Source organism: Eucyclogobius newberryi, unplaced genomic scaffold (assembly GCF_026437365.1).
Source record: "Eucyclogobius newberryi isolate DKJ021-1_F unplaced genomic scaffold, fEucNew1.0.hap1 SCAF_4, whole genome shotgun sequence".
Lineage (NCBI taxonomy): Eukaryota > Metazoa > Chordata > Actinopteri > Gobiiformes > Gobiidae > Eucyclogobius > Eucyclogobius newberryi.
In genome coordinates, this window is record NW_027316056.1 from 9,121,256 (window position 1) to 9,193,344 (window position 72,089).

General features: G+C 44.0%; 3 protein-coding genes across 3 annotated transcripts in view; 1 reads left to right on the top strand and 2 right to left on the bottom strand.

The window, feature by feature from the left end:
* Positions 1 to 4,518: 4,518 nt before the first annotated feature.
* LOC140377213 (aspartate aminotransferase, cytoplasmic-like) lies at positions 4,519 to 20,943 on the top strand. Its single transcript, XM_072462556.1, has 9 exons — positions 4,519 to 4,837; positions 8,199 to 8,380; positions 8,856 to 8,979; positions 9,061 to 9,173; positions 9,534 to 9,638; positions 10,531 to 10,681; positions 16,828 to 16,993; positions 17,720 to 17,862; positions 18,630 to 20,943. The coding sequence occupies exons 1-9, from the start codon at positions 4,729 to 4,731 to the stop codon at positions 18,767 to 18,769; spliced, it is 1,233 nt and encodes a 410-aa protein (XP_072318657.1). The 5' UTR covers positions 4,519 to 4,728; the 3' UTR covers positions 18,770 to 20,943.
* Positions 20,944 to 25,005: 4,062 nt separating this feature from the next.
* Positions 25,006 to 39,564, bottom strand: arhgap19 (Rho GTPase activating protein 19). Its single transcript, XM_072462921.1, has 12 exons — positions 39,514 to 39,564; positions 36,543 to 36,802; positions 35,905 to 35,985; positions 33,905 to 34,114; positions 30,671 to 30,897; positions 29,356 to 29,442; positions 29,207 to 29,272; positions 27,982 to 28,182; positions 26,766 to 26,864; positions 26,090 to 26,206; positions 25,914 to 26,003; positions 25,006 to 25,059 (listed from the first exon to the last, which is right to left on the bottom strand). The coding sequence occupies exons 1-12, from the start codon at positions 39,555 to 39,557 to the stop codon at positions 25,006 to 25,008; spliced, it is 1,536 nt and encodes a 511-aa protein (XP_072319022.1). The 5' UTR covers positions 39,558 to 39,564.
* A 6,270-nt stretch (positions 39,565 to 45,834) lies between these two features.
* Positions 45,835 to 72,089, bottom strand: part of LOC140377802 (metal transporter CNNM1-like) — a 42,712-nt gene continuing 16,457 nt past the window's right edge. The window contains exons 8-10 of the mRNA XM_072463372.1: positions 70,970 to 71,074; positions 59,982 to 60,089; positions 45,835 to 45,928 (exon numbers count right to left, since the gene is read on the bottom strand). Of these exons, the coding sequence (XP_072319473.1) occupies positions 45,849 to 45,928; positions 59,982 to 60,089; positions 70,970 to 71,074 (293 nt within the window). The 3' untranslated portion in view covers positions 45,835 to 45,848. The remainder of the gene's footprint in view (positions 45,929 to 59,981; positions 60,090 to 70,969; positions 71,075 to 72,089) is intronic.

Here is a 72,089-nt window from a genome sequence, read left to right on the forward strand (position 1 = left end):
GTGTCTCCTCTCTCCTCTCTGTGTCTCCCCTCTGTGTCTCTTCTCTCCCCTCTGTGTCTCCTCTCTCCTCTCTGTGTCTCCCCTCTGTGTCTCCTCTCTCCCCTCTGTGTCTCCTCTCTCCGCTCTGTGTCTCCTCTCTCCCCTCTGTGTCTCCTCTCTCCGCTCTGTGTCTCCTCTCTCCTCTCTGTGTCTCCTCTCTCCCCTCTGTGTCTCCTCTCTCCGCTCTGTGTCTCCTCTCTCCTCTCTGTGTCTCCCCTCTGTGTCTCTTCTCTCCCCTCTGTGTCTTCTCTCTCCTCTCTGTGTCTCCTCTCTCCTCTCCTCTCTCCTCTCTGTGTCTCCTCTCTCCTCTCTGTGTCTCCTCTCTCCTCTCTGTGTCTCCTCTCTCCTCTCTGTGTCTCCTCTCTCCTCTCTGTGTCTCCTCTCTCCCCTCTGTGTCTCCTCTCTCCGCTCTGTGTCTCCTCTCTCCTCTCTGTGTCTCCCCTCTGTGTCTCTTCTCTCCCCTCTGTGTCTTCTCTCTCCTCTCTGTGTCTCCTCTCTCCTCTCCTCTCTCCTCTCTGTGTCTCCTCTCTCCTCTCTGTGTCTCCTCTCTCCTCTCTGTGTCTTCTCTCTCCTCTCTGTGTCTCCTCTCTGTGTCTCCTCTGTGGTTAGTTCTTCCTTGCTGATTTCCTGTCAGGCTGTAGTGCACCTCTAAATACATGAATGTAATATGAAATGCAGGTAAGCTGGATCTGTGTTGCGTGTTGCATGTTTGGTGTTGTGGCCCCCGGTATGGCCCCCGGTATAGCCCCCGGTGTGGCCCCCGGTCAGGCCCGTATCTTCCGTTGGCCCTGAAGACTTCAAACAGCAGCTCGGAGGCCTCGGCTCTTCCTGCCGCTCTCAGGCCGAACCATCAACAGTGTAGGGTTTCAAAGGCTAATGCTAACGACACAAATGGGCCTGCTGGGAGCCGAGTGAGGCAATTTGTCGACATGATGGACGTTTAGTGGCCCCTGTGCAGACGCCACGAGCTTTCACTGAGTTCAGAGACAAGAATGAGAGGTGAGGGGAGACGACCCTCGACAAGAAACAAGCCCAAACTGAACCAACGTTTAGGCTACTCGCCGTCTAAGATTACTATTCAAACATCACGCTAAATAGCCAGATAAAGCGTTCATTTGATAAAGGGCTTATTTGGACACTCAAAGTCAACACTCAGAAATCTGACCACAGCTGCCCTGGGCCTGACTGATAGAGACATGGCAGCTAATGTGTGCCAATGGCCTCTCCAACAGCCATCACCACAACTCACTCACACACCACATTCACACATACAAGGTGTGTGGTGTCTAGGGTCGGCGATGCTGGCAAAAATGTATATCTCAATATATTTTTGGAGTACAACAATATTATGTCAATTAAACAGAAATGTGTTAAAATATTATCTTTAAATGTATTAGTTCAAGTTTAATTACCAGAGAAATGTGAATTGTCTGTCAAATGGATCACAAAACCTTCAGTTACAAAAGTGCAATTCATTTTTTATTTTTTTATCAGCTCTTTTTGTAGCATTTTTACCATTAAAGATTGAGTCAATATTCCAGTTTTGCAAAAACACATCCTACAGTATCTAAATGTGTGGAAATTCAGCTTTTTCCTGTCACAAAATGAGCTCAAGATAACACTGTATTTAATCTATTTTTTTGTTTGATTACAAAAGACTAATAGTTTGTGTTTTTTGTGGAAAAACAGAGCTGATCACATGTACATAAACGTTTAGGCTCCTCTCAAACCAAACACATGTGGAGGATGTTTCAGCTTTGACTGAGGGAAGTTCTGGAACAGAGCGAATGCTTTGATGGATGTGAAAGATGATTTTGACCAGAAGTTTCTGAGAGAATTGAATGAGAAATGTCACTGTTATGATGGTCTGGTCATTGTGATGTCATTCTCCTGTCCCTCCTCTGTCTCTCTCCTCTGTCCCTCCTCTGTCTCTCTCCTCTATCCCTCCTCTGTCTCTCTCCTCTGTCCCTCCTCTGTCTCTCTCCTCTGTCCCTCCTCTGTCCCTCCTCTGTTTCTCTCCTCTGTCCCTCCTCTGTCCCTCCTGTCTCTCTCCTCTGTCCCTCCTCTGTCTCTCTCCTCTGTCCCTCCTCTGTCTCTCTCCTCTGTCCCGCCTCTGTCCCTCCTCTGTTTCTCTCCTCTGTCCCTCCTCTGTCCCTCCTGTCTCTCTCCTCTGTCCCTCCTCTGTCTCTCTCCTCTGTACTTTACTGTCTCTCCTCTGTCCCTCCTCTGTCTCTCCACTGTCCCTCCTCTGTCTCTCATCTGTCCCTCCTCTATATCTCCTTGGTCCCTCCTCTGTCCTCCACTGTCCCTCCTCTATCCCTCCTCTGTCCCTTCTGTCTCTCCTCAGCCCCTCCTCTGTCCCTCCTCTATCCCTCCTCTGTTCCTTCTCTGTCTCTCCTCAGCCCCTCCTTTGTCCCTCCTCTGTCCCTCTTCTTCTGTCCTGATTCCCTCCCTGTAAAGTTAAATAAGGTTTGGTAACATCCTTTGTCAGCGGAAGTTACAGTGAAACAAAAATCTACTTTCGTCAAAGAAAAGACGGAGAGTAAAGTAAGCTTCCGTTAATGGTGAAAACATAAAAAAACATGGTGAAAGTTATAAAAACCCAAAGATTAAGCTACAGTCGACAGGGAACATAGTTTGTAATGTGAATGAATCTATTATTGAACTATTTGAAACGTTTATTTGATAAATGTATAGATAACAGTTGTGCTAATGCAATGAGCTCGTAACAATGCTTATACGGACAAAATGCTTATTTCTTATTCTTTTTCTGATGCTGGTTGAATGACACAGAATGGAAACAATACAAACCCATTTGACCATCAGTTCTGGCCTTCTCAATTTTACTGGACACTACACTCCCCTTTTAGAATCTAACTTTTGAACTTGCAGTGCAACTGTTGTTGTTGTTGTTGTTGTTGTTGTTTTATGGCGGTTGGCATCCAAGTGTTGCATTACCGCCAGACTTTATTCCTCAGACTCTGTCGTACTGACCGCTCTTTCGATGATATAAAGCATATGCCAAAAAGAATGTGTCTGCAGTCGATTCCTTTCCGCTTTGATCCAATGGGCTTTGGAAACGATGAACCCTAAACACAGCGGTACGAGTCAGCTCCGCGCAGGAAGCAGTCTAAAACAACAACAACAACAACAACAACAACAACAACAACAACAACAACAACAACAACAACAACAACAACAACAACAACAACAACAACAACAACAACAACAACAACAACAACAACAACAACAACAACAACAGTGACAGTCGTGGACCCGCAGTGGTACAAGTGATTCACAGTATTATAGCAGCCAATTCTGGAGGTGTGATACTGACCAGAGAAGGTTTGACAAGCGCTGCTCCATTTTGGTGTTATATGTTATGATGAATGTGTTTATTGTGACTATGTTTAGATGTGTCTGCGTTTGTGCTGGCGCTCAGTCTGCAGTTAATGTCCTAATGGATAAATAAAGTGATTTTGATTGATTGAGCTGGAGGAATAACTGAGATAACCCTCAAACCCACAAGGAGAACATTTAAAGCCTGCACAGTAAAAACTATGACTCATTAAAGTGCTTTTTCAAAATATACATACAAAGCAGAGATCGTAACAAAATGGATTGCAATTGTAGACACACTGACCTCTAGTGACTAAAATAAGAAACTTCAGCATGTGTTTTTTTGGTAGTGACAAAGCACTTTCAGTCACACTTTAAACTACATATGCCTCCCATCGTAAAGAGAAAAAAAGTAAAGCACTGATTTAATTGCATAATATAAAGTTTTTTTTTTATGTTGGTTCACCTATTTGTATGTCAAAATAAAACATCTGCACAGTTCTATTGGTTAAAATCTGGTACCATGGATCCATTAAAATACTGTTAACTATGTAGTAATGCAGATGACTTTACGGCTTATCATTCTTCCAAACAAACTAAACAATAAAGATGGATTTGCATGTGGAGCAGATGAATGTTGAGCCTGGTTTAGAGCATTGAATCAAGCATTTACTGCAGTGGTTACAGTCTTCAGTTTTAACAGTAAAACATAAAGCCTACACACCAACCTGTCCCTGACATAGCCTACTGCATTTGAAAGAAATATAATGTGATTTGTACAAATATAAGTGGAATATCTCTGAACAAATATATGTTTTGTTAAATTTGGCCATATATCAGAATCAGAATTCGGGAAAAAAAAAATATTGCCGTTGTCAGTGAACAGAAAATACAATACAAATAAACCTGGAACTTGCTAAGTAGTAACTAAGTAAGTAACTAAATAAGATAAAATGCAGACTTATACTAAATACTTTGATTGATTATATAAATACTGCGATATAGGTTACAGAGTTATGTTTTTATTAGTAGGCCTTATCTATTGTCTATTTCCGATTATGTCTAAACCAACAATAAATTGATGATTTATGACCAAACTTTCTCTTTTTATTGTAGTGCATTCTGATTGGCTGGCTGTCAACGCCCCCCTCCGTACGTGCTCTCCCATTGGCTGCCTGCGCTCACACCCGCTCGTGTCCGTCCTGCAGCGGCTGAAGGTTGATCTGCTCCCCGCGTCTCCCGCTCCCTCCTCCGGCCACCGCGCTCAGCTAACACTCGGTGTGTCTTCCGCCTCATCTTGCACACGTCCGCTGTTTTCACCGCGAGCGTCCACACACGTCTCCCGCCGCCATGTCGTTGTTCGCAGACGTGCCTCAAGCCCCGCCGGTGGCTGTCTTCAAACTCACGGCCGATTTCAGGGAAGACTCGCATCCGCAGAAGGTGAACCTGGGAGTCGGAGGTAAGGGAAGCTAATGCTAAGCTAATGCTAAGCTAACGAGCGCTCACTGAAGCCTAGGCATCTCGTCCAAATGAAGGTAGTTTATGCACATTTAATGAACAAATATGAGTTTAATTGTCAAAGTAATGTTATGGCTCGCTTTAGAATTGACGAAAGGTTTAAATGCAAGTAACGATTACATATTTTGTGAGGATTTAAAATGGAAACAGTGACAATAACATTAGAACTGTCATATTTTCAATGACTAAGGCAAAAACAAAGAGACTTTCCATTTAACTTTAACTTAATCAGTTATTGGTAACACTATAACACTCTTTGCTCTTTTCTAACATCATTTAAATAAATAAGCAAGTGATGGGTGAAAACATAGCAACTTCCCAGAGCAAAATGCCAAGGCTAATGCTAAGTCTTTCTTGCCTGTCAGAATGAATGGGAGAACTACGGCTCGTGGGTTAGCACTTGAATCTCATTTATCACTGCAACTTTTTACATCCCCCAATCAAATGTTAATGATTTTATGGCTGTTTATGGTCTTTGTTTAGGGTTTGACCTTCGCAACATGCTAACATGGAAGCTAGCACCAGTGAATTAGCCCAGAGTTTGTGACAGCTGCAGCTCTGATGTTTGTGTGCAGTGAAGGGGATTTGGGGAAAGCCTGACCTCGTCTCGTGACTGCTTAGTTCTTTAAAATGCTATAATCCTCACCATACTGTCACAAACACGTTTCTCATCTATTCTTGATTATTTGAACTTGTAAACAAATGATATGGATTCACAAAGGAGAAAACTTGGACACAGTAACTCATGTGTTACAATATAATCACAAAATAAATAAAATAAATCAGATAAGATAAGATAATCCTTTAATATCCACACAAGGGGAATTTTTTTGTTACATCGCAGTAGAAACAGGAGGAAAGTACAGATTATAGGAAGTTTCAAAAAACACACTCACACTTAATAGAACTCTTATGAACAAAACAAAAAACTCTTAACAAAAACTCCTCACATATCTTAATAGAGAATGGAGGGGGGGAATAAAATAAAATGGTTAAATAAAAAATAAATACATACAGTAGTAATAAATACATACAGTAGTAATAACATTAAAATATAGTATACATTTTTGACATCTTGTTGCCAAAATCCCCCTCATAGCCACAGAGGCTTTGAAACACTCACATTTATTCAATTCAGAACATTTTTCTTAAACTGTACATCTGTTTTTGGAAGTGGAGAGAATGTAGGGATAACTTGCGTAATAGTATGTTTTTTTACCCCTTCTCTTGAGGCCAGTATTTGTGTTATAGCGTTATTGGTCGCACGCTGCGGGTCAGTTTGTTTACAGCAGCAATAGCAGGTCACATTGAGCTCATGTGACCTGACCTTTATAAAGAGAAACGCTTTATCGGACCAGCAATATCTTCTCTGTGCAACATGTAGGGAATTTGTGATGTACAGTCCCATTTTAGCTCTAATTTTGTCTTTGTTTAGACCTAGTTTTAAAGTATATCCGGACATGTAGTCTGTGTAAGAGGGTGCAGGCCCGGCAGCTGCATTGACCTTGTTGTGCCCCTTGTCTCTGCCGCAGCAGGACTTTGAATGTGTGACACTCGATACAGGATTCATGGAGTTCTTCAGGAGTTGAATATAAGTGTCACTCGCACACACTTAAAAGCTTCCTAATTATACAAATCAGAAGATCAATCAATGAATGAAATAAGCATATTGTCAATCTCTAGTTGGGATTAAAACAAATACTTTCATAGTGAAGATGGTGTCCATCAATCAACTTTATTCATACATATTCTCCATCTAGAAGCCTTCAGTCAACATATTTAAGCCTTTTATTTGATTAAAAATGTGTTTAAAACTCTCAATGTACAGTAGAAATAATTGTTTGACTAGTTTACTATCCCCCCCAGAAAAAGCATTGGCTGCAACAAACAAAAGTTCCTGGGAATGACACATGAGCACACGCATACTGAGGCAGCCCCGGAAACCACTTTAGCCCCAAATCGATAATGACAAAAGTATTGTCCATCCCTACTCAGTTTTGCCCGTTATAGAAAAGACGAGGCTAATTTGGGCCGCTTTAAATTATAATTTGAACGTGAGAATACCATGACCACAGCAATACAGTGTACAGAGTTTGTGTTTCTTTGCGGCAGTGGCTCTTGCTGCAACACGACTCCCGGCTCAATAATTGAAATATACTGGATCAGTGGAATGTAAAGAAGCTTAGTGTCTCATTCAGTTTAACCCCAGATTCCTCAGTCAAAGCTTAATACTCGCTTTACTGCGCTACCACAGACTTATGTACACACTAGATGATACAGACTAAACAATTATTTTAGTATTCCACTAGTCAAATGATTATTTCTATTGTACCATGAGACAATTTGAATACATTTTGACCAAATGAAGGTTGAAATATGGTGACTAAAGGCTTCGAGATAGAGAATATTACATGTATACATTTTTATTTGATAATGCTGCGGTCTTTGTTGTAAAAGGTCTTTTTGTATGTGTTTTAGAGTCTGTTAGACACTTAGAAGCGTCAATTCTACCAAAGCAAAACACGCTATATCTACTGTTACACTCATATGCACGCCCCCCCCCCTCTCCTCCCGTGGTCCGTTTTGTGAAAACCCGGAAGAAAAAATCTTTTGAAATTGAAATTATATTTATATTTCGCCCGCCTTAACCATGTAGTTTAGATCTGTACAAACATGCTCTGAAGTCAGAAGAGTGCATGACATGTATAGACGGGTCATCAATTTAGTGGATAACATTTGCACGTAAAAATATGAGTTGAACTCTCCTGAACGTGTAAATGATCCTGGATGGACTAAATAGGTTCACTTCACCGACCAATTCATTGCACGTTCTATGTGATTATTAGCGCTCTGTTATTAAAATGCAGCTTGTATTTCTAACTAAAGTCTAATCATTATAAACGTGAATAGAGCCTTATCTAAAAGACTTGTCTCTAAAAGATCATTTTTAAGTCTGTTGAACATGGCGCTGCTGTTTCTTCTCTTCTCCTCTGCACATGCTCAGTTGGGGAAGAACCTGCAAACATCCAAAAAATTGCAATTCAATATTTTGATTCAGGGGTGAAAAATTTGGAAAAGATAAGATTATTTTTTATTGTCTATTGGTCTCAAAAGTCACACGCATGAAAAGTAAAGAGAGAAAAAACAATTGTTCTAAAGGAATGCTATAAAAACATGCCAGGATTAAAATGTGTATTATTTCTGCTTCTGTTTTAAAAATATTCCTGATCATTAAAAATAAATATTTATTTGAGTGATTCCATTGCTCTAAAATCCTGTTGCGTGTTGTTTGTCCCTGGCAGCGTACCGTACAGACGACTGCCTGCCGTGGGTGCTGCCGGTGGTGAAGAAGGTGGAGCGTCTGATCGTGGAGGACGAGAGCTTGAACCACGAGTACCTGCCCATCCTGGGACTGCCCGAGTTCAGGTCCGCCGCCTCCAAAGTGGCTCTAGGAGACGACAGCCCGGCCATCAGCGAGAACCGGGTGAGTAACGGCCACCAGGGGGCAAATGCACCACACAAACTATAGCTTTAGAGGCTATGCAGATGACATCACAACATGTGTTCTCCTGTAAAAGCACAAAACACTAGTCACTAGGTCTTATTCCTCCAGCTCCAGTGCGACATGTTAACAAACGATACGGTTCAAAAAGCCTAGCGTGAGTTCAAAGAGAAACACTGTATGGAATAAACAAACCTGGGCAGAGACGAGGAAAGGTAAATAATGGTGGATCTGCACCTCAGGCTGGACAGTCGGGCCGTTTAAACGTGTATTACAAGATTTTCAATGTGTCATGTTTTCAAATAACGCAGCATTTCATGTGTGAAAACATGGATCGAGCTAGGTTTACATGTCTTGCTTCATTTTGTTGACACATTAGATTAAAAAAATACATCTTATTTAGTATTTGAGTAAACTAGATCTTACTAAAAACATGTTTGTCACTGGTTTGTGGCAGGTGGGCGCGGTGCAGTGTCTGGGAGGCACCGGAGCTCTGAGGATCGGGGCAGATTTCCTCCGGCGCTGGTACAACGGCACCAACAACACGTCCACTCCGGTTTACGTCTCTGCGCCCACGTGGGGTCAGTGTTTAGAGTGTTTAGAGGGACACGGGAACGTTTGATTTAACTGCCGTCTTTAACACGTAAACCGTCCACTTCCAGAGAACCACAACGGCGTCTTCGCTGATGCCGGGTTCAAAGACATCCGTCCGTATCATTATTGGGACGGCAAGAAGCGCGGCCTGGACCTGGACGGACTCGTGGACGATCTGGAGGTCAGTGGTTTGTTCATGCGGTTAAAAGAATATGATGCATTATTTGTTCTAGAACTTAAAAAAAATCTGTTTAAAATGAAGTAATGCCGGCTTTTAGTAGTCAGGTGTTTCCCTCATCAGGATTTGTGTTGGCGCGCCATCTACTGGCCACAGAGGGAATTACAAAGGCATGCAGTTGTAATGAATGTGTTTTTGAGGGAGAAATACAAGTTTGGTGATGGTTTAAAACATGAGATGCCAAAGTAAAGGGAATCAAGAGTATGTTTTAAGGTGAAAAACAACACACATGGTGCAGATCGTGTCCTTTAAGCTGTGTATTTGATCAGGACATTGAATAAACACTTTATTTTCATTTGACAGAAAGCACCAGAACATTCGATCTTTGTGCTTCATGCCTGCGCTCACAACCCGACCGGCACCGACCCCACACCGGACGAGTGGAAGAAGATCGCAGAGATCATGAAGGTCATTATCATCCATTTATAACAATCTGTTCTTTTTAGCCCTGAAGGAGAACTGTTCTTAAAGTAACTGAGTTTGAGCCTCTCATCACTACGTTAGTTCTGCCTCATTTACAGCCTTTATAGATGTGTATATACTGTAAACAAGAAGAAAGCCGTTTCACTTTCTGAAACCTTTTTATGTTAGTGTCACTGTGTAACATCTGTTCAGGGACCGCAGATTAAAAAGAGCTCTTTAGACTCATTTTAGTACATCTACAGAAATGTTTATGAATACATTGAACATGTTAAATAAATAGACAAACAAATTAATTAAATATTTAAGAAAAAACGCACATTTCTTTCCTTAATTCTGTAAAGGTTAAATAAGGAGAGAGGTACATAAAGAGATATGGAACCAATACAAGAACAGTTAAATGACTAAACATCCTGCTCCATGTACTTCACTGTGGACGTGTCTGTGCAGCAGTTGATCCAGAGCTCTGTATTAATCCTGTGTCTCTTATACAGCCAAAAACTTAAATCACTTTTAAATCCACTCAAAAGTATCATAGACAGAGTTTCAGTTCTGGTCATCTCGACACTGTTTTTGAAAAACAAGACGTTTGGCAGCCCAGAGCAGGAGAAATACCAGAGTTCTCAGACTAGGTCCACAGATTGAAAATGACTTTTGGATGAGAGTGGAAACATAGTTTTTCTTAAACAGTGTCCAGATGTCTACAACTGAATCTTTTTCTACAATAAAACACTCTGGACAAATGAGGGATCACATAGACTTACTCAAGTATAATCAGCCAAATAAACGTTCAACTGCCAATTCTAGTGCATCAACATATCAATGATAAATGTGAGTTATGGTTTAAACTAATCCTTTGTGGTGTTACTTGTGTCTCCAGAGGAGGAACCTGTTTGTGTTCTTCGACTCGGCTTATCAGGGTTTTGCCTCCGGGAGTTTGGAGAAAGACGCTTGGGCCATTCGTTACTTTGTCTCTCTGGGATTCGAGCTGTTAGTGGCTCAGTCCTTCTCCAAGAACTTCGGCCTCTACAGTGAGTCTCCTGTGCCGCTTTAGACCAAACACCCGGGCCACTGAATATAATGTTTAGACAAAATCATTGCTGGAAACGAGAGTTACGACTGTAACTACGGTTCTATGAATCCCGGATGACCGCCAGAGGCGGTGCATAAAGCACTGGATGATCATCCTTGCGCATACACAGGTCGAGAATTAATAACAAAAAAGTCACCTTTGACCCCCCGGTGGCTCACGTGAGTCTATATAGTCACGTGACACCGGGAGCTCAGTCCCTGGAAACCTTCTCGCAAAGCACGAGAATTCCGAGGGACCGGATGCTCTGGCGGTCATCCGGGATTCATAGAACCGTAGTTACAGTCGTAACTCTCGTTCTATTTCATCCCTACTGACCGCCAGAGGCGGTGCATAAAGCACTGGATGACGAATACCAGCAGGGTCCCGAGGAATAGACAAAACCATACCTCAATGGGACGCAAAAGAGTGTTGCCGGAGAACCTCTTCCAGCGGTTGTGGAGAAACCACATTCACTCTGTAGAATCTTGCAAATGTATTCGGGGATGTCCAAGAGGCCGCCGCACAGACCACGTCCAAGGACACCCCGTTCATAGCGGCCCACGAAGTTGAGAGCCCCCTTGTAGAGTGGCACCTCACCCCGGACGGCAACGGTCGCCCTTGTCGAGTATAGGCTTCCGTGATTACATCAACAATCCAGCGCGCGAGACGCTGTTTGGACAGAGCCTGGCCCTTGCGCGGGCCGGCAAAACAAACAAACAGGCTCTCAGATTTGCGTATCATTGCTGTAGCACGCACATATGCCTCAAGCGCACGGACAGGATCTGCAGATCCCGCACCAAAACGTGCAAGTTGTAGCGGCCGGTTGTGCCCCTCCGACAAAATCACCTTTGGAACAAAATCTATATTCGGCCAAAGGGAAACCCCAGAGTTGCCGGGGTGCCAACGAAAACAGGAGTCTGCCACGGACAAAGCCTGGAGCTCACTCACCCGCTTCGCAGAGGCCATCGCCAGAAGGAATGCCGTCTTCATTGACAGCCATTTAAGGTCAACCTGCGACAGAGGCTCAAATGGAGAGGATGGCAACGCCTCCAGCACCAGGGACAGGTCCCACGCCGGGGCCACAGACCGGGCCGGCGGATGCAAACGCCGAGCACCCTTTAGAAAAAGGGAAATATCTTGGTTACGGCCAACCGAGAAACCATTCCACCCCACATGCCCACAAGAAATTGCGGCAATGTATACCTTCAGGGTAGATGGAGAGCGCCCCTGGCCAAGTAGCCCCTGCAGGAATGCGAGCACCGTTGACACAGCACAATGCACTGGATCCTCCCCGCTTTTGCGACACCAGGCGTCAAACAGTTTCCACTTGCAGGAATACAGAACGGGTAGACCGGGCACGAGCATTGCTTATTGTGTTCCGAATTTTCCTGGCGTACCTCGAGAAGGTCAGGCCGGGCCCTGCAGCGGCCATACCCAGAGCTTCAGGCGCTCGGGATTGGGGTGCAGAATCTGACCCCCTAGTTGAGAGAGGAGATCCCGCCTGGGGGGGAGACGTCTCGCTGTGCCGCAGGAGAGCCTGCGCAGCAAAGGAAACCATGCCCTCCCTGGCCAAAACGGGGCCACAAGCAGAAGACTGTGGCCCTCCTGAAAGACCCTGAGAAGGGGGAAATGCATAAAGCATCGTCCTCGGCCAGTCGTGAGCCAGTGCGTCCTGACCCAGTGGGCTGGCCCTGTCCGCCAGCGAGACCCACTGAGGGCAGTGTGTCGCGTCGCGGGAGGCAAAAAGATCCACCTGTGCCCTGCCGAAGGTCTCCCAAATGTCCCTCACCACCTCCGGGTGAAGCTGCCAGTCCCCCGGCAGCGGCCGATGGCGAGACAGGAAGTCCGCGGACACATTCCAAACCCCCGGAATGTGAACAGCGCTCAGACTGGCAAGGCGCGGGGTAGCCCAAGTCAGGACTTGTTGTGCAATCCTGAACAGGGTCACCGACCCAGTGCCGCCCTGGTGATTTATGTGAAAAACCACACTGGTGTTGTCGGACCGTACCATGACATGACGGCCGCGCAGGTGTGGCAAGAAATGGTGCAGCGCTAGCTCGACAGCCAAGAACTCCAGCACATTGATGTGCAGCCTGCTCTGCCTCTGGGACCATGACCCTTGCACCATCCGTGCCTGCCATGTCGCACCCCAGCCTAGGAGGGATGCGTCGGTGTACACAACCTCCCGTCTGGAAGGAAGAAGCCCCAGCGGAACTCCCTGTGTCATAAAGGCCTCGTTCCGCCACCTGCATAGACACCCGGCATTGGGGAGATACGGGTAGCCGCTGCCGCCTGTGATCCTAACGTGTGGGGTCCAGGTGTAGGCTGTTGAGCCACATCTGAAGGGGGCGCAAAGACAGCAGCCCCAGAGGAACCACCGTTGCGGCCGCAGTCAGCTTGCCCAAGAGGCTTAGGAACAAGACGTAGGGAAGAGAACTCCCCTGTCGAAAGTCCCGCAACATTCCCAAAATATCGTCCACCCGCTTGGGCGAAGGGCGTGCAGTCGCTGTATGGGAGTCGAGGACCATGCCGAGGAAAGTTGCTACCTGTGACAGCACAAGGCAGCTCTTTGCCAAGTTCACCCGCAGCCTCAAGTTGGCCACGTGCCTGAGCACAGTCTCTGTATCTTGAAGCACCTGCTCGTGGCTGGGCGCACAAATGAGCCAGTCGTCCAGATAGGGCAGAATCCGCAACTCCTGGGCCTGCAAGGGGGACAAGGCTGCAGCGACGCACCTTGTAAACACTCGAGGGGACAGAGATAACCCGAATGGCAGGACCCTGAACTGGAAGTGTTCTCCCCGGAAAGCAAAGCGGAGAAACTTCCAATGTGGCGGTGCAATGGGGACATGAAAATACTGTTGTGAACCAGTCGCCTGGGGAGATCGCCTGGAGCACTTGTCTGACCGCCAACATTCTGAAAGGGAGTACCTTTTAAAAACATATTTAGACCCCTGAGGTCCAGAACTGGGCGTAAATCGCCCGTCTTCTTGGGTACTAAAAAATAACGGGAATAAAAGCCCCCTGGATCCAGCAGGGGGTCCACAGGAACTATCGCCCCCTTGTCCAGCAAGGTGCGAATCTCCTGAGAGAGCGCCTGCGCCTTGGCCGAATCCTGAATAACAGTGATTCGGATCCGACCAGGAACAGGAGGCCGGCGGCGGAACTGCAGACGATACCCTTCGGACAGCGTGGCCAGCACCCAAATATCTGGGGAGTGAGCCGTCCAGTACTCCAGCTGTCCTGGGGAAAAATGTCCTACCGCCGGCCCTGTGGCCTCATCTGGAGGCCCCTCGACCCCGCCCGGGTTTGTGGGGGCCACGGCCGGGCTGTGAGGAACGGGACGGACGAAATCCAAATCTTGAGGCCTGTTGCAAGTCTGAGCCATGATGGGGCGGTGGTGTGTATCTCCGTAAATAAACGGGAGGGGCGGCCTGAGCCGGTCGATGAGACCCCCGCCTATGAAGCCCCGCCAACTGTTGCCGTGTATGGCAAGCCTGGGCCGTGCGCTCTAGAGCCTCCAGGGCGGCCGGGCCAAATAGTTCTCCGGGAAGAACTGGAACACCCCTCAAGGTCTTCCTACTGGCCTCAGAGAGCGGAGACTGTGCCAGCCATACTTGGCGGCGAGCTTGCACTAATGTAGAGAGCAGTCGCCCTAGTTCCCTTGACATGCGGGCAAAAGCCTGCAAGGAGGCATCAACCAGCCCATGTGTTGGTTGGTCCACTGGCACCGTCTCAAGGGAAACCGACAGGCCAAGCATTAAATGAGACAATGAGTTCCCAATGCGACCCATACGAGCTCCCATGTCGTACGCCTTACACAGAAGGTCGCCTGTAACCCGGCACTGTGGTCGTGGACACCGGGCATTAGTCCGTAAAGTCTCCTCTGGGCGGACGATGAGGGAGGCAATAGCCGGCTCCACTGCCGGCATATGTCCCAGGCCAAGCTTCTGAGGATCCTGCATCAGTGCCAAAACCCTGCCATCTGAAGTAGGCCTCAAAAATGCCTTTGGGTCTGTCCAACAGGCATGCAGTTCCTTAATGTACTCCTCCGAGGGAGGAACTGCAAAGTGGGACGCTGCAGCCTGGCGCCGAAAGAAGGCGCTCGAGGGTGCCCTTCTTTTTCTTAAATGGGGGGCCGCCTTGAGTAGCCGTGGACGGCCGCTTGAGACCCCCAGTCTGGCCAGCTGGTAACTGACTCGGAGGCGCCACAGACAACCAGTCTGAAGCGTCCTCGAAAGCCGCCAAGCGCGCCACGCGCACAGACCGGGGCATAACCGAACAGTTGGAGCAAGCATCATCGGAGAGTGCCTCCCGAAGATGATCCACTCCAAGACAAGCAGGGCAGAGATCATGCCCATCGTCAGGCTGCAGCGGCGCCAGGCAGGACCGGCAGCACAGGGACTCCAGCATGATAAGACCGGAGCCAATAGAGTCGGGTCGAGCGGAACGCCACTAGCGACCCGCTATATGAGGGGACACCGCGGGGTCAGGTCGAGCAGGGAACGCCACTAATGACCCGCTATGTGAATGAGACGTGCGGGATCAGACTGAGCTAATGACCCAATGTAAACACAAAACCAGCTACATGTAACCACCAGGTCGAGCCGAAAACGCCACCGCTGGTGTGTAACTGGCTGAAAACAAAGCAGTTCAGAACTAATGACCCGAACACGGCTATAGTTAGAACTTAGAGCCGCACGGCTGTATCAGTAAACCAAACAACCGGCTTTAGCTCACGGATAAACACAGAACCGGTACAATTGTACGGTTCAAATTCAACAAAAAACCGAGCGCACGGCTACGGCGAAATGCATTAAAGGGGTACTTACCAGTCGTAGAAAACAACGTAAATATACCTCCTATTGCAACAGGTCCGACACGCTTGTGCAGCCCCAGGAGGGCGAGCGAACTCGCTGCACCGACTGTACCACAGTCACAGGGCTAACAGGCTACAAGCGGCAAAACGAACCAACTTTGTGGGAAAACAGCAATATTAGCCGAACAACCACGTATACAACCTGCATGCGAGAAGGTGAAAAGGGACTGAGCTCCCGGTGTCACGTGACTATATAGACTCACGTGAGCCACCGGGGGGTCAAAGGTGACTTTTTTGTTATTAATTCTCGACCTGTGTATGCGCAAGGATGATCATCCAGTGCTTTATGCACCGCCTCTGGCGTCAGTAGGGATGAAATAGAACTCTTGTTTTCAACAAAAGTTTGGCAAAATTTTGCAGTTCAGGACAAACTAAAGAAGGACCCTTTTCAAAAGTTTATTTTATTACTGATTTGAACTTAAAGGCGGTATGGACGATTTTTCGGCGATTTGAGAACGCAGGTGGAAGTGCACATGCCACTCCCCCGTGTGGACCGATACAACACACACGTGCGTTTGTTTATTAGCGCAACGGAGCGCATCACATCTCTCGTCTCCCGTAGATTTCTGTCCACTTCTGCGTCAGCTTGAACTGTCTTTTTCCGTCTTCATTTTGCCCCGTACACTGAGGGAACTATATTATGATAGATCCATGCGCTTAGGCACGCGGAAACATGGGGATGAACCTGACGCGGCTGCAGGTGAGCGGTAGGTGCGTTTTATGATTGATACGTGACAGGACTAATGATTTATCCACGCAACGAGGAAATATGATACAAAATTTGCTGAAAAAAATCGTCCATTCCACCTTTAAGTTTTGCATGATAAACTTATTTCCTCTTCCTAGATTACAAATGGATCACATGTACATTTTGCTCTCACCGATATTTTTCAAACTTGGACTGTTTTAAATTCCACATAGGTCACATGACATGAACTGGTCCTTCAGTTTGTCCCACAGTGAGCCTCAGTTCACATGATGTACAGAGTCCCCTGCTGTCATTCAATACGCCCGTTTTATCACACAAATGTTGAGTACTAAATGTAACACTTTTCTTCTAAATAAATGTTTTAATGAGTTAAGTTTTGAAAAGTAATTAAAACAAAGTATTGCGTAGTCACTGAAATGGGACTGACTACTGACTCGCTACTAAAGACGACACACTTGTTGAGTTGAGTTTTTTGAGTTGAGTTTTCAGCTTTGTCTGACCGCACCATGTTTCTCTGCAGACGAGAGAGTGGGGAACCTGACCGTCGTGGCCCGGGACAGTGAGAACCTGACCCGGATCCTGTCTCAGATGGAGAAGATCGTCAGGACGACCTGGTCCAACCCTCCGTCTCAGGGCGCGCGCATCGTCAGCAAAACTCTCAACTCTCCAGAGCTCTTCGCCGAATGGTAAAGTCACGCTGCGTTTTCCCCACCGCAGACGCCTGAAATGAGTCCGCTATTATTTCAATAATCGATTACAGCGCAAACTCGTACCTGACGGTGCATTTGAACTCTGGTTTATTGAAGTTTAAGAGGCGTCCCGAGAGACAGAGGGAGACAGAGAGAGACAGACAGAGAGAGACAGACAGAGAGAGACAGACAGAGAGAGACAGACAGAGAGAGACAGACAGAGAGAGACAGACAGAGAGAGACAGACAGAGAGAGACAGACAGAGAGAGACAGACAGAGAGAGACAGACAGAGAGAGACAGACAGAGAGAGACAGACAGAGAGAGACAGACAGAGAGAGACAGACAGAGAGAGACAGACAGAGAGAGACAGACAGAGAGAGACAGACAGAGAGAGACAGACAGAGAGAGACAGACAGAGAGAGACAGACAGAGAGAGACAGACAGAGAGAGACAGACAGACAGAGAGAGAGAGACAGACAGAGAGAGAGAGACAGACAGAGAGAGACAGACAGAGAGAGACAGAGAGAGACAGAGAGAGACTGCAACTTAAAACACTTAAAATAATAAACACCGCTTTAGTTCTCTCTGGTCCAGACACTGCCCACCAGAGCATGTGGCGCCCCCCTGTGGCTGTGGCCCTGAACATTCACTTTAGACTGCTCAGGCCCTGAGCACGTGTACTTCAGAAAGCCCCTCCACTTCTTGTGTTGGCTCTGGTGCAGGCAGGGAAACGTGAAGACCATGGCGGACCGAGTGCTGCTGATGCGAGACCAGCTCCGGGCCAAGCTCCTGGCCCTGGGGACCCCAGGGACCTGGGACCACATCACGGCTCAGATCGGCATGTTCAGCTTCACCGGACTCAACCGTGAGTTACACGCTTTGTACCGATTGTCACCGAGTATCGGGGGCAAATGTGGAGGTGTTACCATAGCAACAATCAGAGCCGAGGAGGGAATAAGTCCTAAATCCTTTCACTCTTTATAGCTCATATTTTTGTGAATGGCTCTTCTTTAAAAATCCTGGCTACATATCAAAGTGAGTTTCTTTGCTCCTTCTTGGAACACTTGGTCAGATTTAGTTTCTTTTAACGCATTTGGTTCAGTATGACTAAAGACTAAATGTAACTGAAACTGTGCCTCTCTCTTTACAAACATGGTGCCACTGACCGCGTGGCCAGATCCCCTTGAAAAAGAGAGCTCAATCTCAATGGGTGTTTTCCTGGTTAAATAAATACATTTAAAGTCACGTGACCAAGGTTTCGGTTTGTGTGGAATCAGAAAAAAATCAAGAAATACTGCGTTCATGTGAGCAAAAAACCTTTCAAATCAACTTTATAGTCTTTGTAATACCTATAAATCCCCAGTAGATGGCAGTATTTTGGTGGGGCTTCGTTCTGCGACTGACTGAGGCCTGTTAGTGGAGCGGTTAAGCTGATGAATTGGACCCATGTTTAGACATCAAAATTGTGCTTCTATCTTATCTATATGCTGAAATGTGAAGTTTTGTCACTTTGGTGTCGGCCATTTTGAAAATCCAAGATGGCTGACATACTTGGGCCCTTGTAACACAGAAATAAGAAATATCTAGAGGTATAAATGTATTAAAACCCATGTGTTTCTTCTTCTGCTGCAGCCAAACAGGTGGAGTACATGGTGAAGGAGCGGCACGTGTACCTGATGGCCAGCGGTCGCATCAACATGTGCGGCCTCACCTCCAAGAACATCGACTACGTGGCCCAGTCCATCCACGACACCGTCACCAACGTCCAATAAGAAAGCTCCTCCACTTCCTAAAGCCTCGGCCAATCGGGGCGCTACAATCTGTGAAGGAACAACTGCGAAATAGAGAAACAAAGCACCTTTTTTTGTTTTTGGTCCTTGCTGTTCACTAAGACAGTTTAAATAAAAATGGATGGAATACTGTAATTTTAAGTGTGACATTGAACAAACGTTTAAACATGTAAATAAGATAAATAATCACATATTGCTTCTAGATTTTGTTCAAGCGCAACTGAAAACCTCCAGAAGTCTATTGGGAAATGTTAAAGTCCACATATTACTAACTTTGGAGCTTTTAATAACGTCATTATAACGTTTAACTTCTTCCTGGTGATGAGGTTTTCTCCCTCTGAGCCTCAAAAGACACTCCGTTTCAAATGTCAAAGATTTGTGACGTTAAAAAAGCTATATTTAGTTTGTTTCCCCCGTGGTAGTTCCCTCTATTGCCAGTAGATGGAGCGTACTAACCTGTACTTCTCATTATTACTCCAGAGCAGGATGTCAAGGCCCAAGAAGAACGCGAGTCATGCATAATAATAGTCCTTGAACGAATCGTGAACTAACAATGTAAAAGGAAAAAGTAGCAAAATTAAAATGTTTGCCATTAAATTCCTCTAAATTATGATTGCGATATGCTCCGTCCGTCCCGGTCCTCTGTAATGTTCTTTTATCTTCAATCATCTTCACATGAACAGTTTTTCATTTCAGTTATAAAGTCGCAGAGTCATCATTATTTTTGGTCTAATATTGACTTTAGAACAAATGTGTCACTTATGGACCAACAAACCATGAGCTGTTGTAATAAATGTGGAACTCTTCCATCTGAAGACAAATACATCGAGTTTTCTGCATAAAACTCAATGTATTTGTCTTCAGATGGAAGAGATGAATATCTGGGAACATATTCCCAGATATTCATCTTTATGTCTCATTTAGAACAATTACCGGTTTGTACTTGTTACAAGAAGATCATTTTAATAATGTCCTGGCAGACTTGTGGAATAAAACATGCTCATACTTTGTGTTCAGGGGACGTGTACTTGTACTTCAGAGGACGTGTACTTGTACTTCAGGGGACGTGTACTTGTACTTCAGGGGACGTGTACTTGTACTTCAGGGGACGTGTACTTCATGGGGGCGCGTACCTGTGTTCAGGGGACGTGTACTTGTACTTCAGGGGACGTGTACTTGTACTTCAGGGGACGTGTACTTGTACTTCAGGGGACGTGTACTTCATGGGGGCGCGTACCTGTGTTCAGGGGACGTGTACTTGTACTTCAGGGGACGTGTACTTGTACTTCAGGGGACGTGTACTTCATGGGGGCGCGTACCTGTGTTCAGGGGACGTGTACTTGTACTTCAGGGGACGTGTACTTGTACTTCAGGGGACGTGTACTTGTACTTCAGGGGACGTGTACTTCATGGGGGCGCGTACTTGTACTTCAGGGGACGTGTACTTGTACTTCAGGGGACGTGTACTTGTACTTCAGGGGACGTGTACTTGTACTTCAGGGGACGTGTACTTCATGGGGGCGCGTACCTGTGTTCAGGGGACGTGTACTTGTACTTCAGGGGACGTGTGCTTCAGAGGACGTGTACTTGTACTTCAGGGGCCGTGTGCTTCAGAGGACGTGTACTTGTACTTCAGAGGATGTGTACTTGTGTTCAGGGGACGTGTACTTGTGTTCAGGGGACGTGTACTTGTGCTTCAGAGGACGTGTACTTGTACTTCAGGGGACGTGTACTTGTGCTTCAGGGGACGTGTGCTTCAGAGGACGTGTACTTGTGCTTCAGGGGACGTGTACTTGTGCTTCAGATGACGTGTACTTGTGCTTCAGAGGACGTGTACTTGTGCTTCAGAGGACGTGTACTTGTGCTTCAGAGGACGTGTACTTGTGCTTCAGAGGACGTGTACTTGTGCTTCAGAGGACGTGTACTTGTGTTCAGGGGACTGCTGTTACACGCTCTTATGCAACGGTTTTCACTTCACCTGAATAAAAGCTGTATCTGATCACATGTTTGTGTTTAATGTATGCCAGTGGTTCCCAAAGTGTGGTCCAGGGCCCCCTGATGTGCCTCTGAATCACTTTAGGGGGCCTAGGACCTCACTTTGGGATCCAAACGTTCCAATGTAAAAGTTGTCCACACAATAAAGACATGAAAGAAAATTGATCTTGAAATCAACTTTATAAAAATGTTTAAATGAGCAAAATGCCTTAAAACACATTATTTAAGTATGAATCATGATGAGGGGCCCCGTGTGATCTTTGGACCGATAAGGGGGCCCCGTGTGATCTTTGGACCGATAAGGGGGCCCCGTGTGATCTTTGGACCGATAAGTGGGGCCGTGGTGTGGGACGTTGAGTTGATGTATGCAATATTAGCAAAATCTTAGTGTAAATTATGATAAATACTCTATAATAATTAACCAGAAAGAAACTACGTGCAAACAAAGTCTTATTTTGTCTCTGGAGTTTTCTCCAAGTCTAAAATGATTAAATACTGTAACTGTAAGGAAAATACCGTTGTCTTTATAAAGGGACGTGTTTGTCTCAATGCTAACGCTAATTCTACTGTGAGAAACTGTGTTAGCATTAGCCGTGAGAAACTGTGTTAGCATTAGCCGTGAGAAACTGTGTTAGCATTAGCCGTGAGAAACTGCCTTAGCATTAGCCGTGAGAAACTGCCTTAGCATTAGCCGTGAGAAACTGCCTTAGCATTAGCCGTGAGAAACTGCCTTAGCATTAGCCGTGAGAAACTGCCTTAGCATTAGCCGTGAGAAACTGCCTTAGCATTAGCCGTGAGAAACTGCCTTAGCATTAGCCGTGAGAAACTGCCTTAGCATTAGCCGTGAGAAACTGCCTTAGCATTAGCCGTGAGAAACTGCCTTAGCATTAGCCACCTGCTGCTAACTACTATTACTATAAAAGACTTTCTAATCCTACAATGGAAAATGTTCATAGCACATTTTTCCTACATTAGTTTGTGCTTCCTCTAAGGATCACGCTCAAATATAAAAAAGTCATAATATTAAGTAAATGTAATTGAAACCAAAGAGCGGCTACTTTGATTAATCAACATGTTTTTTACTACATAATTCCTTATACAGTTAATGTAAATACAGTTTACTAAATGAATTAAAAGGTATGTCCAAACTTTAGACTGTGTACTCGTTAAGACAACAGGGAAAGTGCAGTACATTTACTTATTTACTTATTTCTTTAAAAAGCACGAGAGGCGGATGCAGATGAGAAACGACACATTTTAATCCAAATGGACTGTTCTCATTTAAGTGATCGTCATCATCACCAACAAAGACAAAAATAGCATCAGACGTTGTAACAGTCGCTTCAGTTTGAGGCGATAATTAGTATAAACTGTTTAAAACACATAAGATATTTAAAAAAGAAGTCATTTACAGTTGTAACATAACAGTAAAAATGTGTAAAATGTAAGACCACAAAAAACGACTTTAAGAAGCATTTAAATATTGTAAATTTCAAAATAAAAAAAAGACAAAAACCTTGGGACGCCAAGACGATTTTGTTTAATCGATTATTGTGATTAGGTTGTATTAGAATAAGTGCCGTCAATCACAAACTCACATATTAGACGTGGAAAATTATTTGAAGAACAATAATCATGAATAATTGTAAAATGAAGACGTCGCTTCTCACAAAAAATGTAAAACTACAACCTCGTGACCTCCCCAAGACGGAGAAACATTTACAGAGAAATTAGTTCATAAAATCGTTTTTAAAAAAATTAAAAAAATAAACTTTGTGGCACATTGAAGCGTCCTTTCCAAAATAAGACTCATTCCAAAATAAAAGACTCATTCCAAAACACAAACGACTTTCAAAACCCTCGTATCAACGTCTCCGTCTGAAAACACCTTCAACCTTTCGATCGTTTTCGTTGCCCTCGTCTTATTCGCCAACTTTGAAATGGATTTTATTGCAATAAATCTCAGCTGCGGCTCAAAGTATTTGTACTTAAAGACGCCACGTTTCTACTGCGCAGCCACGTTTTAAGACTCAGAAGTGCGACTCCCAAACGCGAGGATAAAGTGTAGTAAAGTTAAGTATTTCGGCTCTTTTGGGCGTCCTTTAAGACAATTACAGCGTCCCAAAACACAGAAGCGCCTTTATTATTAAGACGGTTCTTATATTAAATATGTAACGCTTAATTACACAAGAAAAACACTATATTTTTAGAGTTATTGATCACCAAAACACGTGTAAACCCAAACATTACGACTTATATAGCGTTGAATACACGTCGTTCTCATAGTTTGAATGTAAAGTGCGTCTGGTTTTGCACTTCCAACACTGAAAAGAAGTATTTATGTGACACAAACGTCACGTGAAGCAGGCGAGAGAAAGAAAAGAGTGCAAAATGTTTCAGTTTCCCCCATGAAACACAATTAGGGAAAAATATCTTTGATTTTTCTGACTAGTTTTGCAATTTATGTTTTAATATTAGGATTATGTTCAAAGTTTGAACGTTAAAAAAGGGAGAAAAGGCTGAAAATGGCCAATTAAAGAGCAGCTTTTACGCAGAATAAATCATTTTGCCCATCGATTATTCTTTTGATTTGTCATTTTGAACGTGAAATGCAGTAAAGATCAGATTTTTACTCAATTTGACCCAGATTAAGTTGAGATGAGCCCGCTCAAGGACGTCCTGATACAATAAATTTACAGAAAGACTAGTTTTTTTGATCAAAATCGCTAAAACTACACGTGTCCTGTGTCATTTTGATGTCATTCCTGCTTCGTACGAGTCACAAAACGTCTTCTCCACACGTGGCATGTTCAGGAGTCTGTTTATAATCCAGAAAACGACAATTATCTCAAAATCGATGCATTACGATTAACTTGTTGCAGCCCTGAGAACACAATATATTTAGTTTGAGGGGGAAAATAATACAAAAATTCAAGTGCGATTTTGATTTTGATGAATCTTCTGACAGCCTTAAATGACCCAACTGTTATTTTTTACTGTGATGATCTGAAAAACGGCTCAGTTACAGTTTTTCCCAGGACCTAATTCGAGCACATTTCTGACGCAATGTGAAAAAAATTACAAAACAAAATAAAATCGCTATTAAGATCATTCAAAAACACAAAATAAAATTGAGATATTACTTTATATTTCCACACAAATTCATTTTAAGACCATTTTGCTGTTCTTATTTCAAGCATCTGCCTGAATTCTCCCTCAAACTTCAAAAGTAAAAGTCAATTCTATTTAAGTTCAAGTCAAGATTCAAACGGCTTTTTACCCAACGCAGACTCTTTTTTGCAGTGTAACGACCACTCAAACGCCGAGTCGAACCTTTTACGACCCCAATTTCCAACGTGCGACGACTTTCTCCCAACTTCCTGTAACCAACGATTCACAGCGTCTTAAAAAACGTTAAATAAAATAAACCAAAAACTGTAACGTTTCACATTTCATGCATTTCAATCCCAGCGACGTGAAAAACACACACGCTAATGTCACATCGTACCAAAACCACACCAGATATGTCAAAATGTATATTAAAAAAGGTTCTGTACATGAATAAATGTATAAATACTAAAGAGACTCCAGACAATAGTGGTTTTCTATTTACAGCAGCTAAAGTTTAAACACATTGAAGAAACAGAGAAACCAAATAAAAGGAGGAATATTGTGACCGAAAGATTCTAGAGAGAAAATATTTACAAATGAAGTGTATTATAAATGAAAATCTGAAGTGGTGTATTATTTGAAGACATTTTGATGTAATAATGCTGCTGTCTTTGAAAAAAAAAAACAGGTCTTTTGAAAAAAAAAACAGGTCTTTTGAAAAAAAAAAAACAGGTCTTTTGAAAAAAAAAAACAGGTCTTTTGAAAAAAAAAAAAGGTCTTTTCGTGAGCGTTTTATTGTCAACTTTGTCACGATAAGTCGATTATTCTACGTTAAAACTACGTCTTTTTGCATCTTTTCACCAGAATGTCTTTATTGTGAAGTGGATAATGTGGATAATAAAGTGTTTTGCTCAAGGACCGAACAACACAAATGTTAAAAATGTGAAATGCTTAAAAAACAGATGCAGAAGATCAAATGAATCCTACACAGTTTTCCCCGTTTGGTTTCTCAGTTTCGCACAGTTTTAGTCACAGTTAAAACTCAGTTACAAGTAAAAACAAAAGAGAAGATAAAAAGATAAAAGTCCCACTGTGTCTGAGAAAGACGAGGTTCAGAGCGAGACGTCCCGAGGAGAGAAACACGAGTGCGACATCAGCGGAGACGCCTGAAAACAAACACATCACACTTTGTAATGAACAGGACAAACCAGGGCCACATTTCCTGACTCACAGCTTTTTGAAAACATCACTGAAATGGGAAAATAATGTGATTTGACAGGAGGAACTGGGATTAACCTCAGAATGTCTCAAAATATGGAAAATCCAGTTGGTTTTGTCAAAGTAAAAGCCTCAGAATGTGAGTGACGTCAGAGCCCGGTTTAGACACATTTAATGTTGTATTTCACGGCATTTAATTAATAATAAGCACTTTTTTTTTTGCATTTTTGATGAAGGAAACACTCTGACTTTCAGGTTTTACTGGACGGACTCACAGAAATGTTGAGCTCACAATTGTTTATCATTTTATTACACACTTTAAATTATAGCGTTTTAGTTGAAGCTCGAAAATTACTGACATTTTAACCCTGGAAATTCAAAATTGAGCAAAGAGTCCACACACGGTATTTTACTGTCTTTTTTAATGTATAGTAATGTACAAAGATTAAGGCAGAAGCATTATTTAACATCGCAGACTTCATTACATTTAGGGCGGGGCTAAAATCCTGAAATATTGATATATCGTGATACTAAATGTGGTGATACAGCATCAATGAGGTTTTTTTTTGTTGTATATTTAAATGTTTAAATCATTTTGTGACAGCGCTAGCGTTTGGTTATGCTTTGTATTCAGGCAAAACATTTGACACATTCACAGTTTTGATGATTCAAATGTATTTCATATTGAGGTCATGATTAAATAATGAAATACTGATAATAAATAAAGATAAATGATTGTCCCGTGATCCCAAAGACCCCGATCAAAGCGCCGCGTGGACATTTCTGACCGGATCCCACTCACCCTCGAGGTCTTAAGCACGTTCTCCTTAAAGTCCGGGTTCTTCACGACGAGGCCGGCTCTGCCCAGAAGCTGAGCGCTGGGCGTGTTCACCTGCCAAACACACGAGACGCTGCGATTCAGACGGGAAACACAAAGACGGAGCGGGCGTGTCAGCGGGCGTGTCAGCAGTCACTCACGGCCTGCAGCAGCAGCACGTTTTCTTTGCAGGTTTTCCTCCGCGCTCTGGTCGAGGCCTCAGGGGAAATGTGCCGGAGCGTTCTCTCGGCCGTCAGCTGCTCGCCCCGATTCTTACGCTAGAAACAGGCAGATATTTCAAAGCTTTTGGTTTGTTACTTTTTATGGAGACAGTAACTTCACTGTTTCCAAATTATTTGCATTGTTTCTTGTCTTAGTTTTCAATAAAAAATAAAACATTTCAAGATTTTTTTTATCTTTTTTTTGTTACTATTCTCTCTCTAGGAGTTTCAGTCGCCATATTTAATCTTTATTTGGTTGATAATATGTTTAAAAAGTCTCAGTGTTCACTAGAAATAACAGTTTGATGGTCAACTACTAAAATAGCTCTAATACACAGATATTAATTATACTTTGGGCCCAGTTTGAGCATTAATGTAGATTTAGTTTGGTCTCATTCTAGTCCTGCTTTAGTTCTCATCTAGTCTCAGTTTTAGTCCCATAGTTTATAAATTAAACATATAAAGCCCATGTATGAACTAAAAAACAATTAACTGTAGTCATAAATGTGTTTTTATTCTTTGCCAGTCACAACATCAAAATTGGGATCAAACCCGGAACTGAATTTGGACTAAACCCGGATCAAACCAGGGGCCATATAAAAGTACTTTACTTTACCTTGATGAGTCCCCCGAAGGAGCGCGATCGCGGATGTTTCTTTGGCCCTGAAGGATCCTGAGGACAGTCGGAGGTCGGGGTTCCAGTCTGTTTCCCCAGCTGCAAAACACACACACATGAAACCTGCGGAAATTCAGCCTGGAAGACCCAACTAACTCCACCCAATCTACGTCCACTGCTACGCCAGGGCCTCCTGCTGCCCAGAGTTACTCCTCCCCGTGGCACGTCGCACCTCAGCACACAGCCGGCCCCATTTTAACCCTCATGCAGATGGCTCGGCCGCTTCAGACCGTACTGCGAGCCACCACCTCCGCTCCTCCTCCACCTCTCCACCCTCACACCACATCTACCACCACCAGTCTCCAGGCCCCAGGGGGAGACATCTAATCATGATCAGATTATGGAGCGCCCGTAATCACAATGTCTCTTCTGCCGGGGTCTGAGCGCCAAATAACCCACGTAATAAAGCTTGGAAAATGGTCTTTCTGTGTTTGAGTCTCTCCAGGGTGAAATGCACACAAACAAACAAACAAACAAACAAACAGAGACAGAAATGCTCAGAGTCCAGAGCTCTCTTCAACATCACGACAGGGGGATTTGAAGAGTGGAGAGGGGCTCGTGAACAGTGTGAATGAAGCAAGTCAAGTCCAGCTCTGTTTTTGATGATGGAACAAGGTTAAAAAAATATTTTTTGGAGTCAGGGATTGACTTTACTAATTAGTCATACTAATCCTGAGGCAAAGGGTTTGTTTCAGCCGACAGCTCCAACTCTGCCACTTTTATCTTGAATAGAAAAAACTAAAACTAAAAAAAGTTCATATGTGTCGTGAAACAGGCCCAGTAATTAAAATCATATTAACCATTAAATGCTGCCATGATTAATGTATTTAAAATTTGATAATGGTGTAAAATAATTGTGTTTTGATCATAATCTGGACTCAACACTGTGTAGCACAAACTTTGTTCTAACAAAGCCTGTTACATTATTAAATCCAAATACACTTTATTCTCTTCAATCTCCATTTTTTAACCTTTTTTTTGGTTGACGAGGATTTAAAGTCTCAATGTACAATAGAAATAAGTGTTTGACTCATCGACTACTACAATAATCGTTAGCTGGAAGCTACAACCATAAACCAGCTCGATAAGTGCAATACAAGTCTGAGCTCTGCATGTCACCGTCTTTAGAATGTGGTGCATCGTGCTGAACCCAAACCTGGCGCACGAGCTTCTTCTTCTTGGCGGAGTCGGGCATGTTGTTGTTGACGTGTCTGAAGAGCTCTTTGAGGGCGTCCTCGGTGTACTGCGAAGAGGGCGAGGCGCAGTGCTCCGGGGCTAAAGCCGCTGCCATGGCCGTCCTCTTCTGCACTTTCCTCTGCCCCGGGGACGACTTCAGACACAGAAGCTCCAGGTCGTCCTGAACAACAGGTTAATAATACAATTACAATAATATGTAAGTGAATATAAAGAGTCAGATATAAATGATTTGGTTAAATTCAGGTTTACAATACACACTTTGTATTTATTTATTTTCTCTGGTTCCGCTCACTCAGCACTTTCTTTCTTTTTTACCCCCCTCTCTCTTTTCCTTTTTATTTATTTAGTTTCTCTTCTTTCTCTTTTTTGACAATGTTACTGACGGTATCTGTATTTACACACTAGTTTCGATTGGTCTGTGTTTATTCTTTCAATACAAAAAAAAAAAAAGTTAAATGGTTTATCAATAGTTATAAGGTCATGATTATTCAGGTCACAATATCATAAGAACAATCAATGTATAATTGTGACCAAAGCAAAATTATAGCGCCATCTATAGTTTAAAAACAAACAAACAAACAAACATCTAAATATAAGTACTTCAGTTTAAAATCAGTTTTTTGTCACATTTACTTCATTTTGTCATTGTTTCCTAAAACTGGTCGACTGAAAAGGTGCATTTACCGCCACCTACTGTAATAGTACGTCTTTAAAGTATGTGTTTTACCCTAAACCGCTACGAAAGAGGAGAGAAAGAGAGAAACAGAATGTGTTAAACGAATATTCAAAAATTGTTAAAATCATGTTTTTCCCCCTCAAATTGTAACACCTCGTGACATCTCTAGTCACCATTTTAAACCTTTAGTTTTCCAAATATTTAGTGACCCAAAAAATCGTGACATCTCGAGTTTTGACAAGAAAGAAAATGCAAAAAAAGTGGAAAAAACGTACATAAACAAAGTGAAAAATGAAATAAATAATGTTAAAGATTGAAAGCCATTTTGTCTTGTAAATACAGCACTTATCCTCCACTGATTCTCTATTTTATGCCGTAAACAAACAGCAAAAATGAGATCTTGTTTCTACTGTAGTTATGCAATTTGTACTTTTCTGTAAATGTTCTCACGGATCCACAATAGGAAACAACCAGACGACTATTACATAACAATGAAATGAGAGTTCACCTTGCTCTGTAGAACACTGGTCCCGGTGAAGTGCTGCTTGGCGTAATCTCGGAGGTAACCAGGCGCCTGCAGCACCAGAGCGTCACAAACAGCATTTTAGAGATTAGAATCTACTTCAAAACACACATTTCAAAGACAAAAAGACTGACCCTGAAGAGCTTCTGCGAGTGTTTGATGAGGAAGGCCATGCAGCTGTTCAGTTTCTTCAGATTGTCCTTCAGATCGTTGGCGTTCATCTACAACAAGATCACGCAAAAAATATGGATTATATGTGGAAAAAACAAACAAACTGTTGAGTAAAAACTAAAAGGGACTGTAGAGTACAAAGGTGCAGGATTAAATTAGCTAAATTTGGGCGTATACGAGTCACAAAATGATGAAAATGAATGAAAACGTACTCAAACAAAATGTGTCCTTAGATGAGCTTTTAACATTGTTGTTTTTACTGTGAATTGTCCGTTTTCTTTTAACGCCGCAGATTTGTTGTCATTTTATGTGTTTTTTTTGTTTCAAGACACAACCTACCCTCAGTCTACAATAGCCTCACAAACCTTTCAAATTGTTTCTACTCCTAGTCTACTTTTACATGCAAATACATTTGAAAGGACTTAAGCAATGGTCTGTGTATGTAATGTGTTTATGTTAAAGGGGCTGTAATAAAGTCAAATCAGTTTCACTCCAGCACAGCGATATTGTAGTTTGGGTCAAAATGAGATGGCTGTGCTTTGTCTGCATGTAATTATAGAGTATTTTAGTCTCTACGAAGCAGGAATTGTGCCGTTAGCATGCTAATGTTTGTTAGCTTTACGGTGATGGTGAACTCCGCTGTGGCGTCTTAGAGTTGTGAAAAACCCTTATAAACTTGAAGAATTAGGGTTTTCTAACTTTCTGCTGCTAAAATCAACACAAGGCAACGGCTTTTACAATTTTAGGATTTATAAAAAATATTTGAATTGAAACAAACTGCGACGAGTTGGCCACTGTCCAGGTTGTACCCCGCCTAAGGCCCGAAGTCACTGGGATAGGCTCCAGTCACCCGCGACCCCGAAAGGGAAGAAGCGGTAGAAAATGGATGGATGAAACAAACTGTCTGTTTTTTTGTGCTAAATTTTGTTAAAAAATAATGTTTTTAAGGCTGTAAAAATCAGGTACAGAGCCTTTCATTTTAAATCAAATACTAATTGTTTTCTTCCTTCAACGCCCAGGCCAACCGTGTAAAAGAATGTGTTCTTAATGCTTTAATAAATAAATTAAAATAAATAGAACAAAACTCCGCTTCTGCTTTAGCCACAGCTGCCCTGATACAGACTGCATTACTACTGCAGAATACAGACACTAGTCATTTTAACTCCTCATTCTCAGACTTTGTGGAGACGTTTGATAACCGCCAGATCAGGCTTAACACAGATCGATTTCTCTTTTTTGATGCTCCATCTCTGACAGTGCGACGTTGTTGAGCCTCACGTGTTTGGGCCAGAGCACGTGCGGGGCGAACATGAGCGCCAGGTTGAAGGTGGACATCTTGTTCTTGTCCTGGAGCTTGGCCGTGTGGTAGAGCAGGTCCAGCAGCAGCTTCAGGAGCGAGCGGTTTGTGGGCGGCAGGAGCAGGAACAGCAGCTGCAGGGACTCGATCTGACGCTCCTTGTTCGGCGCCGACGTCTTGTTCCCGTGTTCGTCGAAAAGGGTCATGTCTACGAGAGGAGGAAGTGTTGTGACATACTGTGTACGGAGGAAATGCAGTGAAATATACTGTGTGCGGAGGAAGTGCAGTGACATATACTGTGTGCGGAGGAAGTGCAGTGACATATACTGTGTGCGGAGGAAGTGCAGTGACATATACTGTGTGCGGAGGAAGTGCTGTGACATATACTGTGTACGGAGGAAGTGCAGTGACATATACTGTGTGCGGAGGAAGTGCAGTGACATATACTGTGTGCGGAGGAAGTGCAGTGACATATACTGTGTGCGGAGGAAGTGCAGTGACATATACTGTGTGCGGAGGAAGTGCAGTGACATATACTGTGTGCGGAGGAAGTGCAGTGACATATACTGTGTGCGGAGGAAGTGCAGTGACATATACTGTGTGCGGAGGAAGTGCAGTGACATATACTGTGTGCGGAGGAAGTGCAGTGACATATACTGTGTACGGAGGAAGTGCTGTGACATATACTGTGTGCGGAGGAAGTGCTGTGACATATACTGTGTGCGGAGGAAGTGCTGTGACATATACTGTGTGCGGAGGAAGTGCAGTGACATATACTGTGTACGGAGGAAGTGCTGTGACATATACTGTGTACGGAGGAAGTGCAGTGACATATACTGTGTACGGAGGAAGTGCAGTGACATATACTGTGTACGGAGGAAGTGCTGTGACATATACTGTGTACGGAGGAAGTGCAGTGACATATACTGTGTGCGGAGGAAATGCAGTGACATATACTGTGTGCGGAGGAAGTGCAGTGACATATACTGTGTGCGGAGGAAGTGCAGTGACATATACTGTGTGCGGAGGAAGTGCTGTGACATATACTGTGTGCGGAGGAAGTGCTGTGACATATACTGTGTGCTGAGGAAGTGCTGTGACATATACTGTGTACGGAGGAAGTGCTGTGACATATACTGTGTGCGGAAGAAGTGCAGTGACATATACTGTGTACGGAGGAAGTGCAGTGACATATACTGTGTACGGAGGAAGTGCAGTGACATATACTGTGTACGGAGGAAGTGCAGTGACATATACTGTGTGCGGAGGAAGTGCTGTGACATATACTGTGTGCGGAAGAAGTGCAGTGACATATACTGTGTACGGAGGAAGTGCAGTGACATATACTGTGTACGGAGGAAGTGCAGTGAAATATACTGAGTGCGGAGGAAGTGCAGTGACATATACTGTGTACGGAGGAAGTGCAGTGACATATACTGTGTACGGAGGAAGTGCAGTGACATATACTGTGTACGGAGGAAGTGCAGTGACATATACTGTGTACGGAGGAAGTGCAGTGACATATACTGTGTGCGGAGGAAATGCAGTGACATATACTGTGTGCGGAGGAAGTGCAGTGAAATATACTCTGTGCGGAGGAAGTGCAGTGACATATACTGTGTGCGGAGGAAATGCTGTGACATATACTGTGTACGGAGGAAGTGCAGTGACATATACTGTGTACGGAGGAAGTGCAGTGACATATACTGTGTACGGAGGAAGTGCAGTGACATATACTGTGTACGGAGGAAGTGCTGTGACATATACTGTGTACGGAGGAAGTGCTGTGACATATACTGTGTGCAGAGGAAGTGCTGTGACATATACTGTGTACGGAGGAAGTGCTGTGACATATACTGTGTGCAGAGGAAGTGCTGTGACATATACTGTGTGCAGAGGAAGTGCAGTGACATATACTGTGTGCAGAGGAAGTGCTGTGACATATACTGTGTACGGAGGAAGTGCTGTGACATATACTGTGTGCGGAGGAAGTGCAGTGACATATACTGTGTGCGGAGGAAGTGCAGTGACATATACTGTGTGCTGAGGAAGTGCTGTGACATATACTGTGTGCGGAGGAAGTGCTGTGACATATACTGTGTGCGGAGGAAGTGCTGTGACATATACTGTGTGCGGAGGAAGTGCAGTGACATATACTGTGTACGGAGGAAGTGCAGTGAAATATACTGAGTGCGGAGGAAGTGCAGTGACATATACTGTGTGCGGAGGAAGTGCTGTGACATACTGTGTACGGAGGAAGTGCAGTGACATATACTGTGTACGGAGGAAGTGCAGTGACATATACTGTGTACGGAGGAAGTGCTGTGACATATACTGTGTGCGGAGGAAGTGCTGTGACATATACTGTGTACGGAGGAAGTGCTGTGACATATACTGTGTGCGGAGGAAGTGCAGTGACATATACTGTGTGCGGAGGAAGTGCAGTGACATATACTGTGTACGGAGGAAGTGCTGTGACATATACTGTGTGCGGAGGAAGTGCTGTGACATATACTGTGTGCGGAGGAAGTGCAGTGACATATACTGTGTGCGGAGGAAGTGCTGTGACATATACTGTGTACGGAGGAAGTGCAGTGACATATACTGTGTGCGGAGGAAGTGCAGTGACATATACTGTGTACGGAGGAAGTGCAGTGACATATACTGTGTGCGGTCAGTGAAGCAGGCCTGTACCTGTACCTGCGATCTTGAGGTGTGCGTCTGTACCTGCGATCTTGAGGTGTGTGTCTGTACCTGCGATCTTGAGGTGTGTGTCTGTACCTGCGATCTTGAGGTGTGCGTCTGTACTGCGATCTTGAGGTGTGCGTCTGTACCTGCGATCTTGAGGTGTGTGTCTGTACCGTGTCTGTACTGCGTCTGTACCTGCGACCTTGAGGTGTGTGTCTGTACCGTGTCTGTAACGGCGTCTGTACCTGCGACCTTGAGGTGTGCGTCTGTACCTGCGACCTTGAGGTGTGCGTCTGTACCTGCGACCTTGAGGTGTGCGTCTGTACCTGCGATCTTGAGGTGTGTGTCTGTACCGTGTCTGTACTGCGTCTGTACCTGCGACCTTGAGGTGTGCGTCTGTACCTGCGACCTTGAGGTGTGCGTCTGTACCTGCGATCTTGAGGTGTGTGCCTGTACCATGTCTGTACTGCGTCTGTACCTGCGACCTTGAGGTGTGTGTCTGTACCGTGTCTGTACCGCGTCTGTACCTGCGATCTTGAGGTGTGCGTGGAAGTGTCTGTGCGTGAGCAGCGGCTCGGGCAGCTCTCCCAGGAGACTCTTCAGAAGTGAGGCCACGTCGTTGGGGTGAAATTGCCCGGAGCTCCAGTCGACCTCGGCCCCGGAGCCCAGCAGCTCCCGGAGGGTCTGCTGACGCACGCTGTTCCCCGGGACCCGGAAGAGGCCCTCCACCTGCAGGTCTGAGGCAAACACACAGATACACGCAAACACACAGATACACGCAAACACACAGATACACGCAAACACACATAAACACACACAGATACACGCAAACACACAGATACAGAGAGATACACGCAAACACACAGAGAGATACACGCAAACACACAGAGATACACGCAAACACACAGATACACGCAAACACACAGATACAGAGAAATACACGCAAACACACAGAGAGAGATACACGCAAACACACAGATACATGCAAACACACAGATACAGAGAAATACACGCAAACACACAGAGAGAGATACACGCAAACACACACAGATACACGCAAACACACACAGATACAGAGAGATACACGCAAACACACAGAGAGAGATACACGCAAACACACAGAGATACACGCAAACACACAGAGATACACGCAAACACACAGATACAGAGAGATACACGCAAACACACAGAGAGATACACGCAAACACACAGAGAGATACACGCAAACACACAGAGATACACGCAAACACACAGAGATACACGCAAACACACAGAGATACACGCAAACACACAGATACACGCAAACACACAGATACACGCAAACACACAGAGATACACGCAAACACACAGAGATACACGCAAACACACAGAGATACACGCAAACACACAGAGATACACGCAAACACACAGATACACGCAAACACACAGAGATACACGCAAACACACAGAGATACACGCAAACACACAGAGATACACGCAAACACACAGATACAGAGAGATACACGCAAACACACAGAGAGATACACGCAAACACACAGAGAGATACACGCAAACACACAGAGATACACGCAAACACACAGAGATACACGCAAACACACAGAGATACACGCAAACACACAGAGATACACGCAAACACACAGATACACGCAAACACACAGATACACGCAAACACACAGATACAGAGAGATACACGCAAACACACAGAGAGATACACGCAAACACACAGAGATACACGCAAACACACAGAGAGATACACGCAAACACACAGAGAGATACACGCAAACACACAGAGAGATACACGCAAACACACAGATACACGCAAACACACAGATACACGCAAACACACAGATACAGAGAGATACACGCAAACGCACAGATACACACAAACGCACAGATACACGCAAACACACAGATACACGCAAACACACAGATATACGCAAACACACAGATATACGCAAACACACAGATATACGCAAACACACAGATATACGCAAACACACAGATACACGCAAACACACAGATACACACAAACGGTAAGCGAGGCAGGATAGTTAAACGTATCAAAAATCAGATACTAATCAATCCTAAAAGTAGTGTTGAAATGAGTTTGTGATTTCAATATAAATATAAATCACAAACAGGCCAAAATGTGTCATCTCCTGGACAGTTTTAGAATGTTCTAGAGCTAAAAATGAATGATTTGTGTTGAAAATTACAGTTTATAGTTATAAAAAAGCATCATTGTGGTCTCAACATCAGTATTTAACATATTCTTTAGTATCAAACTTAGAGCTGCAACAACAGATCACCTCTACTCCTAGTAATAATACTACTCCTAAAGTAATAGTTACTTGACAGCCCTAATCGAAATGGAAAGTTTACTATTGTGACAACTCTAATGTGAGTATCTGTATATAATAGTTACACATTATACTGAATACTTAATGACATTTCTGAACAGACAAATGTGTTTCATAATCAAAAGCTTCATCATTCATGTTTGTTTTAAAGCCAAAGTGAGTCTTACTCCTGCTCAGGAACTCGATGAGCTGGTAGATCTGAGCGATGCAGCTTTCATTCAGCTGAGTCCCGAAGAGAACGCCTTTATCTGCAGAAGATTTCAATAAACGGTAGATTAATGCACTTTCGATGATTTAAGTGTAAAAAAGGTATAAAAGTCAGAATTCTACAAACCACTTTCTGTTGTGTAATTAAGAAGGGGACCAGCTCAAATAAATATGTGTCGCTGCCATTCTAGGGCTGAGCAATATTGACAAAAACTAATATCTTGATACATTTTTGTACATCTCAATAACAATATTCAGGCAACATTTTGGCAAAGCGACAGGAATGAGCAAAAATGTGTTGTTAAGGTTAAAGTGTCACACAAACCATGAATAAACCATCAAATGAACCAAAAAAGTGCAGAAATATCACTTTATCCTCTTGTTTGGGAGATTACACCAGACGTTTCTGTCTCTTTTTGAGCTCATAATTAATCGTTCTAAATAATACATGATACACTCTGGGTCTCAGAAAAGAAACGAGCTCTTGTCCCATTTCAAACAACTCCTTATAATGAAATAAATGTTAGAATACGTTTAGCCGTCGACACTTTCTGCAGTCTTAAACACACACGACGAACGGGCCTGAACTCGCTCTGACCTTTGCGCTTGAGGAAGTTGAAGGACCTGAAGAAGCCCGCGTTGGTCCCCGTCGGGGTCTTGGGGCCGTCGTCTCCGAGCAGCAGCGAGAACTCGGTGCCGGGCAGGTCGATGAGGCGCGTCACGTTGCTCAGGACCACCTCCAGGAACACGTCCGGGCTCTCGTGACGAAGCTTCTCCACAAAGAAGTCCGGGTTGAAGACGAGGGGAGCGCGCGGGGCGGAGTCTGCGGGAGGCATGGTCGCTATGGTCACCGCTCCTCTGAGGGACACACAGACGGTAAGGGATCGTCTCAAAAGAGGTTGAAGCTGAAAAGTCGACATCTTTTTAAGTCTCTCTCTGGACCCTCCTAACGCACGATCAATACTCAAAGAGGCTTCAAATAAATCATAGAAACGAGTGTTTAAAAACTCTTTAGACATGGACAATGACTGAACAAAAATAATGTATCCATCTGACAAAGAAACAATATATATCAGGGCTGTGGTCGGCTCAAGAAATGATTGGCTGACACATTAATCAACTAAAATGGGTGTGGCGCTGGTTCACCTCATTCCACCACGCCCACGTTTACCTCTGACTGTTTTAACTCTTCAAAACATGTTAATTATAAGTCGTCGAATAATGAATACAATGGCCGCCAACCGATTAATCGACTAAATGCCTACTACGACAGTTATATACATTTAGCAATGACAAAAAGATTCATAGTCAGTTTGTTTTAGGGCTACGCAATTAACAAAGTTTGAATGGAGTTGGAGATTCATTTAACATTCAATGATCAACTTTGCTCTTTAATCATGAGGTCTACGTTCAGATTCAGTAACAGCATGTGCTTTGTAGAGCTCAGACTTTAGAGGAGGAAATGTGATTATTTATATTATATATTAGATGATATCTAATACAATTCTGTACTGTTTATGTTCAGGAAACTAATACTGAGTGACATTTTTTATTGTTCTAATTAAACTAAATAGAACATTATGACCAGTCAAATCACAGGCAGAGTTTGCCCTGTATAATTATTAATATAGAGGAGAATACTTTGTACTCAAAGGTACTGGTACACAGAGAGAACCAGTGATGCACACAGGGACAGTAATACATACTTTGATTGCAGTACCAGATGTGCTTTTAGAATGTTAATGTAAGTCATATTATCTGCTCTTTTATATAAACTTGGTCAGAATTATACTTACATTTTAAAGCATGAATTGCATTACCTGTTCTATAGCAAACACACAGTGGGTCCTGCTACATCTGCAGTTTATACTACATTATATTATGTGAAAGGGAAAATGAGTGAGTGACTGTTAAAGAATGTTGTTACACTGTCAAATGAGGCGCTTGTGCACACTTCCCCTCTTCCTTTTTAAAAACCGCAGATGGACTTGAGCTTTCAGAGCAATAATCTGGTATTAATGTCTCTGCCCTCGAGCTTTAAGCGACTGTCCTGTGAAATAAAGACAAATGATCAGGTTTAAAGACAAAGAACGTCTTCATTTGGGCTTCTGGAGAACTGACACACCAGTGGACCACCACATGTGCACAAATATATACTATCTCTCTCTCTCTTTGTTACCCATCATGCACTACTCTTTAGATTAGACAAGTGCTATGTTTGTGTCGCCCGTCAACATGACACAAGCTCCAGGGCCATGAGGATCCTACACGTCCAAATACTGATTACAGAGCTCTGGGTCAAAGCTGCAGCACGTTTTACTTTCTCTTCTCTCATTCTGACCAACAACTAAAGCTATTGTTATTGAAAAAGGAACCAAACTGGCATAAAGCGTCCCACCAGAACATCAGACCGTCCCACCAGAACATCAGACCGTCCCACCAGAACATCAGACCGTCCCACCAGAACATCAGACCGTCCCACCAGAACATCAGACCGTCCCACCAAAACATCAGACCGTCCCACCAGAACATCAGACCGTCCCACCAGAACATCAGACCGTCCCACCAGAACATCAGACCGTCCCACCAAAACATCAGACCGTCCCACCAAGACATCAGACCGTCCCACCAAAACATCAGACCGTCCCACCAGAACATCAGACCGTCCCACCAGAACATCAGACCGTCCCACCAAAACATCAGACCGTCCCACCAAAACATCAGACCGTCCCACCAAAACATCAGACCGTCCCACCAAAACATCAGACCGTCCCACCAAAACATCAGACCGTCCCACCAAAACATCAGACCGTCCCACCAAAACATCAGACCGTCCCACCAGAACATCAGACCGTCCTTTAGGCTCCAGAGCGATGGGATTGGTCCACACTGGAATATCTTAAGACAAGTCTTTGGAGGACAAATAAGAAGATGATGTTTTTGACCTGAAGCAAAGTAAACTAAACTAAAAGTTACTGAGAAAATAAAAACAACTAGTACACAATAGAACTGATGTACTTTGCATAAAAGTAGCAGGTATAACAATAAATACATAAATGCTGTTTGTAGTAGTAAGATCTTCAGTGGAGGAAAAACAAAGAGAACTTTATGGATGCAGATTTAGTAAAAGTTGTAGTTTAACAGTATAATTAATTAATGTCGAGTTTTCCAAAGCATTCTGGCACTTTCAGGGGTTTGTTTAACTAATGTGCATGAATTATATGATCATATTTAATGTTTTACTCTGCATTTTGAGCGTTTTGCACACGTTTTCCAACTACAAATGGCAAATAAACTGAATTAAAACGAAACTACACAACACAAGTCAGATCTAAATGCAACAGTCATAATGTATGAGCCTGTACACGTTTTATTGGCCTTTAAATGTTCATAATATGTAACGCCATGTATTATTCTCCACGACTGAAGACTCTACGCGCTCGAGCACAACTTTGGTCATTTTCAACACTTTCCCGACCAGATCCAGCTTCACATTTTCGCACGGTAAAAGCCGTCACGTGACCGTAAAACCCCGCTGTATTTGCGCGCGATATTGTTTTAAATCTTACCTTTTATTTCGCGTGTTTTCGTTGACATCTTTGCCCGCGGCCATGTTCCGTTTGAATGCTGCGCTGTTGTGCCGCAGGCCCCGCCCACTCCTCACTCCCATAGGCTGTTTGTCAAAGGGAGGCGGGTTTTCTTGCAAATACCGCGCTGTGATTGGTCAGTTTGAATCCAGTAGCTTTATGTAAATTAACATAAAGGGACATGGTGTTATTTGTGTTGTTTGAGGTTCTTTTTCTACGTCCATGTGGTAAATACGTGAATATTACGAGTGATTGACGTGTTTTAATCGTTTATCAGTCTTTTAAACTACTTTTAAATGACGTTGGACACCTTTGTGATGGCATTTTCTTTGGTTTTGTGGTCAGTATGTTCTCTCAACATAAAAGTTTACATGTGGAAACAAGAAAATCGTCCAATCTGAACCGAGGGACGTCACGATATCTAATTTTAGTCAATTATTGTCGATTATTGTGAGATTAAATGTTGCGATTGAACCCTAAATGGTCTTTCTTTCGTATTTTCTTAACACATGACCGCTTTATCAAATCAAACTTTATGAATGGTCAAATTGATATAAAATGCAAGATAAATATAACATTTAGGTTCACTTTTTTGAGTTTAAAGGACTTAATTTTGCTTCTGAAATCGTCACATTTATTTTAATTTCACAAAAAAAATACCTAATTTAGTTTTAAAATTTGCTATACATTTATTTTCCAATTGTTCCTCTTTTTGTAATTATATTGTGGCCTAAAAATCGAGATTATTCATAAACCAAATAATTCTGATCATTATCTCATTCTAATGAATCCACAGATTCCTCTGGGACTTTGTAACTTCAAAACACATTTTCTAAAAAGGCCTTTTCTCCCACGACATAAAGAATAACCCTTAACCAAAACTGCACAATCATGAACTGAACAAGGTTTTGATACATAATTATAATCCTGATTTTATTTCAGTTTTAACCCCAAAAATGAGGTGAAATTGTATTGTATTTTTTGGATGCCAATTTTCAGAATCAAATACTAAATAAAATATCCAAAATGCCCTCTGTCAACAAAATGTCCTAAGTATGTGCATTTCTTGTCAGTTTTTTACAGATAAAAACTAAAATGTGTTTGTTTGTTGGTGTAAAAGAATGCAGAGGAGTCACTCAACACTCACAGCGGAGAGATAATACAGGATTTATTTAAAGTTCCATATAAAAGCTCATACATTCATTGTTATTCCTTTACATTCGAACATCAAAAGTGGAACAGTACGATGCATATTTTAGTTTTCACCCATAAACAGCCTCGAGTCCTGTTATATGTTGGGAAAAGTTCAGTTTTAAGTCACATTAAGCACATAAACTCGTTAAGAAACCCTCAGTGATGTTATTTGACCCAGTGGAGCGCCCCCTACAGTTGTATTGTACATATGACTTCCAGCTTCATCTTTAAGGACAGAATATTCCACTTGTCCATCAGTCAAATGTGATCAAATGTCTTGGGAGACATTCAAGTTGCACAACTGTGAACAGAATGTGTAATGAATTCAAAATATGTGTTTTTCTACATTCATGTTGAAAGATTATTACTCTGGATGTTTCTTATTGCAACTCTTTCACATCTTTTTGTTAAATCATAGTTAGTTATTGTCATTAAACTCGATTTTGCATATTTTCAATGTCACATAATCTGAAATCCAATATGAGTTATTTGACTATCAAATGACGCTGTCAGAGTGTTGATTTGTTGACCTGGTTTATGGTTCTCTGTCATTACTGAACAAAAGTGGAATTATTTGTTCACAAAAAACACAGAAAGTCGTGCCAAAAGGTCCAAGTCCAGGTCAAAGGTTATACCACATTGTCAAATACAGCAAATTTTTTTTGCAATTTAAAAAGTCCTGGAAACAAACAGAGAAGTGGAGGATTTGTGTTCCAGTTTGTTCCTATAAAAGAATAATACATTTAACTACATTTCAAAGTCAAAGTGCCGTTATTCAACCCTAAAGATGTGTTTTCAGCTGAAAGAACTTTAAGAAATTACATTAATATAACACATTTGTGGAGTTAGTCCCAGAAAAAATATGATCAAATTAAATGTTTGTTGTTTCATAGTTTAGATATTTCTTCCAAACACGATGCATGTGGGACAATAAAGGAATATCTTATTTCCCATTGAGTTAACTCCTCCTCCATTGAGTTCACTTCTCCTCTATTGAGTTAACTCCTCCTCTATTGAGTTAACTCCTCCTCCATTGAGTTAACTCCTCCTCTATTGAGTTAACTCCTCCTCTATTGAGTTCACTTCTCCTCTATTGAGTTAACTCCTCCTCCATTGAGCTAACTCCTCCTCCATTGAGTTCACTTCTCCTCTATTGAGTTAACTCCTCCTCCATTGAGTTAACTCCTCCTCCATTGAGTTAACTCCTCCTCCATTGAGTTCACTTCTCCTCTATTGAGTTAACTCCTCCTCTATTGAGTTAACTCCTCCTCCATTGAGTTAACTCCTCCTCTATTGAGTTAACTCCTCCTCTATTGAGTTCACTTCTCCTCTATTGAGTTAACTCCTCCTCCATTGAGCTAACTCCTCCTCCATTGAGTTCACTTCTCCTCTATTGAGCTAACTCCTCCTCCATTGAGTTCACTTCTCCTCTATTGAGTTAACTCCTCCTCCATTGAGTTAACTCCTCCATTGAGTTAACTCCTCCTCCATTGAGTTCACTTCTCCTCTATTGAGTTAACTCCTCCTCTATTGAGTTAACTCCTCCTCCATTGAGTTAACTCCTCCATTGAGTTAACTCCTCCTCCATTGAGTTCACTTCTCCTCTATTGAGTTAACTCCTCCTCTATTGAGTTAACTCCTCCTCCATTGAGTTCACTTCTCCTCTATTGAGTTAACTCCTCCTCCATTGAGTTAACTCCTCCTCCATTGAGTTCACTTCTCCATCGAGTTAAGCAATGGAAGGAGTACTTTTACGGACTACGAAAAGTCTGAGGAATAAAGTCTGGCGGTAATGCAACAATTGGATGCCAACCGCCATAAAACAACAACAACAACTCCTCCATCGAGTTAACTCCTCCTCCATTGAGCTAACTCCTCCTCCATTGAGCTAACTCCTCCTCCATTGAGCTAACTCCTCCTCCATTGAGCTAACTCCTCCTCCATTGAGCTAACTCCTCCTCTATTGAGTTAACTCCTCCTCCATTGAGCTAACTCCTCCTCTATTGAGTTAACTCCTCCTCCATTGAGCTAACTCCTCCTCTATTGAGTTAACTCCTCCTCCATTGAGCTAACTCCTCCTCTATTGAGTTAACTCCTCCTCCATTGAGTTAACTCCTCCTCTATTGAGTTAACTCCTCCTCCATTGAGCTAACTCCTCCTCCATTGAGTTAACTCCTCCTCCATTGAGCTAACTCCTCCTCTATTGAGTTAACTCCTCCTCCATTGAGCTAACTCCTCCTCCATTGAGTTAACTCCTCCTCCATTGAGCTAACTCCTCCTCTATTGAGTTAACTCCTCCTCTATTGAGTTAACTCCTCCTCCATCTGAGACTACGACCACATCGAATTCTAGAAGACGACATATTCCATGATTATTACATGTCTGAGTTAAGCTTAAGGCGCTCTATGTCAGGGGTTTACAACCTTTTTGACATGAGAAAAGTGTTAAAAACCAGATATTAACAACAGGACACAGCAAAATAGGACAATTTGACCTTTTCTGGACAGTAGAGCGATCTTGAGCTTTATCAGAAGAAGGAGAATCAAGCCTGAATATTGAAATGGAGTTTGACGTGACGTGTGAACTGTTTTCTGTCACTTTTCTGATGACGTTGGAGTGTTTTAATCACCTTTTCTGATTCTAAAGTTGTGTGGTGTCTTTTATTTAGTGATATTATGGTTAAAGGACAAGGCTACGGTCTTTGAGGCTCAATGCAGATTTTTTTTTCTAGAGACGGCAATAAAATGTGGTTCAAATCAGTTTTTGTTTGTGAATTCAACAGCCCTGAAGTGATGTGGAGAGGACAGAGGACAGAGGACAGAACCAGGAGCCGAGTCACATTATGAGACAGAATATAATAAAGAATAATAATAATATGAATAGAATGAGGCTCATAATCATCTTTATCTTTTGTCTTGAGGCGAGACGCTGCAGTTTGCTCTTTGAAAAGTGTCCAATCTGCACCGAAAGACGTTTTATTCTTTCATTTAAATCCACTTTATCTGATTTCTCTGTGACATTGTTTTCTCCAAATGCATTTTCCTCCCACAGAGACAAAGATCGGTCTTAAAGCAGCTCCTGCTCACACCAAACTGCACAGTCTTGGACTGAACAAGAGTTTGGCAGATTGATGATTGATATAGCCTGATTTATTCAAGTTTTGAGTCTAGAAAATGAGACAAAATTTCAGCCAGATCTGAGTTGGTCCAAATCTAAATAAGAAATACAAAGTCGCATTTTCGTATCTAATGTGTCAACAAAATGAAGAAAGAAATGTAATCCTGGTTCTGTCCATTTCTCAGATTTAAATGTCCAAAATATGTGCAATTTGGTCAGTTTCGACGCATAATGGAAAACTTGTAAAACATTTTTTTTCTTACATTTTAATATGAGCAAAATTTATATATATATTTTAATGTGAGCTGATTTCTTAAATAAGCCACACTTTATAAAACCAATTCATTTTAATGCTTCAATTGTATTTGGCACTTTCTCGCTTGGCTGCATTTGAAGGTTTCATCTGTTTCATTCCTGTCTCTCCCATAAAAAGTGTCTCTTATTTCATTCCAGCAAAAGTCGTCACTTTGCTAAAGATCAGATTCAAATCAGATTTAAACCTTCACATTTTGGCTCTTCACACGTCACAAAGCCTCAAATCAAGTCACGTTTGGACCTAAAGCCACCTTTTACCGCCTTTACCGTCTGTGCTGCACTTTGGAAACCCTTCACGTGACTAAAGCTGATTTTATCCGTCTTCACTGAAAGGTTTTTGTCTGTTTTTGCTCTCAGGAAATGTCCCGCAGCGCGCTTTAACGGCATCGACTGGATCTCGCGTTTATTCACTCGAAGGTGTCTTTATTGCTCAGCAATACATCAAACTACATGGGGAACTCATACAGTGAGTGGACTCGCCTCACAGATCTGACCTCTAATGCCGTACTGTGGAACAAAGCAGCAATATCTCCATGGAGACAAACAAACAAGCGCTGGTGCTGTCCCGTTGTCAAAGTCTTTTTTAAGTCCGGGTTTAGACCTGGTTTAGGCACATGTTTAGTCCCAGTTCATCCTGATTGAGCCATGCATAGTTATCATCACATACAACGCCAAATATTACGCATTTGGGTTGTTTAGATGTAGGAAAATAAATAGGAGTTTTTTAAGTGTCACAAAAATATGACTCGTTTATATTAACTTTTTCTACAAATAGGAAAATATTTTTTTAGTAGCGGAAAAATGCGAGCAAATGAGGCAAAAATGCGAGCAAATGAGGCAAAACTGCGAGCGAATGAGGCAAAGTTGTTAGAATACTTTTGTTTTCTTGATCTTCTCAGACCTTTTTTAAAACGCTCCGTCGTGAGAATGTTACAAAATCCATAATGGAGGCAAAACAAAGTGGACATCAGCTGTAAATACTCAGGATGTTGCTGTGGTGAGACGCGTCAGTTGGTTTTTTCCGTCACAAATAACGGAGGAAACACTATTTTCCAGCCGTAACATTTTATTTTTGAGTATATTTTGTGTGATATATCCGGAGTTAAATGAAAAACTATTGTGGAGTCAACATTTGAGACAGTATTTGTCCTGTAAAACTTGATCGAGTGATTTTTCCTTTATCAAAATGCGAAGTGTCTTTTATTATCTTCTAATAAATTAACAAATAGTGTCAAAATCCAAGAGTAAATGTGTTTAAACCCGGCTCATTTCATTTTTTGAGCTTCACAAAGAGTATATTTTGTGTGATATATCCGGAGTTAAATGAAAAACTATTGTGGAGTCAACATTTGAGACAGTATTTGTCCTGTAAAACTTGATTGAGTGATTCTTTTTTCCCTTTATCAAGTCTGTGAAGTGTCTTTTATTCTATTAAATGACCAAATAACGTCAAAATCCAATAGTAAATGTGTTTAAACCCGTCTCTGAACTGCCTCCATTACGTCTTTTTGAATGTTTTCTTTACAAAGGTTTAAAGGGTTTAAACTGTACAATAAAACCCACAGACGCTGCCGTGACGTTAGACCATGAACTGTGTCTGCGCTCTCCTGGTCAAAGTGCTCATGTCCGTACTGTTCGCTGTCGTTCAGATAAAACTCTGAAAGTCTGGGCGTGGTCTTCTCTGGGGAAGGTTAAGTCTGGACCAGCGGCTGCTCCGAGATGTCGTCCGGCGTCCGCTCTCCCTCACGAGACCTCTTCCTCTTCTTGTGACCTGAGGAGGAAGCAGGAAACCAAAGGAAAAACACAATGACTTTCAAATTAAAAGGTGTTTTGTGCCTCGTCAGAATAAAGGATGACAGTATGACATGTAAATATTGTGAATGCTGATTTGAAGAGGCATTTTGAATATCGAGTGTGTTTTTGTAGTAGAAAATTATATAAAAAAGCTGATAAAAATGAAAAAAGGCGACGGCGTAAACGTTCAAATGAAGGTTTAAGATGATGTTTCTGCACTTTTTCTACAGATATTTCACATTTTGTAATTAAACCTCAACGAATACATTTAAAGAGGTTAGGCTGACATAATATTGTCATCATTTTTGTCATTATGGCCTGGACGCTCATGGGAAAAGGAGCTCAGAGTTGACTTGTGATTGTCCAGCAGGTGTCGCTGTCACAATGTTTATATGTTTTACCATGAAACAGACAAAACACATGGAGTTCATCATTCTGGTGGTTTAAATATACTGCAAAAATAATGAATTATGTACTTGTATTAGTTTGAAATAAAAAGTATTGAATATGAAACAAAAAATGTGATTGGACTTAAAAGGAGAGGTTAAGGTTAGGGTTAAGGTTAAGGTTAGGGTTAGGGTTAAGGTTAAGGTTAGGGTTAAGGTTAGGGTTAAGGTTAGGGTTAAGGTTAGGGTTAAGGTTAGGGTTAAGGTTAAGGTTAGGGTTAGGGTTAGGGTTAGGGTTAAGGTTAAGGTTAGGGTTAGGGTTAAGGTTAGGGTTAGGGTTAGGGTTAGGGTTAAGGTTAAGGTTAGGGTTAGGGTTAAGGTTAAGGTTAAGGTTAGGGTTAAGGTTAAGGTTAGGGTTAAGGTTAAGGTTAGGGTTAGGGTTAGGGTTAGGGTTAAGGTTAAGGTTAGGGTTAGGGTTAGGGTTAAGGTTAAGGTTAGGGTTAAGGTTAAGGTTAGGGTTAAGGTTAAGGTTAAGGTTAGGGTTAGGGTTAAGGTTAAGGTTAGGGTTAAGGTTAAGGTTAGGGTTAGGGTTAAGGTTAAGGTTAAGGATAGGGTTAGGGTTAGGGTTAGGGTTAAGGTTAAGGTTAAGGTTAAGGTTAAGGTTAGGGTTAGGGTTAGGGTTAGGGTTAAGGTTAGGGTTAAGGTTAGGGTTAGGGTTAGGGTTAGGGTTAAGGTTAAGGTTAAGGTTAGGGTTAAGGTTAAGGTTAGGGTTAAGGTTAAGGTTAAGGTTAGGGTTAGGGTTAGGGTTAAGGTTAGGGTTAAGGTTAGGGTTAAGGTTAAGGTTAGGGTTAGGGTTAGGGTTAAGGTTAAGGTTAAGGTTAAGGTTAGGGTTAGGGTTAGGGTTAGGGTTAAGGTTAAGGTTAAGGTTAAGGTTAGGGTTAAGGTTAAGGTTAGGGTTAGGGTTAAGGTTAGGGTTAAGGTTAGGGTTAAGGTTAAGGTTAGGGTTAGGGTTAAGGTTAAGGTTAGGGTTAAGGTTAGGGTTAGGGTTAGGGTTAGGGTTAAGGTTAGGGTTAGGGTTAGGGTTAAGGTTAAGGTTAGGGTTAAGGTTAGGGTTAGGGTTAAGGTTAAGGTATTGTCTGTGGCACCTCGCTGTCTCTCCTCCACCTCCCTGTCTGTCCTCCACCTCCCTGTCTGTCCTTCACCTCGCTGTCTCTCCTCCACCTCCCTGTCTGTCCTCCACCTCCCTGTCTGTCCTTCACCTCGCTGTCTGTCCTCCACCTCCCTGTCTGTCCTCCACCTTGCTGTCTGTCCTCCACCTCCCTGTCTCTCCTCCACCTCGCTGTCTGTCCTCCACCTCCCTGTCTGTCCTCCACCTCCCTGTCTCTCCTCCACCTCCCTGTCTGTCCTCCACCTCGCTGTCTGTCCTCCACCTCCCTGTCTCTCCTCCACCTCCCTGTCTGTCCTCTACCTCCCTGTCTGTCCTCCACCTCCCTGTCTCTCCTCCACCTCGCTGTCTAAATGTCAAAATGGTCCAGCGCCCCTGTGTTGTGCCAGTCCTGCCTCAGGTCATGGCTCAGGTCATGGCTCAGGTCATGGCTCAGGTCATGGCTCAGGGTCATGGCTCAGGTTATGGCTCAGGTCATGGCTCAGGTCATGGCTCAGGGTCATGGCTCAGGTCATGGCTCAGGTCATGGCTCAGGTCATGGCTCAGGTCTTGACTCAGGTCATGGCTCAGGGTCATGGCTCAGGGTCATGGCTCAGGTCATGGCTCAGGGTCATGGCTCAGGTCATGGCTCAGGGTCATGGCTCAGGTCATGGCTCAGGTCATGGCTCAGGGTCATGGCTCAGGGTCATGGCTCAGGGTCATGGCTCAGGTCATGGCTCAGGTCATGGCTCAGGTCATGGCTCAGGTCATGGCTCAGGTCATGGCTCAGGGTCATGGCTCAGGGTCATGGCTCAGGTCATGGCTCAGGTCATGGCTCAGGTCATGGCTCAGGGTCATGGCTCAAGTCATGGCTCAGGTCATGGCTCAGGTCATGGCTCAGGGTCATGGCTCAGGTCATGGCTCAGGTCATGGCTCAGGGTCATGGCTCAGGTCATGGCTCAGGTCATGGCTCAGGGTCATGGCTCAGGTCATGGCTCAGGTCATGGCTCAGGGTCATGGCTCAGGTCATGGCTCAGGTTGTGGCTCAGGGTCATGGCTCAGGGTCATGGCTCAGGGTCATGGCTCAGGTCATGGCTCAGGGTCATGGCTCAGGGTCATGGCTCAGGTCATGGCTCAGGGTCATGGCTCAGGGTCATGGCTCAGGTCATGGCTCAGGGTCATGGCTCAGGTCATGGCTCAGGGTCAGGTGACACTGATTCTGATGATGTGCGTACGTGTCAGTTTGTGTCAGTTTGTGTCACTGCCTTTAAAAGGATGTGTTTTGTCATTGTTGATGAGGGACAGATACATTTGTTATTGACTGTGTTATTTACTGTGTACGAGTAAATAATGAATGTAACTTAATTTAAAAACAGGAAAAATATAATGTAAATTCACAATTTGGTTGTTTCCAGGTGAAAAAAGGAGTTTTGCCGGTCACGTCTAGCTCTAACAATAAGTGGATATAGTAATGATCCTAACAGGCCTAATTAGGAAAAATGCCACAATGTTCTGAACCTCTTCTGGTGAATAAGTCTGGGTGAATGTGAATAAGTCTGTGTGAATGTGAATAAGTCTGGGTGAATGTGAATAAGTCTGTGTGAATGTGAATAAGTCTGTGTGAATGTGGATAAGTCTGTGTGAATGTGAATAAGTCTGTGTGAATGTGGATAAGTCTGTGTGAATGTGAATAAGTCTGTGTGAATGTGAATAAGTCTGTGTGAATGTGAATAAGTCTGTGTGAATGTGAATAAGTCTGTGTGAATGTGAATAAGTATGTGTGAATGTGGATAAGTCTGTGTGAATAAGTCTGTGTGAATGTGAATAAGTCTGTGTGAATGTGAATAAGTCTGTGTGAATGTGGATAAGTCTGTGTGAATGTGGATAAGTCTGTGTGAATGTGGATAAGTCTGTGTGAATGTGAATAAGTCTGTGTGAATGTGAATAAGTCTGTGTGAATGTGAATAAGTCTGTGTGAATGTGAATAAGTATGTGTGAATGTGACTAAGTCTGTGTGAATGTGGATAAGTCTGTGTGAATGTGAATAAGTCTGTGAATGTGAATAAGTCTGTGTGAATGTGAATAAGTATGTGTGAATGTGAATAAGTCTGTGTGAATGTGAATAAGTCTGTGTGAATGTGAATAAGTCTGTGTGAATGTGAATAAGTCTGTGTGAATGTGAATAAGTCTGTGTGAATGTGGATAAGTCTGTGTGAATGTGAATAAGTATGTGTGAATGTGGATAAGTCTGTGTGAATGTGAATAAGTCTGTGTGAATGTGAATAAGTCTGTGTGAATGTGGATAAGTCTGTGTGAATGTGAATAAGTCTGTGGTGAATGTGAATAAGTCTGTGAATGTGAATAAGTCTGTGTGAATGTGAATAAGTCTGTGTGAATGTGACTAAGTCTGTGTGAATGTGGATAAGTCTGTGTGAATGTGAATAAGTCTGTGAATGTGAATAAGTATGTGTGAATGTGGATAAGTCTGTGTGAATGTGGATAAGTCTGTGTGAATGTGGATAAGTCTGTGTGAATGTGGATAAGTCTGTGTGAATGTGGATAAGTCTGTGTGAATGTGGATAAGTCTGTGTGAATGTGAATAAGTCTGTGTGAATGTGAATAAGTCTGTGTGAATGTGAATAAGTCTGTGTGAATGTGAATAAGTCTGTGTGAATGTGGATAAGTCTGTGTGAATGTGAATAAGTCTGTGTGAATGTGAATAAGTCTGTGTGAATGTGGATAAGTCTGTGTGAATGTGAATAAGTCTGTGTGAATGTGAATAAGTCTGTGTGAATGTGAATAAGTCTGTGTGAATGTGGATAAGTCTGTGTGAATGTGAATAAGTCTGTGTGAATGTGAATAAGTCTGTGTGAATGTGGATAAGTCTGTGTGAATGTGAATAAGTCTGTGAATGTGAATAAGTCTGTGTGAATGTGAATAAGTCTGTGTGAATGTGAATAAGTATGTGTGAATGTGAATAAGTCTGTGTGAATGTGGATAAATCTGTGTGAATGTGAATAAGTCTGTGTGAATGTGAATAAGTCTGTTTGAATGTGAATAAGTCTGTGTGAATGTGAATAAGTCTGTGTGAATGTGAATAAGTCTGTGTGAATGTGGATAAGTCTGTGTGAATGTGAATAAGTCTGTGTGAATGTGGATAAGTCTGTGTGAATGTGAATAAGTCTGTGTGAATGTGAATAAGTCTGTGTGAATGTGAATAAGTCTGTGTGAATGTGGATAAGTCTGTGTGAATGTGAATAAGTCTGTGTGAATGTGAATGTGAATAAGTCTGTGTGAATGTGAATAAGTCTGTGTGAATGTGAATAAGTCTGTGTGAATGTGAATAAGTATGTGTGAATGTGGATAAGTCTGTGTGAATGTGAATAAGTCTGTGTGAATGTGAATGTGAATAAGTCTGTGTGAATGTGAATAAGTCTGTGTGAATGTGAATAAGTCTGTGTGAATGTGGATAAGTCTGTGTGAATGTGGATAAGTCTGTGTGAATGTGAATAAGTCTGTGTGAATGTGGATAAGTCTGTGTGAATGTGAATAAGTCTGTGTGAATGTGAATAAGTCTGTGTGAATGTGAATAAGTCTGTGTGAATGTGAATAAGTCTGTGTGAATGTGGATAAGTCTGTGTGAATGTGGATAAGTCTGTGTGAATGTGGATAAGTCTGTGTGAATGTGAATAAGTCTGTGTGAATGTGGATAAGTCTGTGTGAATGTGGATAAGTCTGTGTGAATGTGAATAAGTCTGTGAATGTGAATAAGTCTGTGCGAATGTGAATAAGTCTGTGTGAATGTGAATAAGTCTGTGTGAATGTGAATAAGTCTGTGTGAATGTGAATAAGTCTGTGTGAATGTGGATAAGTCTGTGTGAATGTGAATAAGTCTGTGAATGTGAATAAGTCTGTGTGAATGTGAATAAGTCTGTGTGAATGTGAATAAGTATGTGTGAATGTGAATAAGTCTGTGTGAATGTGGATAAATCTGTGTGAATGTGAATAAGTCTGTGTGAATGTGAATAAGTCTGTTTGAATGTGAATAAGTCTGTGTGAATGTGAATAAGTCTGTGTGAATGTGAATAAGTCTGTGTGAATGTGGATAAGTCTGTGTGAATGTGGATAAGTCTGTGTGAATGTGAATAAGTCTGTGTGAATGTGAATGTGAATAAGTCTGTGTGAATGTGAATAAGTCTGTGTGAATGTGAATAAGTCTGTGTGAATGTGAATAAGTCTGTGTGAATGTGAATAAGTATGTGTGAATGTGGATAAGTCTGTGTGAATGTGAATAAGTCTGTGTGAATGTGAATGTGAATAAGTCTGTGTGAATGTGAATAAGTCTGTGTGAATGTGAATAAGTCTGTGTGAATGTGGATAAGTCTGTGTGAATGTGGATAAGTCTGTGTGAATGTGAATAAGTCTGTGTGAATGTGGATAAGTCTGTGTGAATGTGAATAAGTCTGTGTGAATGTGAATAAGTCTGTGTGAATGTGAATAAGTCTGTGTGAATGTGAATAAGTCTGTGTGAATGTGAATAAGTCTGTGTGAATGTGGATAAGTCTGTGTGAATGTGGATAAGTCTGTGTGAATAAGTCTGTGTGAATGTGAATAAGTCTGTGTGAATGTGGATAAGTCTGTGTGAATGTGAATAAGTCTGTGTGAATGTGAATAAGTCTGTGTGAATGTGGATAAGTCTGTGTGAATGTGAATAAGTCTGTGTGAATGTGGATAAGTCTGTGTGAATGTGGATAAGTCTGTGTGAATGTGGATAAGTCTGTGTGAATGTGAATAAGTCTGTGTGAATGTGGATAAGTCTGTGTGAATGTGAATAAGTCTGTGTGAATGTGAATAAGTCTGTGTGAATGTGGATAAGTCTGTGTGAATGTGAATAAGTCTGTGTGAATGTGAATAAGTCTGTGTGAATGTGAATAAGTCTGTGTGAATGTGAATAAGTCTGTGTGAATGTGGATAAGTCTGTGTGAATGTGAATAAGTCTGTGTGAATGTGAATAAGTCTGTGTGAATGTGGATAAGTCTGTGTGAATGTGAATAAGTCTGTGTGAATGTGAATAAGTCTGTGTGAATGTGAATAAGTCTGTGTGAAGGTGGATAAGTCTGTGTGAATGTGGATAAGTCTGTGTGAATAAGTCTGTGTGAATGTGAATAAGTCTGTGTGAATGTGGATAAGTATGTGTGAATGTGAATAAGTCTGTGTGAATGTGGATAAGTCTGTGTGAATGTGAATAAGTCTGTGTGAATGTGAATAAGTCTGTGTGAATGTGACTAAGTCTGTGTGAATGTGGATAAGTCTGTGTGAATGTGAATAAGTCTGTGAATGTGAATAAGTCTGTGCGAATGTGAATAAGTCTGTGTGAATGTGAATAAGTCTGTGTGAATGTGAATAAGTCTGTGTGAATGTGAATAAGTCTGTGTGAATGTGAATAAGTCTGTGAATGTGAATAAGTCTGTGTGAATGTGAATAAGTCTGTGTGAATGTGGATAAGTCTGTGTGAATGTGAATAAGTCTGTGTGAATGTGGATAAGTCTGTGTGAATGTGAATAAGTCTGTGAATGTGAATAAGTCTGTGTGAATGTGAATAAGTCTGTGTGAATGTGGATAAGTCTGTGTGAATGTGAATAAGTCTGTGTGAATGTGAATAAGTCTGTGTGAATGTGAATAAGTCTGTGTGAATGTGAATAAGTCTGTGTGAATAAGTATGTGTGAATGTGAATAAGTCTGTGTGAATGTGAATAAGTCTGGGTGAATGTGAATAAGTCTGTGTGAATGTGAATAAGTCTGTGTGAATAAGTCCGTGTGAATGTGAATAAGTCTGTATGAATGTGGATAAGTCTGTGTGAATAAGTCTGTGTGAATATGGATAAGTCTGTGTGAATGTGAATAAGTCTGTGTGAATGTGGATAAGTCTGTGTGAATGTGGATAAGTCTGTGTGAATGTGAATAAGTCTGTGTGAATGTGAATAAGTCTGTGTGAATGTGGATAAGTCTGTGTGAATGTGGTTACGTCTGTGTGACGGAGCCAGTCCGTCTTTAACTGGTGTCGCCGCTTATTTGCTGAGCAACCGCGCGGTCGTCATGCCCGCGCGCACTTTCCAACACACACTCATACATTCCCCGCTCCCCGCGTTTCCCTCTGTTTCATTCATTCGCATCAGACGCTACACACGCATCTTTCCCCGCACTCCTCCGTCACTAATCCGCCAAGGGTGCACACTTGCGCGCGTTAGGTTAAGTCTAAGCACACACACGTCAATTGTTGCCTGTTTTGTCACGAAGCCGCGCTCCGCCGATGCGTCGCGTTGGGTCGAAACCGAGCCAGGACTTCCGGGAAGTTTAAATGCGCGTTGTTCGCGCCGTGGTGCTGACCATGTGACACCGGGTATTCTATGTGTTTATATTGCTTTATTTTGAACATGTGTATATAATTAATGATGTATTATGTTGTAGGAAGAGGCCACAACAGTTTATTGTCAATTTATTTGGGGTTTGAATTATATAGTTATTTTGCTCAGTGGGAGGGGCAAGTGAGGAATAAAGGGAGCCGCTCTTGGCTGGGGAGGAGTCTGTCTCCAACATCAGAGAAGGAAACAGTGTGAGAGAGAGAGAGAGTAAAAGAGAGAGAGTTAAAAGAGAGAACGAGTTAAAGTTGAACTCATAGTTGGAACTCTGTAAATATATGTTTTTGGATTTTTGGACCTTTTTTGCTCACTGTATATATTTTGCACTGTTACACTATTTTTGCACTTTGGTTTGGCACAATAAATCCACCTGAGCACTTGAAATCTGACTTCGCCATATTTTTGAGGGAGAGCCCCGCTACATTTGGTGTCAGAAGTGGGATATGGCAAGTCGGAAGAAAGTTTCTCGCCAACCAAAGCGCACAGGTTTGCGATCACAAGGCCGTGATCGACAGCCAGAGGGGGCAGGAGCTCCAGACCCAGCATGGGAGACAGATGAGGATGAAGAGTGGGAGCAGAAGCCCGAGCCATCATCTGAACCAGGTCAGGACATGGTGACGCTGATGAGAGATTTTCTAGCGGGACAGCAACGCCGCGAAGAGGGTTTGCTGGCCGAACTCCGGGGACTGAGAGCCTCTTTTCCTACTGTTGTGGAGGGCGGGGCTCAACCTGCATCCCCTTCGCAGCCGACTCTTCGAAGACCTCGTCCAGCGCCAAACCTGCCTGCACATCATGAGTCGCCAACCCCTGGTGGCCAGAGATCGGTGTTCCATGGAAGCCGCATGGAGATCGATGATGCTGAGCCGCAGCGCCATGTACCGGAAGCTGAGGACAGGCCGAGACCAGAATGGAGACCGTACAATGAGCCGAAAATACCACAGTTTCAGAGTGGTGAGGACATGGAAAATTATCTGCTACGTTTTGAGCGGATAGCTAGAACCTGGAGGTGGCCAGAGGACGAGTGGGCGTGTCGTCTTGTACCCTTATTGACTGGAAAGGGACTAGAGGCCTACTCTGCTATGGATGAAGACAGAGCCCACTGTTACATGGACCTGAAAGCAGCTCTGCTTGCGAAATTTAACATTTCACCCGAAACCTACCGACAGCAGTTTCGCTCCAGCACTCTGCCGCATGATGAAAGCCCTACGGAGACCTATCATCGCCTCCGAGGACTCTATCGCCGCTGGATAAGACCGGATGAACGCTCCAAGGAGGAAATTGGTGAAGCGATCATCATGGAGCAGCTTCTGCGGGTGTTTCCCTTTGAAGTGAGGACCTGGGTGAAGGAACATGAGCCAGCCGATGGATTTACCGCTGCTAAGTTGGCCGTGCAGTATCTCAACGCTCGGAAAGGAGTATCTTCTGCCCGGTTAACCACAGCATCCCAGCGCGCACCAGCTCAACTTTTTCTACCAAGGCCTGCCAGACGTGAGACCAACCAAGACGTGTCAGGTACCATGAATTCTGCCCCAAACCAACGAGGACCTGGTAAGGAGTTTATTTGTTTTTCCTGCCAACAACCTGGGCACAAAGCCTCAGTTTGCCCTGTCCGTAAAGCTAAAGTTAGCGGAGCGTGCTATCCTCCAAGACCAGAGGCAGAGGGCACTCATGAGACAGAAAGTACTATTAAACGCTGTAAAAATGTGCTAATTAATGGCCAAGAGGTTTCTGCTTTACTGGACACTGGTAGTTTCACATCCCTTATCAAACGTAGCTCAGTGCCAGTTAGCAGCATAAACTATGGCAAGACAGTGGACATTTTGTGTGTGCACGGGGATAGCCACCTTTATCCTACTGTGGAGGTTACCATAACAGTTGCAGACCAGCCCTATCTGGTGACTGTGGGAGTAGTAGAAAACCTACCCGTGGATGCTATTCTCGGTTGGGACCTACCTTTTCTGATGGACCTGTTGTCTGGGAATGTTGACTCTGGGGGGAATAATGACTGTGGAAATGTGTCGTGTTCTGTTCTTACGCGGGCACAAGTGAAAGCCGGTGTCCAACCTCTGCCAGACTTGGACGGTAGTCTGTGTGAGGGAGGCACCAAAGGGCCAAGGAAATCCCGGCGTCAGCGACGCTTTGAAAAAGAAATGTGGTCTTTAAATCCGGAAAATTGTGATTCTTTTGTGTGGGATGTACCTGAAAATGTTTCTTTGTTGCAAAGCAATGATATTACTTTGAAAAGTCTTTTTGCTAAGGTGGGAAAAGAAACCAAAGGTTGTCTGGGTCAAGAGAAGTTTATTATTGACAATGGGGTGTTGTATATCGTTAGTGATGAATGTAAACGTCTTGTTGTTCCCTTTAGCTGTAGGACCCTTGTCATGCATTTAGCACACACAGTGCCATGGTCAGGTCACCTCGGTCGCCACAAAACATTCTTGCGCGTCAGTTCTAGATTTTATTGGCCGTCCATGTATGCTGACATTCACAAATATTGCGCTACATGTCCAACCTGTCAGAAAACATGTCCAGTGCGCAAGTCTGACCGTGCCTTTTTGCAGCCTCTTCCAGTTATCTCCACTCCCTTCCGAAGGATTGCGATGGACATTGTGGGGCCCCTGGTGAAGAGCAGCAGTGGACATCAGTACATCCTGGTCATCTCGGATTATGCCACCAGATTTCCAGAGGCTTTTCCGCTGAGAACCATCACTGCGCCTGCTATCCTTCGAGCGCTTGTTCAACTGTTCTCCAGAGTTGGATTACCTGATGAAATTCTCACGGACCAAGGCACCAACTTCACATCTCGGTTAATGCACCTTTTCCAGCAGCAACTGGGCATTTCCTCCATCAAAACCACCCCGTACCACCCACAGACGGATGGACTGGTTGAGCGGTTTAACCAGACACTGAAGCGGATGCTCCAGAAGTTCGTGGATGATACCGGCAAAGACTGGGACTGTTGGCTACCCTTTGTTTTGTTTGCCTATCGAGAGGTCCCACAGGCGTCAACTGGATTTTCTCCATTTGAACTGTTGTATGGCTGGGATGTTCAGGGGCCTTTGGACCTTCTACGCAAACAATGGGAGGGCCCACCAGCACGACAAAGTGACCGGAGCATTGTCAAGTTTGTACTTGAAATGCGAGAGAGACTGTCAAAGTACTTAGAGGAGGCAGAGAAGAACTTGCTAGGTGCTCAAAAAGCCCAGAAGACCTGGTACGACCGCCAAGCCCGCAGTCGTGAGTTCCAGCCTGGTCAGAAGGTGCTGCTTCTTCTGCCATCCTCAACCCATAAACTTTTAGCAAAATGGCAGGGCCCGTACACTGTCACCCGGAAGATGGGACCAGTCACCTACGAGGTCCTGCACCCAGAGAAAAAGAAGTCCAGGCAGACGTACCATGTCAACCTACTGAAGGAGTGGAGAGAGCGTCCAGTCCAAGCTCCAACAAAAGTCCTGTTGGTCAGGAAAGTAGACGATGACGAGGACGGGGAAGAGCCGGACATGGGACTGGAGGGACTGACCAACACTGCTACCCCAGTGCTGGTTCATCTTCCTCCTGAGCAAGCCACACAGCTACTCCAGACCTTCAAAGAAGTGTCTTCGCTGTTCCGTGCCAGTCCTGGAAGAACTACAGTGGTGGAACATGTCATCCGCCTGAAGGAGGGTTGCCCGATCCGACAGCGACCATATCGTGTACCACAGCAGCTTGTTGGGAAGCTCCAAGATGAGATCCAAGAAATGCTGAGACTGGGAGTCATCGAACCTTCCAAATCCGAATGGAGCAGTCCTGTAGTGATTGTTTTCAAGAAAGACGGATCACTCAGGATATGTATTGACTTTCGAAAGCTGAACTCTGTGTCTGAATTTGATGCATACCCAATGCCAAGGATTGATGACTTGCTGGAGAAGATTGGTTCCGCCAAGTACATAACCACATTGGACCTTTGCAAAGGATACTGGCAAGTGCCCCTCGAGAAGTCCTCACGGCCCTACACAGCATTTCAAACACCAACTGGACTGTTTCAGTTTACTGTGATGCCATTCGGGCTGCATGGAGCACCTGCTACGTTTCAACGGCTGATGGATCGAGTTCTCCAGGGGTGTGAGCTATTCAGCGCGGCGTATCTCGACGATGTCGTCATCTTCAGCGAGACCTGGGAGGACCATGTCCAACATCTCTCCCAAGTCCTGAAGCAGATCCAGCGAGCCGGTCTTACGCTGAATCCGACAAAGTGTGAGTGGGCTCGGCAGGAGACACGCTACCTCGGCTACCAGATGGGTCGAGGGGAGGTGAGGCCTCAGGTCGACAAGGTCGAGGCTATCCTGAGATCTCCGAGGCCACGAACAAAGAAAGAGGTGCGTTCCTTTCTGGGGTTGGCCGGATGGTACCGACGGTTTGTGCCGCAGTTCGCAACGATTGCCACTCCGCTTACAGCACTCACCGCCAAAGGCCAGCGAAACCCAGTCGTCTGGACCGAGGACTGTGAGAATGCCTTCAACACCCTCAAAGCTCACCTGTGTTCATCACCGGTGCTGAAGAGTCCAGACTTCACCAAGCGCTTCTTGGTACAAGTGGATGCCTCCATGGTTGGCCTCGGAGCAGTCCTGACTCAGGGGGAACCTGGAGAGGAGCGTCCAATATTGTATTTGAGTCGCAAACTCCTGCCACGCGAGACCCGCCACTCTGCTGTAGAGAAAGAGGGCCTTGCAATCAAATGGGCGTTGGAGAGCTTGCGCTACTACCTGCTCGGACGTGAGTTTGATCTAGAGACTGATCATAGTGCCCTGACTTGGATCAACACTATGAAGGATCATAATAGTCGCCTGACAAGATGGTATCTCGCACTATAGCCCTTCAGATTCGCCATCCGACACCGTGCCGGCAAGATGAACATTGTTGCGGATTATTTGTCCAGGTTGCCCCACAGTGTCAACCTTCCGGAAGGGAGGGATAATGTGACGGAGCCAGTCCGTCTTTAACTGGTGTCGCCGCTTATTTGCTGAGCAACCGCGCGGTCGTCATGCCCGCGCGCACTTTCCAACACACACTCATACATTCCCCGCTCCCCGCGTTTCCCTCTGTTTCATTCATTCGCATCAGACGCTACACACGCATCTTTCCCCGCACTCCTCCGTCACTAATCCGCCAAGGGTGCACACTTGCGCGCGTTAGGTTAAGTCTAAGCACACACACGTCAATTGTTGCCTGTTTTGTCACGAAGCCGCGCTCCGCCGATGCGTCGCGTTGGGTCGAAACCGAGCCAGGACTTCCGGGAAGTTTAAATGCGCGTTGTTCGCGCCGTGGTGCTGACCATGTGACACCGGGTATTCTATGTGTTTATATTGCTTTATTTTGAACATGTGTATATAATTAATGATGTATTATGTTGTAGGAAGAGGCCACAACAGTTTATTGTCAATTTATTTGGGGTTTGAATTATATAGTTATTTTGCTCAGTGGGAGGGGCAAGTGAAGAATAAAGGGAGCCGCTCTTGGCTGGGGGGGGAGTCTATCCCCAACATCAGAGAAGGAAACAGTGTGAGAGAGAGTGAGTAAAAGAGAGAGAGTTAAAAGAGAGAACGAGTTAAAGTTGAACTCATAGTTGGAACTCTGTAAATATATGTTTTTGGATTTTTGGACCTTTTTTGCTCACTGTATATATTTTGCACTGTTACACTATTTTTGCACTTTGGTTTGGCACAATAAATCCACCTGAGCACTTGAAATCTGACTTCGCCATATTTTTGAGGGAGAGCCCCGCTACAGTCTGTGTGAATGTGAATAAGTCTGTGTGAATGTGGATAAGTCTGTGTGAATGTGAATAAGTCTGTGTGAATGTGAATAAGTCTGTGTGAATGTGAATAAGTCTGTGTGAATGTGGATAAGTCTGTGTGAATGTGAATAAGTCTGTGTGAATGTGGATACGTCTGTGTGAATGTGAATAAGTCTGTGTGAATGTGAATAAGTCTGTGTGAATGTGGATAAGTCTGTGTGAATGTGGACCCGCTTCAGGGGCGTCGCATTTGGGTCTGAGACGCTGCAGTGTGAATGTGAATGAGCCGTGGATAAAGAGGCACTGACTGAGTTTGAGCAGGAGTTTCTTCCCCAGTGTGTCTTCAGAGCCGCTCAGAGAGAGACCACTGCTGCTGAGGAACGGAGACGTGTCCGAATCCAGGCCCGAGACCAGGTCTAGAGCCAGAGGAGAGAGAGGGTTAGGCCAGGACTAAAACCAGGACTAAAAGAGGTGCGTTCACACTAGGGATGTCATAACTTGGTCCTAAATTGAGTCCAGTTTAGTCCTGATGGTTTGGTCCTGTTCCAGTCCTTGTTTAGTCCAGTTTTAGTGTTGAGCCTCAGCCTAGTTTTGATGCCTCTGTCTCTTTCATGCACAAATGTGAGCAAAGCCACTATAATCAAAGCATTTTTTTCCAAACTAGTTGTAAAATCAGTTCTCAAGTGTCTGAGGTTTGAACCTACCATCTACTTCTGGTTAAATAAACCTTAATTAAGTCAGTCAGGTTTTACACAGGTCATACACGACGAGAGATACAGTCTAAATATGGGACATGTATTTAAACACAATCTGCGCCCCACAGTCTCTCACCACACACAGTGTTATCTTTCACCACATATGATATGACAAGCAAAGGAATGTGGCCTTTGGTGAATGATACAGAATGAACAATGTAAGCTAAACCTATAACCAAACAAAGATAACACATATCCACCACCACAGCAGGCAGTACAGGCTCCTGCACATCTCAGGAGACTTCAGAAGGGCCACATGGGGTATGGGTGGATCCCTCATTGGATGTTTCTCAATTCCCAACATCCTACCCCCTAAAGGAACGCTTACATTCCTGAAAATATGCGCTAATTGCCTCATTTCAGACGTTGGACGCTTCTTTTGACACACGTTTGACGGCATGTGCTACTCGCAAATCTGTGGCACACACTCTGGTCGCTGCAATATTCACACTCCAGAAGCTCAGGGAACAGAGACATATATTCCCTGCTCTAAATGAATACCACACAGCCTCGATCTATCCTGATGAGCACATTTTACAACAGGTCTATGAAACCTAGAATCAGAATTTTGGGGACATGATTCACCTTCTACCATTGTCTGTGGTGCAGAGGCAATTTGCTCATAATCAGGAGATCAAGAGTTAAAAACTTACTGAAAACATGTAGTTTTTTTTAAAACTTTGCAACGCACTGCGCTCATCCAAAGGTATAAAAGCACAGACGGAATGTGGGCCATAAATTCAGGGCAAGCTCCACGTTTATGGATAAAACAGGCTTCTATATGGATGATATCTTGGAGCAGAATTGAAACTTTATGGAGCTTTATGGAGCTGATGTGTAAAGTTGTGTGAATTCTCAGACTTGTTACAGTGTGTTAAGGCCCTGACACACTGCACGCCACAGCAGCTCACACTAAAGTTTAAGCTTGGTCTTGATCCATAGTGAAAATGATGCACACAAAGATCATTATGCTGTCTGTATTGTACAAGAGCCTGGGCTGTTACTGTTTCCTTTGGACCATCTGATGATGTAAAAGTAGATGAGATGAGGATCAAAACACATCTGGTCCAATCCGTCTCCTCAACAGTTTTATTCATTTGTTTTTGGTGGAGACATGATGCTGTAAACATGCCAGACTGTTGCTCTCTCACGACACACTCTCATTCACACACCAGCACACTACTGTACATATGAGGGACACACACACTACTGTACATGTGAGGGAGACACACACTACTGTACATGTGAGGGAGACACACACTACTGTACATGTGAGGGAGACACACACACTACTGTACATGTGAGGGACACACACACTACTGTACATATGAGGGAGACACACACTACTGTACATGTGAGGGAGACACACACACTACTGTACATGTGAGGGAGACACACACTACTGAACATGTGAGGGACACACACAAACTACTGTACATGTGAGGGACACACACAAACTACTGTACATGTGAGGGACACACACTACTGTACATGTGAGGGACACACACTACTGTACATGTGAGGGAGACACACACTACTGTACATGTGAGGGAGACACACACACTACTGTACATGTGAGGGACACACACTACTGTACATGTGAGGGACACACACACACTACTGTACATGTGAGGAACACACACTACTGTACATGTGAGGGACACACACTACTGTACATGTGAGGGACACACACACTACTGAACACGTGAGGAACACACACACTACTGTACATGTGAGGGACACACACACTACTGTACATGTGAGGGACACACACACACACTACTGTACATGTGAGGGACACACATACACTACTGAACATGTGAGGGACACACACACTACTGTACATGTGAGGGACACACACACTACTGTACATGTGAGGGACACACACACTACTGAACATGTGAGGGACACACACACTACTGAACATGTGAGGGACACACACTACTGAACATGTAAGGGACACACACACTACTGTACATGTGAGGGACACATACACTACTGAACATGTGAGGGACACACACACTACTGAACATGTGAGGGACACACACACTACTGTACATGTGAGGGACACACACTACTGAACATGTGAGGGACACACACACACTACTGTACATGTGAGGGACACATACACTACTGAACATGTGAGGGACACACACAAACTACTGAACATGCGAGGGACACACACACTACTGTACATGTGAGGGACACACACACTACTGTACATGTGAGGGACACACACACTACTGTACATGTGAGGAACACAATACTGAACATGTGAGGGACACAAACACTACTTAACATGTGAGGGACACACACACTACTGTACATGTGAGGGACACACACTACTGTACATGTGAGGGACACACACACTACTGAATATGTGAGGGACAAACACACTACTGAACATGTGAGGGACACACACACTACTGAACATGTGAGGGACACACACTACTGAACATGTGAGGGACACACACACACTACTGTACATGTGAGGGACACACACTACTGTACATGTGAGGGACACACAATACTGTACATGTGAGGGACACACACACTACTGAACATGTGAGGGACACACACACTACTGAACATGTGAGGGACACACACACTACTGTACATGTGAGGGACACACACTACTGAACATGTGAGGGACACACACACTACTGAACATGTGAGGGACACACACACTATTGTACATGTGAGGGACACACACTACTGAACATGTGAGGGACACACACACTACTGAACATGTGAGGGACACACACACTACTGTACATGTGAGGGACACACACTACTGTACATGTGAGGGACACACACACTACTGTACATGTGAGGGACACACACACTACTGAACATGTGAGGGACACACACTACTGTACATGTGAGGGAGACACACACTACTGAACATGTGAGGGACACACACACTACTGTACATGTGAGGGACACACACACTACTGAACATGTGAGGGACACACACACTACTGAACATGTGAGGGACACACACTACTGAACATGTGAGGGACACACACTACTGTACATGTGAGGGACACACACACTACTGAACATGTGAGGGACACACACACTACTGTACATGTGAGGGAGACACACACTACTGTACATGTGAGGGACACACACACACTACTGAACATGTGAGGGACACACACACTACTGTACATGTGAGGGACACACACACTACTGTACATGTGAGGGACACACACAGTACTGAACATGTGAGGGACACACACTACTGTACATGTGAGGGAGACACACACTACTGAACATGTGAGGGACACACACACTACTGAACATGTGAGGGACACACACACTACTGAACATGTGAGGGACACACACTACTGTACATGTGAGGGAGACACACACTACTGAACATGTGAGGGACACACACACTACTGAACATGTGAGGGACACACACACTACTGAACATGTGAGGGACACACACACTACTGAACATGTGAGGGACATACACTACTGAACATGTGAGGGACACACACACACTACTGTACATGTGAGGGACACACACACTACTGAACATGTGAGGGACACACACACTACTGAACATGTGAGGGACACACACACTACTGAACATGTGAGGGACACACACTACTGAACATGTGAGGGACACACACACTACTGAACATGTGAGGGACACACACTACTGTACATGTGAGGGAGACACACACTACTGAACATGTGAGGGACACACACACTACTGAACATGTGAGGGACACACACACTACTGAACATGTGAGGGACACACACACTACTGAACATGTGAGGGACACACACTACTGTACATGTGAGGGAAACACACACTACTGTTCATGTGAGGGACACACAATACTGTACATGTGAGGGACACACACTACTGAACATGTGAGGGACACACACACACTACTGTATATGTGAGGGACACACACTACTGAACATGTGAGGGACACATACACTACTGTACATGTGAGGGAGACACACACTACTGTTCATGTGAGGGGCACACACTACTGAACATGTGAGGGACACACACACACTACTGTACATGTGAGGGACACACACACTACTGTATATGTGAGGGACACACACTACTGAACATGTGAGGGACACACACTACTGAACATGTGAGGGACACACACACTACTGAACATGTGAGGGACACACACACTACTGTACAAGTGAGGGACACACACACTACTGAACATGTGAGGGAGACACACTACTGAACATGTGAGGGACACACACACTACTGTACATGTGAGGGACACACACTACTGAACATGTGAGGGACACACACACTACTGAACATGTGAGGGACACACACACTACTGTACATGTGAGGAACACACACTACTGAACATGTGAGGGACAGACACACTACTGTACATGTGAGGGACACATACACTACTGAACATGTAAGGGACACACACACTACTGAACATGTGAGGGACACACACACTACTGTACATGTGAGGGACACACATACACTACTGAACATGTAAGGGACACACACACTACTGTACATGTGACACACACACACAAACTACTGAACATGTGAGGGACACACACACTACTGTACATGTGAGGGACACACAAACTACTGAACATGTGAGGGACACACACACTACTGTACATGTGAGGGATACACACACTACTGTACATGTGAGGGACACACACACTACTGAACATGTGAGGGATACACACACTACTGTACATGTGAGGGACACACACACTACTGAACATGTGAGGGACACACACACTACTGAATATGTGAGGGACACACACACTACTGAATATGTGAGGGACACACACACTACTGAACATGTGAGGGACACACACACTACTGAACATGTGAGGGACACACACACTACTGTACATGTGAGGGACACACACTACTGAACATGTGAGGGACACACACACTACTGTACATGTGAGGGACACACACACTACTGAATATGTGAGGGACACACACACTACTGAACATGTGAGGGACACACACACTACTGAACATGTGAGGGATACACACACTACTGAATATGTGAGGGACACACACACTACTGAACATGTGAGGGACACACACACTACTGTACATGTGAGGGACACACACTACTGAACATGTGAGGGACACACACACTACTGTACATGTGAGGGACACACACACTACTGAATATGTGAGGGACACACACACTACTGTACATGTGAGGGACACACACTACTGAACATGTGAGGGACACACACTACTGAACATGTGAGGGACACACACTACTGTACATGTGAGGGACACACACTACTGTATATGTGAGGGAGACACACTACTGTACATGTGAGGGACACACACACTACTGTACATGTGAGGGACACACACTACTGTACATGTGAGGGACACACACTACTGTACATGTGAGGGACACACACACTACTGTACATGTGAGGAACACACACTACTGAACATGTGAGGGACACACACACTACTGTACATGTGAGGAACACACACTACTGAACATGTGAGGGACACACACACTACTGTACATGTGAGGGACACACACACACTACTGAACATGTGAGGGACACACACACTACTGTACATGTGAGGGACACACACACTACTGTACATGTGAGGGACACACACACTACTGAACATGTGAGGGACACACACACTACTGAACATGTGAGGGACACACACACTACTGAACATGTGAGGGACACACACACTACTGTACATGTGAGGGACACACACACACTACTGTACATGTGAGGGACACACACACACTACTGTACATGTGAGGGACACACACTACTGTACATGTGAGGGACACACACTACTGTATATGTGAGGGAGACACACTACTGTACATGTGAGGGACACACACACTACTGTACATGTGAGGGACACACACACTACTGAACATGTGAGGGACACACACACTACTGAACATGTGAGGGACACACACTACTGTATATGTGAGGGAGACACACTACTGTACATGTGAGGGACACACACACTACTGTACATGTGAGGGACACACACACTACTGAACATGTGAGGGACACACACACTACTGAACATGTGAGGGACACACACACTACTGAACATGTGAGGGACACACACACTACTGTACATGTAAGGGACACACACTACTGTACATGTGAGGGACACACACACACACTACTGTACATGTGAGGGACACACACTACTGTACATGTGAGGGACACACACACTACTGTACATGTGAGGGACACACACACACTACTGTACATGTGAGGGACACACACACTACTGAACATGTGAGGGACACACACTACTGTACATGTGAGGGAGACACACTACTGTACATGTGAGGGACACACACACTACTGTACATGTGAGGGACACACACTACTGAACATGTGAGGGACACACACTACTGAACATGTGAGGGACACACACACTACTGAACATGTGAGGGACACACACACTACTGAACAGGTGAGGGACACACACTACTGTACATGTGAGGGACACACACACACTACTGTACATGTGAGGGACACACACACACTACTGTACATGTGAGGGACACACACACACTACTGTACATGTGAGGAACACACACTACTGAACATGTGAGGGACACACACACTACTGTACATGTGAGGGACACACACACTACTGAACATGTGAGGGACACACACACTACTGAACATGTGAGGGACACACACACACTACTTTACATGTGAGGGACACACTACTGAACATGTGAGGGACACACACACTACTGTACATGTGAGGGACACACACACTACTGTACATGTGAGGGACACACACACTACTGTACATGTGAGGGACACACACTACTGAACATGTGAGGGACACACACTACTGAACATGTGAGGGACACACACACACTACTGTACATGTGAGGGACACACACTAATGTACATGTGAGGGACACACAATACTGTACATGTGAGGGACACACACTACTGTACATGTGAGGGAGACACACTACTGTACATGTGAGGGACACACACTACTGAACATGTGAGGGACACACACACTACTGAACATGTGAGGGACACACACACTACTGAACATGTGAGGGACACACACACTATTGTACATGTGAGGGACACACACACTACTGAACATGTGAGGGACAGACACACACTACTGTACATGTGAGGGAGACACACACTACTGTACATGTGAGGGACACACACTACTGAACATGTGAGGGACACACACACTACTTTACATGTGAGGGACACACTACTGTACATGTGAGGGAGACACACACTACTGAACATGTGAGGGACACACACACACTACTGTACATGTGAGGGACACACACTACTGTACATGTGAGGGACACACACACTACTGAACATGTGAGGGACACACACTACTGTACATGTGAGGGAGACACACTACTGTACATGTGAGGGAGACACACACTACTGTACATGTGAGGGACACACACTACTGAACATGTGAGGGACACACACACACTACTGAACATGTTAGGGACACACACACTACTGTACATGTGAGGGACACACACTACTGAACATGTGAGGGACACACACACACTACTGAACATGTTAGGGACACACACACTACTGTACATGTGAGGAACACACACTACTGAACATGTGAGGGACACACACACTACTGTACATGTGAGGGACACACACACTACTGAACATGTGAGGGACACACACACTACTGAACATGTGAGGGACACACACACACTACTTTACATGTGAGGGACACACTACTGAACATGTGAGGGACACACACACTACTGTACATGTGAGGGACACACACACTACTGTACATGTGAGGGACACACACACTACTGTACATGTGAGGGACACACACACTACTGTACATGTGAGGGACACACACACACTACTGTACATGTGAGGGACACACACTAATGTACATGTGAGGGACACACAATACTGTACATGTGAGGGACACACACTACTGTACATGTGAGGGAGACACACACTACTGTACATGTGAGGGACACACACTACTGAACATGTGAGGGACACACACACTACTGAACATGTGAGGGACACACACACTACTGAACATGTGAGGGACACACACACTATTGTACATGTGAGGGACACACACACTACTGAACATGTGAGGGACACACACACACTACTGTACATGTGAGGGAGACACACACTACTGTAAATGTGAGGGACACACACACTACTTTACATGTGAGGGACACACACTACTGAACATGTGAGGGAGACACACTACTGTACATGTGACGGACACACACACTACTTTACATGTGAGGGACACACACACTACTTTACATGTGAGGGACACACACTACTGTACATGTGAGGGACACACACACTACTGTACATGTGAGGGACACACACACACACTACTGAACATGTGAGGGACACACACACTACTGTACATGTGAGGGACACACACTACTGAACATGTGAGGGACACACACACTACTGAACATGTGAGGGACACACACACTACTGAACATGTGAGGGACACACACTACTGAACATGTGAGGGACACACACACTACTGAACATGTGAGGGACACACACACTACTGAACATGTGAGGGACACACACTACTGAACATGTGAGGGACACACACTACTGAACATGTGAGGGACACACACTACTGAACATGTGAGGGACACACACACTACTGAACATGTGAGGGACACACACACTACTGAACATGTGAGGGACACACACTACTGAACATGTGAGGGACACACACACTATTGTACATGTGAGGGACACACACACTACTGTACATGTGAGGGACACACACACTACTGAACATGTGAGGGACACACACTACTGAACATGTGAGGGACACACACACTACTGAACATGTGAGGGACACACACACTACTGTACATGTGAGGGACACATACACTACTGAACATGTGAGGGACACATACACTACTGAACATGTGAGGGACACACACACTACTGAACATGTGAGGGACACACACACTACTGTACATGTGAGGGACACATACACTACTGAACATGTGAGGGACACACACACTACTGTACATGTGAGGGACACATACACTACTGAACATGTGAGGGACACACACACTACTGTACATGTGAGGGACACACACACTACTGAACATGTGAGGGACACACACACTACTGAACATGTGAGGGACACATACACTACTGAACATGTGAGGGACACACACACTACTGAACATGTGAGGGACACATACACTACTGAACATGTGAGGGACACACACACTACTGAACATGTGAGGGACACATACACTACTGAACATGTGAGGGACACACACACTACTGTACATGTGAGGGACACATACACTACTGAACATGTGAGGGACACACACACTACTGTACATGTGAGGGACACATACACTACTGAACATGTGAGGGACACACACACTACTGAACATGTGAGGGACACACACACACTACTGTACATGTGAGGGACACACACTATTGTACATGTGAGGGACACACACACTACTGTACATGTGAGGGACACACACACTACTGTACATGTGAGGGACACACACACTACTGTACATGTGAGGGACACACACACTACTGTACATGTGAGGGACACACACACTACTGTACATGTGAGGGACACACACACTACTGTACATGTGAGGGACACATACACTACTGAACATGTGAGGGACACACACACTACTGTACATGTGAGGGACACACACACTACTGTACATGTGAGGGACACACACTACTGTACATGTGAGGGACACACACACTACTGTACATGTGAGGGACACACACTACTGTACATGTGAGGGACACACACACTACTGTACATGTGAGGGACACACACTACTGTACATGTGAGGGACACACACTACTGTACATGTGAGGGACACACACACTACTGTACATGTGAGGGACACACACTACTGTACATGTGAGGGACACATACACTACTGAACATGTGAGGGACACACACACTACTGTACATGTGAGGGACACTGGAGAACACAGAGAGAAACCTACACTGAGAGAACGGCCCCACGTCACGCAGGAGCTGAGGACCATCTTGCTGTGAGGTGAGGGGCCACACTGTGCTACACTGCATTGTCATCATACATTTAGTCTTTGTATCTGTGAAGGCGCTGCAGTCCTACGACCGCCTGCCACCTGTCCCGACACCTGTCACCTTTCCTGACACCTGTCACCTGTCCCGACAACTGTCACCTGTCCTGACACCTGTCACCTGTCCCGACACCTGTCACCTGTCCTGACACCTGTCACCTGTCCCGACACCTGTCACCTGTCCTGACACCTGTCACCTGTCCCGACACCTGTCACCTGTCCTAACACCTTATCTCAAACTCTGCTTTGCTCTGCTTGAACCAGCCTAACATCAAACATGGAGGACCTTCACGGGACATCAGAACAGTGGCCCCTCATGGTGATGTAGAAAAGTGCACAAAAGTGTCACTTAATTTGAGTTGTTAGAGTAAAGACATTAGAAAGTGGTGGTTTTGTACCAGGGTTGGTGTCGGTCTCAGTGCGGTCCTCTCGGATGTATGGGACATCGTCCATCCTCAAAAACACAGCATCACTGGGACTCCTCTGACCATCAGACTTGCTGCCTGAAAAATATAACATAAAAGTGATGTAAGAAAGCATAATCAATGAAACAACAAACACAAACTCTCCCTGTTTGTCACCGTCACTACGTTTAAACACAGAAAACTGCGCTAAACAACCACATTCTATATGTTGTTTCAGGTTTCAGGTGTGAGCGATGCCTGAGGTTCATTTAGGGACGTTTAGTAATGTAGCATTAGCACTTAAACTTTGTTTAATAGCAAAATGATTGCTGTTCACATGTTTTTCTCCTTCCGCTCCCGTCGGAACGTGACACTGTTTCAGACACTGCTCCAGTCACGTGCTACAGTTACAGTGATCCATTTGTTTAATCAGGTTTTGATTTGTTTTATTGTTTGATTCTCTAAACTGCTGATTAAACCAACAATTCTGCAAAGCCCACCAAGGCAATTGCTGTTTTGATTTTGGGCCTTACAAAAATAAATGTAATTGAGATAAGCAACAGCTCATTTACATTGAGCATTTCATTTTCAGACAAACACAGCACAAATAAACACATTGAAACGCTGTGTTTATATATTTTACATTAAAGGTCCCATATCGTGCTATTTTTCCTATTTCATAGTCTACCCTTATGGTATATTTGATAATAATAAGTGCTGTGCAACACCCAAAACATAAGAGTGAAAAGATATCACCCATATCTTGGACCCCGCTCACAAACCTGGAAATGCAGACGGCTTAGTTTGAGCCCCCACTCTCGCGAAGAGCGATCTGCCTTCCCCGCCCACCCCGTGACGTAGCCTAGCATGAGCGCGCATCCCCGCCCACCCCGTGACGTAGCCTAGCATGCGCGTGCCTCCCCCGCACACCCGTGACGTAGCCTAGCATGGAGATGGTGGTCAGCGGTGTCAGCGCAGCAGCATTGGAACAAAAGAAGTAGCGTTTGAAGCCAACTGTGCCTAAATAGCCCCGGTTCCTCTCTCTTATAAGTACAGGCACTCACCAGTGGTAAGCAGGCCCTGTTCGTCTGCTCATCCGAGGAGAAGGATAGAG

Coding starts and splice junctions, on each gene's coding strand:
- LOC140377213 (XM_072462556.1), top strand. CDS start 4,729: ATGTCGTTGTTCGCAGACGTGCCTCAAGCCCCGCCGGTGGCTGTCTTC. Junction 4,838..8,198: donor GGTGAACCTGGGAGTCGGAG/GTAAGGGAAGCT, acceptor TGTCCCTGGCAG/CGTACCGTACAGACGACTGC. Junction 17,863..18,629: donor CAGCTTCACCGGACTCAACC/GTGAGTTACACG, acceptor CTTCTGCTGCAG/CCAAACAGGTGGAGTACATG.
- arhgap19 (XM_072462921.1), bottom strand. CDS start 39,557: ATGGCCGCGGGCAAAGATGTCAACGAAAACACGCGAAATAAAAG. Junction 35,986..36,542: donor CAACTTCCTCAAGCGCAAAG/GTCAGAGCGAGT, acceptor AATCTTCTGCAG/ATAAAGGCGTTCTCTTCGGG. Junction 29,443..30,670: donor ACGTGCTCTGGCCCAAACAC/GTGAGGCTCAAC, acceptor ATCTTGTTGTAG/ATGAACGCCAACGATCTGAA.